Raw genomic sequence first — 72,089 nt, forward strand, 5'->3', positions numbered from 1 at the left:
ATTTATGACTTTTCTCTAAAGCCTTCTAACCCTTAGATAATCTTTTTGAATATCTAAGATAGTTGGAGTGATCCTCACGATGAGTTCTTCATTTTCATCTGATTAGTTTTGTTAATCTGAGTAAGTTGATTTTTCGCCTCTTTCCTTTGTACAAACTGTCTTGTCTTTTGCATGTGAGCTTACTCCGCTTGCATGTGTTCTTTTAATCATCTAAACGAGTCTCTTTTGACAATGATCATAATGATATGTCTTACTCGTTCTTGTGATGTTTTATATGTAGATAGAGCATCATGTGGAATTAAAAGAGTTTTGGTATTTTTAGAGTTGTTTGGACCGCCTTTTAAAGGTTAGGAAAACTAATTTCTAGCTTTTGCATATTGAATTGTTTCATTGTTACTAAAAATGTAAATTTTGGTGTTTTAGAATTGTAAAATTATGATATTCTAATGTGTGGTTAAGATGTTAAATTGATTATTGAACTATGTATTATTTTGAATTTATGCATAATCATGTTTATTATGCATTGTATTTATTGAAATCTTAAAATTTATTTATGTGTTGTTGAGAATGCCTCTAAGTTTTGAATTAAGTAACATGACATTGGTTGAGTTAAGAAACACGAATTTTATGATCATTGAAATGTTTAATAATGAGAATTGGCGCAAGGAGTGTCAAATTACACAAATCACGCTAAAAGGGGGAAGTGGAGATTTCCTTACAGGCGAACTTAGACAATGACTTCTTTAAGTTGGTTGTCGCTGGAAAATGATTCTTCTTGCTAGGTGACACCAAAGTTAGAAAGCTCACTGACTTTGTGTCGTTGGATGTCAATCGAGACTATTGGGCCCCCGAAAATCAAATTAACTCTTGGGAGCTCTTGGAATCCTCTTGTTGGGCGACCATTGGGCTCGTTGGGTGCTTAGGCTAGTGTTGGGCGCCACTTAGCCAGTGTTGGGCGCCACTTAGCCAGTGTTGGGCGCTATTCTTCCAAGGACTTCTTTGTTTGAGTTGTGCTAAGCGACTATGAGTGACTTTAAATATGTTTGATAAATTGTATAATGGGTTGTTTGAGGTATATAAATAGATGTTTATATGTTGATGATATTAGCTTCTATAAGCTGTTAAATTATGGATTGAGAGGATGAAGGGATTTCCAAGGAGAAAAAAAAATCCTTGTGAAGCATGTGTTTCTTTAAGTATGCATTGAAGTAGTGATTCATAATGGAAGTTATTTTAACACTTTACTAATCATTCAAACTCATGTAGAGGAGAATGGACTAGGAGTTGAGAGTAGTAGGAGGTTCTGATCAAAAGAACAATTTTGAGTTCTAGAGACCTATGTAGGATTAACCATATGGGTAAAGGCTATCCATCAAAAGTGCTAAAACTTCTAAGTAGTTTGACATCCAATAGTGCAAAAATAACGTTTAACGTCTAAGCACAAAAAATCTAACGTTCAAAATGACCAGTGAAACTTTTGTAAATAAAAGCACTCTTTAGATGTCGGCTCCATGGGGTCCCTGATGTCTAATAGCATAGAGACATCGTAGCCCCACATTGGACGTCAAATTGTTTGAGAAAGTAACAAAAAAACATTTTTTTATTACATTTAGACGTTTGCTCCCCTCCTCCCGACGTCTAAAGGCCATTTACATGTTGGCTACCCACATTGGACGCCAAATGGTCAGCGAAAGTAATCCAAAAGTCACTTTTTCTATGCATTTAGACGTTCGATCCCCACCCAGACATCTAAATTGACTATAGACGTCAGGTACTGCAAATGGTATGCAAAAGTAAACCCAAAAGGCACTGTTTCATTGCCTTTAGACGTCCACTCCCCTCCCCATCTCAGACGCCAAATAGCCCATAAATGCCTCATTTTAAGCATCAAAAATTTATTTTTTATTGACTGAAACGTTGGCTGGGTGGGCCCCCCAACATGTATAATGATTTAGATGTCGGTTAAGGGGAGGGGGACGATGTCTAATGTTCTGTTTTTACACCTACCCCAAGCACGAATAGTAGTTTTGCGGTTTTACTCATGTAATGTTCATCTTCTTCCTCTCGCTGCTCCTCTCGCCATTAACATGTCAAGGTAAGTTTTTTTTCACTTTACACCAATTAAGATCATTTTGCACCGATTAAAATTTGTTTTTGTTGGCTTTTTGGTGTAGTTCTTGTGCGCAATTTTGCGGGCCTCCATGGTGACGCTTTCACTCTCCATTGTTTGCTTGTGCCCATTCTATATTGCCTGTTCCCATTCTAAATCGGCGATTTCCATTTTCAACCGTTTTTCAGAGATTAGTATTTTGATTGATTATTTGTTTTAGTTATAGAATATGATATTGCATATTGGTTGAGTTATTTGTTATTTTATATGTTAATTTTAGTTTTGATATGTAATTGGAATTTGAATATATGAATTTTACTTAATGGATATTGGTTGTTGGTGATGTCATTTTTAGTTTTGGTGTTACACATTGTTTATTGAGTATGCATATTGATTGATTAAGTTTGATGTCTTAATTATGATTGTATTATGAAATCATGAGTGAAACTTAGTTCCCGATTAACAGAAACGATTAAACTTTTAATCATTTGTATTAAATTTTGAATTGTCCGATTGGACAGTTTGGGAAAATTATTTTTCATAATTTGTTTTAACATGTATGTTGGAGTTTATGGATAAGTTTGATAAAATTTCGGTTCAAATTATTTGTATTGTTCTCCAGATTCATATTTGATTGTGGTCATCCGTGATCACTTTCATTTCGTGTATTTCGAAGACTAATGGGAAATGCTGCCGAAATCTTATCAAATTTATCATGTTAGACTTCTTTGCAAGTGTGTTAGAAAATTATGAAAAATAATTTTTCTGAATAGGTAAGGTCTAACCTTGTGAGAGTTAAAAAATTGAGACTGATGAAGTTTGTTACAAACATAGTATGGATCGAAGCTGGATGAATGAACGCCGCATTAGTCAAGAATATTAAAAGGGAGTTTCGGAGTTCTTGCTATATGTTGAACAAAACAAAAACTCTATGAACGAGACATATTTTTATCCTAGTGTTCGTTGACTTAATAAAAAATCCAAGACTTAGGCAATACATGTGACCATCTATTCATGTTTAGTATAATGAGAACTTATACCGTTTGGACTTGGCATGGAGAAGTACTAGAGCAGCCTACAACGTCACAAGGAACAGATTATGAGCAAGAATGGTTGAGTGATCATTTAGAGGACATGATACGTCATGTTGGTGAAGAAAATTTTGGAAGAATTAATTTTTATGATTCTCTTAAGAATGATTCAGAGCAAGAGTTGTATCCAAGATGCTCCAACTTTACACGTCTGTTGCAACTTTGAAAATTGTTTAGCTTAAAAGCAAGGAATGGATGGACCGACAAAAGTTTCGCAAAGTTGTTGAAAGAGATTCTTCTAGAAAATAACACTTTACCTATTCGTAATTACGAGGCAAATTTTTTTTATGTCCAATGGGTCTAGAATATCAAAAGATACATGTTTGTCCTAATGATTGTGTTTTGTACATAAAGGAGTTTGCTTCACTAATGTTTTGTCCAACATGTGGTTTATTACGATTTAAAAAGAAAATTGACAGAAACATTGGTGATGAAGGCAATGATGGTGCACCTATTAAGGTGATGTGGTATTTTCCTTTAATACCTAGGTTGAAACGATTGTTTTCTGTTAAAGAAGATGCAAAAAATCTTAAATGGCACGTTGGCAGAAGAAAGTGCGATAATCTTCTTCGACACCCAGTTGATTTACCACAAAGGAAGAAGATCGATGAAACATTTCTAGAATTTGATATTGTGTTGCAAAATAGGGACATATACTTTAAGCCACACATTGATGGGTATGTGTTGCAAAATGTAAAATTTGATTGAAGTTTACTTAATTAGTCTACTAACTATTTGTGATTCATGATAGGTCTCATTGGCAACTGATGGTCATCATTCCCAAACAATGCAAAATTCTATGGTTTTGTTCCCTTCACCGGAGGATGAAAAATGACTTGAAAAACATGTTACAAGGATAAATGTTTCTCTTTTTATGTTTCAAATCCATGTTGACCTTAAATTTTTATGATGAATATAGTTATATTAATATTATCCTATGTTTTTAATGTAAATAGAGTTATGGGTAAACCAAGAGGTCAACTAGTTCAAATCCTGTATCCAAAGGTTGTAAGTCATTTATAATTCTTATTCATTTTCTATGTTATTGTATGATCTACCTGTATGATTATTTAGTTTGTCATTTTAGTGTAACAAGCCGCTAGATTCATGGGAATGTGGCTATTATGTCATGTCTTGGATTAAAACCATCATTCGAGCTGACATTACAGATGACTGGACTAAGATAATGATACTTGCTTTAAATACATTACAAATCAAATTTAGCTTTGAACATATGCAAACATAATGAATTTGACTTGATTTTTTAGCACTTCAAGAATACATCTCCTATATCAGAAGACACAATTAAGAAGATACGACAAGAGTGAGCAGCTTATCTTCTGTAGAGATGGACTTAGGACCCATGCTCATGCCTTTAGGAAGACTTTTTTTGTTGTTGAACATTAATTAGCTTAAGTTTAAGTTTAAGTTTTGGATTGGTTTTTAGATTGTTTAGTACCTTGTTCACTTGAAACACATAGAATATATTATATTTTGATGTGCTGAGATCATTTTCTGTTTTTCAAGTATGGTTTTATTGTTAAAATAAATTTATTTAAAAAAAACGCAACTTGGACGTCAGTTAGTGCACATCCGACGTCTAAATGACGTCTTCTAGTGCTCATTCAATGTCTATTTCACTCCAAGACAAACCTCTATATTTTCTCCCTAAGCTAGGCAAAAACGCGCTCAACGCGCTAAATGTCGAATACACTGATAGCCGACGTCTGACCATGTGTAATCTAACGTCAATTGACGTCATATCTGGCCTCTGACGTCCAATTGACGTCTCCAGTATGACGTCTCCAGTATGACGTCCAGTATGACGTCCAGTTGACGTCTCCAGTATGACGTCGGGTTGAGGTCAGACATTAAAAGCCCAAAATAACATACGTTAAAAGTCTTTTTTGCATTGGTGATCAATGCATTTTATCTAGATGATTTAGTCTATAAGAGTTTTTATTGATTTGACTTGTGTTTTTTCTTAAAACTACTTGGATTGCTTAATATGTCAATACTACTACACATTTATTGATGTCAAATTTTCAAGTAGTTTAATATCAATGCATTTTATCTAGATGATTGAGTCTATAAGAGTCTTTATTGATGTGACTTTGTGTTTTTTTGTTAAAACTACTTGGATTGCTTAGTACGTCAATACTACACCTTTATTTGATATATGATGTATCTTTTGTATATTAGCTTATCATTTTCTCTTTGTTAGTCTATTTTGTATTGTATTCTTCTTTTGCTTTGGTTACCTTTATCAGGGGAGCATAAGTCGAACTATCTCTAGAGGAAAAATGGTAACGAATTTATGTAATTCTAGGACTATAGTTCTTTTTCCCTAAGGTCTTTTTGAAAGACTTTTTCATCTTTCTTTATCTTAGATTATAATTTTTTTTTGCGTTGTACATTTCATATGTTGTTATAGTTATAATATTGAAATAACTAAAATAACATATCATAATATTGGATTATCTAAATTTAGATTACTAATTATGGGATGTTTTACTTAATTAATGAATGATTTATGCTAGGTCGTCACACGATGGGTAATTTTTTTCATAATTTAAATCATTCAACTTTTATTAACTATTCTTTAATTTATATACTTTTAAAGTTTCAAATTTTGATAATCTTCATAATTTCAATTATATTTTAATCAATGTTATTTTTAAATAAAATGAATGATATTTTGTTACAAATATTAGAAAGACAAATATCATGTTATTAGAAGTATAAGAATAATGAATGCTTTTAAAGATGTTTTATTAGAAAAACATGTTATTATTATTATTTTATCCAAAACTTAAAAAGATAAATATCTATATCTTTATATTAAAGGAATGTGAGTTTATTTAGATGTAACTTAAAAGTGTATGCAAGTGAAATTCTTTAAAAAATAATAATAATAATAATACAATGTATAATGTTAATACGTAAACAATTGATAATTGAGTAATAAAACAAAAAATCAAACCATTAAATTTTGAAGTTGTTATAATTCAACACTCTAAATAAAGTAAAGAAGATGAGATTGAAATAATGTAGAAAATATAAATGTAATGATTTAACTATAAAATATAAATGTAATGATTTAACTATAAAACGAAAATATTTTAGTAATGAAATATTTTTAACAACCTGTCTCTATTATTTTGAATGATAGACTGCAAAGTAATTGTAGAATGAAACGTCCTATACATCAATAATGTAAAGTTCTGACATTGAAAAAAAAAAACAATGTATATAATTTGACCACCATGATTGATTCCAAGGTACAAATCATTTTTGCTATTCATACCATACTTATAGAGAACAAAATTTAATTTTAAATTTTCACATTCTTCTAATATATATATATATATATATATATATATATATATATATATATATATATATATTATAAATTTTAGGAATCTCATAAAAAAGGCTTATAGGAACAACTCTATTATATGTATTTTTCAGTTTCATCACAGATAGTTTTTGGGTTAAAATATTGCATATATCAGAAAAATTTACTTATATAAAACTATTAATTATAATTGACATTTTAATGAAATTTTAATTAAGGATGCTGAAGAGTTTATGTAATTTTTTGGATAAAGTTGACCTAATATCATGTAGGTTCAATATATAACTTGTAAGTTTTTGAAAGACCATAGTGAACAATGTGTATTCTCATGTGTGTAAAAGTGCTCATAATGTTGAATGGAGTTTTATAAGGTTCAGATTATGTTAGGAACAAGAGGGATGCATAAAAATCAAGTTTTCTTTTCTTGTGTATTATTATTACTACGTGTAAGATAAAAATTAAATTTATGAGATCTACATTTTTTTTTGTTATTGTCTCAATTTAAAAGAAAAAGATTAAAATATATAAGTTAAATTTAGATAATTTAAAACTTTTATAAAGAATAAGGTCATATTTTTTATATTTTAAATTTATGATTTTTTCTCTCTATTTTTTATTTTTTTACTCAATTTTAGTCTGGATATTGATCAATCAATTTTAGTTTAAATATTGTTGTCCCTTAAAATTGAAGAATCATTCTCAACAGCATTTATTTGTTTGATTTTAAAGAAAATTTACTTCAGACTAAAGTCGATTATAATTATTTTAGTATTTTTTTATCAATATATGGTGGTGCTACATTTTAGACTATGTTAGTTAAAGGTCTTTTTTGTTAGTCTTAAGTGAACTACAATTATTTTTTACTCTACAATATTGTCCGAGTTTAACATCTCAATACATATACCACTCAATAATACTATATAAAGCATACACATATTCTCTTTATATATTCATTATTTACAACAGGACTATACACTAGTACAATAAAGAGTAAAGACACCGGTTGTAAATGTTTATAGGCTTCGGTTTTACAACCGAGGCATTCGGAGGCGATGTAAAATGGTTAAGGTTTATGCTTTGGTTATGAACCGAGATAAAACGAAACAGAAATATGCCTCGGTTCTTAGATAACCGAGGCAATAGCGTATGTGTTTTTTTTTTTCAGACTTTCCTCGTTCATTCATGCCAACCAAACTCAATTTCCCATTCAGCTCAAGAATCTAACACAACCAAGAAAACCATAACAGAAATCAAACAAATCCCAGTATTACAACAACCAATAATCAATGTCAAAAATCTGTCTACAGAAGCAACAAACATCATGAACTCACCAATGTCCAAATTACAACCCACAAATTACAAATTACAATGAGAAAAAACTCAGATTCAGAAACTCAGATACAGAGATATGAAGATGGACTTAAGCTGAAGAAACTCAGAAGCAGAGACAAAGATGGACTTAACAGGAGCATCTCCGACCACCAGAAGCAACGTCGTTTCCATTGTCACTAGGAACCCCCGATTCCTCTATCGCAGCCTCGAAAACTGCATCTTCCCCACCAGAGTCGACGCCGGAGTCGCGCACGTCGGCATTCGACACTTGCTCTCCTCTCGGTCTTTTGTTCTCTGCTCCAACCTGAGAACCCTTGTGGAGGAAGTGAAGCTGTTGGGGTTTGACCCTCTGAAGGTGACCTTCGTTGTGGCCTCCTTCCGCGAATCCTCCGTCCACCGCCACAGATCTGCCCTCCGCCCCTCCATGCGCGCAGATCTGCCCTCCGCCCTTCCATGCGCCCAGATTTGCCCTCCGTCACCTTCCTCCGTCACCGTTGCGTCGTCGTCGCCGTTGCGTTCTCGTCGCCGCGTCCTCGCCGCCGCTGCATCCTCGTCGCCGTTGCGTTCGCGGTGTCGCGTCCTCGCCGCCGCTGTGTCCTCGTCGTTGCGTCCTCGCTGCCGCCGTTGCGTCCACCGTCGTCGCCCATCGCACATCGCAGGAGGAATATCGCGAGGCGGAGAAGAGGCAGAGAAGAGAGAAGAGGAGAGGTGCTTTGGGGAAATGAGCAGGGATGGGTCGATTTAAAGCCCAATATGCCTCGGGTGCATGCCAACCGAGGCCGATTTAGAGCCCAATATGCCTCGGGTCCATGCCAACCGAGGTCGTATCTTTGCTACGTGAGGATTATGCCTCGGTTTACTCTGATAACCGAACCAGTATCACTTTTAGACATCGGTTGCTTAACAACCGAGGCATATAATGCTTTTAAAATTACAAGACTGCCACCGCGTTTTAATATGCTTCGGTTCAGTAAAAACCGAGTCATAATGTACGAGTTAAAAACGTCATTTTTTACTAGTGATATTATATGACTTATATTGAACAAAAGATATTATTTAAAATCTTAAGGAGCTTTAACGGTAGTAAGTATTATCACGTCAGGTTAGATGAGCTAATTGAGTTTAAACATCAATGCATCATATATAAATTAGTGTAAAAAGATCTTGATTAAAAAGAGTTTTTTATATTAGTTCTAGAATCAATATAAAAATAGAAATAGAAAGTATTGATTTTTATATTAGTTAAAAGTATAACTAGTATAGAAAATTCTGTCCAAATCATCCCAAAATTCAAAAGTTCTCCTTTCTGACTAAATCAACCTTATTACAATCTAAACTTTTCTTCCAATTTTAATTTCTTCGTCAAATAAACAAGAAATCCAAATTCACATAATTCATTATCTTTGTGAATACAAAATTATTAGCATAGGGTATAAATTGTTGCAATCACAAGCACCATTCCAAGCGAGCTTCACCAACGCAAAATCATTGCACTGCATATAAATATGCCTCGCAAGCCACGCTCAATGCAAGTTCCACTGTGCCTGAAGGAAATATGCTACCACAAACAACATATGAAACCATATCACTTTGCACGTCGCTGTAAAATGTGACCTCACTAGATCTCCAACAAGTCAACAACACTCATTGGAGAAGGCAACACCTCCATACAGGTGACAACTTCTTCTATTCAAATTTAGTCCACTTTTTATACCGATGATAATTAAAATCGATATATAAAATTTTCTTATTTATTACAAACATGTCACCGCATCCACTTTTTATACCTGTGTAACTAGTATTAGTATAGAAAATTTTCTTTTTTATTACAAAAGTTTCACCACATCCACTTTCGATACTTGTTATAACTATAATCAGTATAAAAAATCTTATCTTATTTATACTTATGTCATCACATCACTTTTTATACCTAATAAATTATAATCAGTATAAATAATCGTTATAAAAGCTATTTTTTACACACTAATACAAAAATCGCGTACAACGTAGAATATTTGGGCTTTTAACGACGAATTCGCGAACGACGTCATATCAGAAGACGTTAAATTGACGTCGTCGAATTTAAAAAATTCGACGTAAAATTAACGTCGAATGTTGTCAATATACGACGTTAATCTATTTTTATTGTTTTTTTTAATTCATTGTGATCTTTTTTACAACTCTACGAGACCTGAAAAACAGAAAAATAACAAATTTCAGTTTTTGGTATTTTATAAAGCAAGAACTATGAACGTGTAGTGTAGTATCAACAACAAACAATAATAACCAACAACAAACAAGTTCAATCAAACAACAATAAACAAGTTCAACCAAACAACCATAAACAAGTTCAACAAAAAAAACAACAAACAAGTTCAACAAATAAGTTCTTCAAAACGAAACGAAAACTAACCTTCAAAAGGTGGGTTCGTCGGAATAAAGTGTCGTCACCAGTGATAGAGAAAGCAGAATGCGCCTATGAAGGACAAGAGCACAAAAATAATCGATCAAAACAAACGAAAATCATACATAAAGTAATTAACTAACATGCATTTGTATCAAAAGAAAGAAAGATTACATGTGATGGTCGTCAAACTTCGTTCGAGAAAAGTTTGAGAAGAAAAGTTTGAGATAAAGTGAATGAATTTTCAATCTCCCGCTCAAATTTTTATTGAGTTCACTAACCTTTTAATGTCTAATGCTGGGGCATTTGATGTTTTATATTCTTTTACGTCGAATTACAATTCTAAACGACTTTTAATAATTGCATTTATTTACAAAAATGTCACTAGTCATTTTTAATGTTGACTATTCAGTGGTTGGACGTTGAACGCGTGACGTTATACACTGTTTTTGTACTAGTAGCACTAATGAACACACTCATATTACATTGTCATGGAAGACATTCTTCAACAACTTTCACAATGAACAACATTATGTTAGAAATTGAAATGTTGTATGTTAGAATACTTAGTCACCTTCTCAATGGCCCAATGTAACTGCCACACAATGTCTTCCAAAAGGCACAATCACATAATCAGGCTTAAAAAAAACTAACATGCACTCCATACTAGAGCAATTCATGCACCTACTTATTCAAGTTTGATGCATAAGCCTTCTTTATCTTCGAACCCTATGATGTCTTGATTTATGTGTCATTAGTAAAAATAGGATATCTTCTTTACTTAATGAGCTAACATGTTAACACCTTGTCAAATAGGCCAATGCTTATGCCACATTGAGCAATACCATCACAACTATCCAAACACATTCTAAGGACCACATATCATATAAACATTATCATCATGTGTATTTCACCTTTTATTCCAACAATACCTTGTTATGCCCATCTGACACATATCATCATCCATATCATACATTCATTATACATATATTATACATATATTGTAACACATAATTAATCAGATCAATTTATACATCATCATTAATAAATAATTAAGCACATGTATAAATTTAAGAACATATCGTTATAGTCATTGATTGAGTGAATTCCTTTTGCTTTTGCTTGAACGAACCGATTCTCATTGTTGGAAAGGACTTCCTCACATGAACACTATCCAACCACTTTTAAGTGAGATACTTCCATATATCAAAACTAGGTTTTATCCTTCCTCATTTAAATGTCAATTTCCACACTTGAGCGTGTTTATCATGCTTGAGCGATATACACATGTTGAACTTCTTCCAACAAGTTCTAGCACATCAACCTAGCCATATCCTTCCAGAGTTATCTTGACTTCTTTCTCTTTTGAGCATCTCTCCCCATTGCTTAATCATTTACATTGTCATTTGAGTAAGGATAAATGATAAATATAATCATTACATATCACATAAATGTTACTTGAGCAACGAACCACGTTGTTAGGGGCTTGAAAGTATACGAGAGAAGAAGGAATAAGGGAGAGAGAGAAGGAGTTGGCCGAGTTGGAGCAACGCATCACCACTCAGAATCAGCAAAATTGGATTGCAAAACTCTTGGGGTATGATTTTGAGATTGTGTACAAGTCGGAGGTCACCAACAGGGTAGCAGACGCCCTATCTCGGAAGAAGGAGGAGGAAACGAATGAAGAAAAGGAGTTGAGAATTGTGGCCAGACCTTATTGGCAAGATTTCGAGGAGATTTTGGAGGAGGTTGAAGCGGATGAAGAGTTAAAGAAGGTGATAGAAGACCTAAGAAAATGAAGAAAAGGAGTTGAGAATTGTGGCCAGACCTTATTGGCAAGATTTCGAGGAGATTTTGGAGGAGGTTGAAGGGGATGAAGCGTTAAAGAAGGTGATAGAAGACCTAAGAAAAGACCCCAACTCACATCCCTCGTTTACTCTAGAACATAATCGATTACACTATAAGGGGAGGCTTGTGATTTCAGCTCACTCGACCTGGGTGCCTAAGCTGATAGCAGAGTTTCATATGACTCAGACAGGAGGGTATTCAGGGTCTATCGGACTTATCGCAAGGTAGGACAATCACTTTTCTGGATAGGCATGAAGAAAGTAGTGACTGACTTTGTTGCAAGCTACCTGGTATGCCAACAGCAAAAATATTTGTCATCCTCTCCACAGGAGTTGCTGCAGCCTTTACCCATACTCAACGCCATTTGGGAGGAGATAAGTATGGATTTTATTGTGAAGTTGCCTAAATCCCACGCGTATGATGCGGTGCTGGTAGTAGTAGACTGCCTCAGCAAATATGGACATTTCATACCCCTGAAACACCCCTATTCCGCCCGTACCATAACTGAAGTGTTTGTAAAGGAGATTGTTCGGTTGCATGGGGTACCAATATCTATCGTGAGTGATAGGGATCCACTATTTCTTAGTATTTTTTGGAAGGAGCTGTTTAAACTACAGGGAACTCAACTGACGATGAGCACAACCTATCATCCTGAATCCGATGGACAAACTAAGGTAGTGAACAGGGTGTTGGAGGTTTATCTGAGATGCTTTTGCTCAGAACAACCAAAGGGATGGAGCATAGTACTACCTTGGGCGGAATATTGGTACAATACCAGCTATCAAGAGGCGGCGGGATGTACTCTGTTTGAAATAGTGTATGGGAGATCCCCCCTCTTTGCACAGGTTCATACCAAGGGAGACCTTAGTGGAAGTCGTCAATCAGGAGTTACAGACAAGAGACGAAGCACTAAAACAACTAAAGTTCCATTTAGCAAGGGCCTAGGAACTGATGGTGAAGCAGGCCGACAAAGCAAGGAGACCAGTAGATGTGGATGTGGGAGATTGGGTGTACTTGAAGATCAGACCACACCAGCAGACCTCGATGCCGACCAGACTGCATCCTAAGCTAGCCGCTCGGTATTTTGGACCTTTCCAAGTCACACAGAAGATCAGAGAAGTGACTTTTAAGCTTCGGCTACCAGATACCGCACATATACATCCAGTTTTCCATGTATCCCAGTTAAAGAAGGCAGTGAGGGATGAAAGTGTGGAGAAGGAATTTCCAACAGATATGTAGGTGGAGGGACCATCCTTCTGGCTGATCAGAATTTTGGATAGAAGACAAGTACAACACGGGGAGGACGAGGTGCAATAGCTGTTAATAGAATGGCAAGAGGGCGGATCAGACGAAGCAACTTGGGAATATGCCGTGACTATCAAAAACCAATATCCAGATTTCAACCTTGGGGACAAGGTTGATCATCAAGCGGTGGGTAATGTTAGGGGCTGGAAAGTATACGAGAGAAGGATGAATAAGGGAGAGAGAGAAGGAGTTGGTTGAGCGGTAGACGAGGGGGAGCGACCAGACCGGACGGTAGAAGGAGTTGGCCGAACGACAGACGAGGGGGAGCGACCAGGCCGACGGTAGAAGGAGAGGAGCGTCGAGGCCGGACGGTAGAAGAAGAGGAGCGTCCAGGCCGAACGACAGATGAAGGGGATTGACCAGACCAAGCGTTAGATGAAGGGGAACAAGCAGATTGAGCATCAGACGAGGAGGAGCGTCCAGGCCGAACGGTGGAAGCAGCGAGGAAGGGAGCTACCAGACCAAGCGTCAAATGAGGGGGAGCAACCAGACTAAGCATCAGACGAGGAGGAGCGTCCAAACCAAACGGTGGAAGCAGTGAGGAAGCATCTTAACTGCCGCAACAATTAGGATGGGCGGGAAATTAATTAGAGTAATAAGAGAGATATTTTGAGAAGATATTCAGCAGAAGATAATTAGAGTAACAAAGTCATATCTTAGGATATTATTCAGTATAAGTTAAATATAGTAAATAAGGCTAAATATATTCGTATCAGATAATTATAGTAAATAGGATTATTTTCTAATATTCAGTACTTTTTGGGAGGGAATTAATTATTATAAATAAAGGGGAAGACTAGGGTTAAGGGTATGTTTTGATTTGTGAGTTTTGTAAGAGAGGTTATGCTCTCAAGTAACTGACGGAGATCCTGCTCCCAGTTATTGTTTGCTTTCTTTGATTTAGTTGTTTCCATTCAATAAAAGAGGTTTATTCAGTTATCTGCCATTGTCCTTTGTCTGTGAGAGTGTGTGAGCGAGCGTTCTAGATACGTCCCATACTCGGGTACGTAACACACGTCTTGAGTGATATTTAGCCTAGGATCCGTATTTTTAAATTTTATAGAAAAGAGAAATGAGAACATCCAACAACATTCTAATACTCCTTAAATAATACATATTAACTCCTAATAACTTTACTTATCATCATCTTATTCCAAAAAAAGATATTCATATATATATATATATATATATATATATATATATATATATATTTTGTTAGGATAAAGTTAAATTTTAGGAATTCATTAAAATCTTATTTTATTAGTTTTGGGTTCAGTAATATTTAGTTTGATTTTGGTAGAGATAAAATAAGATAGGTAGTTTTGATTTTCCATTTATTTAGGAAAGTATTATTTTATTTTATTGATATAAGATAGATTAAGTATATTTTATTTTAAGTTAGTTGATATTTTATTATCAATTTTTATTATTTGTACTTGGTCCAAGGCCCAATTTGCACCTATTTAAAGGTTGCCAATGATCAATGAAAATGAACCCCAGTGAATTGAAGAGTAAAATTATTTGTGTAGGTCACGTTTTTTTAACAAAGTGGTATCATAACATTATGCTCTGAGTACTGAGAGACAAAGAGAGAGAGAAGAGTCAAACACCGTGAGGAAAAAAGTGAGTACTTGAGTTTTTTTAGAGAGATGGAAAAGGTAGTCAACGGAATGAGTGTGCCACAATTGTCGAAAAAGATCAATTACGACAATTGGTCTTTGTAGATGAAGGTTCTTCTTGAATCCCAAGATATATGGGACATAGTGGAGGATGGGTACAATGAACCCGCAGATGATGAACATCAGACAGTGAACCAGATTGTTGCATTGAAAAGGACACGAGTGAAAGAAAAATTAACTTTGTACTTTCTGTATGATGCAGTGATGAATCGAGATTCGAGAAAATAACTAATGCAAAGTCAACAAAAGAAGTATGGAAAATTCTAAAGGTGGCATACAAAGCAGGTACCCACGTGAAGTAGGTCCGAGTACGAGCTCTCAGAATAGAGTTTGAACATATGGAGATGGATGAAAAGGAAGGAGTTGTCGAGTTTATAGCTCGAGTGCAGTAGATGGCCAACCAATGCGAAATGAACGGAAAAAAGGTTCCTCCTAACGGGGTTGCGGAAAAGATCTTGAGAAATTTGACGGATGATTTTGAAAGTATCATGGTCGCTATTGAAGTGGCAAAAGATTTGTCAGCTCTCATTGTGGAGGAGTTAGTTGGGTCATTAAAGGCCCACGAACTGAGGAAGAAGAAGAAAAAGAAGGAATCTAACGATCAACCACTACAAACACAATTTGACTCGAATGAAACTTGGATTACTTAGAGTCGAGGTCCTAGAGGTAGAGGATGAGGAAGCCAAGGACGAGGTGGACGTGGCCGAGGTAATTTTGAGAATGATAGTGAAGAGCAAACCGGTCAGTAGAATTGGCTTGATCGAGGACAAGGGAAAGGCCAAGGAGATCGGTCATGAGTTGAATGTTTTAAGTGTGATAAGTATGATCACTATCCAAATGAGTGCAGATCGAGGAAGTGCTACAACTATGCTAAGCTTGGCCACATTGCAAAGTATTGCAAGGCTAAGACAATGTGGAGACAAATATCCTCAGTGAAGATACGAAAGAAGAGTATGGAATCCTGTTGATGGCAAAGAGCGGATGTAGTGGACATGGAGAGCTCGGTCCCAATAATGGATGCAGTAAATGGAGCGACAAATATGAAGGAGGAAAACCTAGAGAAAGAACTCAAACAGAAAGATGAAGAGATATAGCAGATTCAGAGACTTCTAAATGAAGCAAATGAAATTATGAATTCAAAGGGTCAAGCTTGAGAAGCTGAAGAAGACAACTCTTGACAAGGAGGAGGAAGCATCTAGTGTTCTTCAACTAGATGAAAAAGAGAAAGATGAAGATGTTGAGAAGAATCAGGGTATGAAAAGCTCAGATATTGAGATGGAAAAAAATATGATAAGTAAGATTTCAGACTAGATGAAGAAGTCAACTATAATGTTGCCGAAAGGATGACCAAGATTGTTGAGAAATTGCCTAAGGTCAGAAACGAGTTTGTCGAGATTATTAAGAAGTTAGGCATAATAGAGTCAGTCAAAGCCAAAGAGAAATCAACCAAAGTAAAAGACAGGAGGGCCCGAAGGAAAATGAAGAAGTCAAATATCATTGAAAGAAGCAAGCTTGATGTGAGATGATGCACATGGAAATCCAAAATAAAGGACAAAAAATTTAAGTTTATGGGGGAGTTTTGTTAGGATAAACTTCAATTTTAGGGATTCATTAAAATCTTATTTTATTAGTTTTGGGTTTAGTAATATTTAGTTTGATTTTTATAGAGATAAAATAAGATAGGTAGTTTTGATTTTCCATTTATTTAGGAGAGTATTATTTTATTTTATTGATATAAGATAAATTAAGTAGATTTTATTTTAAGTTAGTTGATATTTTATTGTCAGTTTTTATTATTTGTATTTTGTCCAAAGCCCAATTTGCACCTATTTAAAGGTTGCCAATGATAAATGAAAGTGAATCCCAGTAAATTAAAGAGTAAAATTATTTGTGTGCGTCCAATTTTTTTAATATATATATATATATATCCATTAACAAATAATAATCAACACATTGACTAAATTCAATTATTAACCCTTCTTTCTTAGATATGTCAACTATACAAAAGCTTTATTTGATACTTTCATAAAATTCAAAAAAACCAACCTCTCACAAAGAAGAATAAAAGAGTATATGATCTTAGTAAGGATTGAACCATTTATCAAAACTTAACTCCAAGATAACTAATTATACTCCTTATCCACTAGCTTGATTATTATCACAATATGATAAATATAATAATGGCAAAACTTTTTCTTTAAGCTTAAATAAATGTAAGAGAATAGAAGTTTTAAAGAGATATACTAGTACAAAATAAGGTTTCAACGTCTTACGTTCAATGTCAGAAAACTAAAAAATCAACGTTAAAAATTGAAACCAATGAGGAGCATTGGTGTCTTGAAGATATTATGGTTTTGATGATGCTACAAGATGAAGAACCTGAAGACTCTTGTTGTAGTTTCTTTAAAAGCATTTTGTAGAATTAATTGTGTAGGAATAACTCTGCTTAAGTAAAAACACTAAGAAGTTTTCCTATTTAGAGAGTCTTTGTGCAGATAATCGATTATTTGGTATAATAATCGATTATTCCTCAGGATAATCGATTATCACTTTTTGAAAACCCCATAACAGACACAAATAATCGATTATCACTTATGATAATCAATTATATTTGGCAGTTGAGAGTTGTCTTTTAAGTTTCTGACCTTGAGGTTATAAATAGAGGTCTTCACAGCTCTTAGAAAACAACTTTTTATTTTGAGAGTATTAGAGTTGTGTGCCTAAGGGAAGCTTTCTGAGAGTGAAAAGGGATATTACGCGTGAGACTAGCAAAAATGCTCAAAAGACAGACGAAGTTACAAGTAAATAACATAGTGTATGTACCACCTCCAACAGAATAAACGTGCTCAATCACGAATTCATACATATTCTCAATAATATGTATAAATAAACCAATATTGGATCAAGGAAATAACCAACAATTCTCAATAATTGCTTCAAAATACCACCTCGGATTCATACATTAAAGCCGAACGCTATTTCCAACTCTGATGCTGTCTGAACGAACGTTCTGAAATCAATCATCATCAAAGGCCGAACGCTGCCGATGAACACCAAACCTTATTAACCGAGCTCCAAGGACGAACGCTCGAGATAGAGTCCAGTCGTACGTTACCTCAGACGAGTACTTCCTGAGGATTAACATCATCGAGAACGAACGCTCACAAACACAATTAAACCAAGGTCGAACGTCCAAGATCGAAACCGAACACTTAAAGCCGAACGCTCAAGATTGCTACCCAAGAATTTCAAGTTAAGAACGAACGCGTATACTCACTAATATCTCAATACCGAACACTCAATTCAAACACCATTAATCCGGAAACGATAAGGACGAACATTCTGATACTGAGTCGAACCCCTAGGTCACTTGGCCGAACGACATAAATCAGCAGCTAACCGAACGGTGCTTAAATCAAAACTTAACCGAACGCTCAACAGTCACTAATATCCCAAGGCCGATCGCTCAAGAATAAACAACTTAAAACCCGAACGCTCACTTATACCCAAAAACCGAACGCTCACTTACACCCAAAACCGAACGCTCACTTACACCCAAAACCGAACGCTCATTTATACCCAAAACCGAACGCTCACTTACAACCAAAAACAACTTACACCCATAAACCGAACGCTCACTTACACCCATAAACTGAACGCTCACTTACACCCTTAAACCGAACGCTCACTTACACCCTTAAACCGAACGTTCAAGATTAAAACCTAAAATTCTATTTTTAAGAACGAACGACTGCAATCACTAATACTCAATACCGAACGCCCAAGATTACTACTTGTGGATGCCAATTTAGGGACGGACGCTCAAGTTGAAATCTGGATTACCAATTTCTAACGAACGCTCACAATTATTTGGACGAATGTCTCGAATCCTGGCCGAGCGATTAAATCGAACAGTGTTAAATTCACACTTAACCGGACACTATCAATTTAGGTTTCAACCGAACGGTATAAAGTAAACCTTGACCGAACAACACAAATTAACACCTAACCGAACGGTAGAATTTCATGGTTCATCCTATACTAACGGCCGAACGCTAATATCACTATGCAAACCAAGGACGAACGCTAATATCACTGTGCAAACCAAGGACGAACGCTAATACTCACTAGCTTTAAATGACCGAATGTTCCAAAACTGGCTGACCTTGGTCGAGTACCACACGGACGAACGTTCTACGTTGGCTGATTCGGGCGGACGCTCAGAACAATTACCGAACGTTCGGAAATTGGCCGACCACTATTTGGTCGAGCACCGTTGGAACGAACGTCCAATTTTGACTCACCAAAATTGGACGTACACGCATTCTGCAGAATTCTGCAGAATCGCGCAGATTCCAGAGAAAAACCCAGAAACCCCTATCTTCATCCCCTTCTTCCCAAATTCTACCCAGATTTGCAGCAAACACAAAATATCTCAAAAATCAAGGAAATAAATCAAACTCCCCTTACCTCTTGAAGACTTCCATGTAAATTTTGGGATCTAACTCCTCCAGACGTGCATATTAAGATCTCCTTGCAACCTCAACAATTCTTCACTTCCTCTCCCAGATCTTGCTGCAAGGACTCCACTCTCACCAGATGCCCAACCCAGATCCACCTCTCAGCCCTTCTGAAGTTGGTACAGCTTCCCATGGGTGCTCTTTGGGCGGCTGGAAAACGAGAGAAAGGGTTCCCTCCCTCTGGCTGCTCTCACTCTCTCTCTCTTTCTCACATGCCAAAATGAAAGCCCACACCTTGCTAAGCTTCCCCCGTAACCAAGCACCTCCAATAAATGCTTCCTAATAATGCAAGAGGTGGGTGACCACCATGTCCCCACCATGCCCCCACCACTCCTAAAATTACGGGTCTTACATGGATTCCTGTTATAAAGTAATTTTCCTCTAACCTCAAAGGATCCAAATGAGATTATGGGGACCAAAACTCTATTGTTTTTTTTTACAGGTTGAATTCTCAAAAGAAAAAGAAAGCTCTATGGTATCCTGGTAATTTTTAAGAGCTTTAAAAATAATTTATGAATGCTAGATGTGTCTTAGGTTGAAAATTTGGCCTAAATTTGCGTTTTTTGAAAATTAACGTAAATAATCGATTATCTCGGTCTCAAAATATTAATTTTGAAAAATTAGCTTTTAAATAATCGATTAGTTAAAATGATAATTGATTATCTTAAGTTAAAACGTGTTAAAAAAAACTTTTTTTAAAATTTTGTTGGAAAACTATTTTTTATTTTAAGGGGAATATTACATTTTGGGGGAGTAATATTTCTAAAGGACCTAAATTTTTTTTAAGTTAACTAATTTAGGGGGAGCATAAAGATTAGATTTTTTTTCTAATTATGATAAAAAAGGGGGAAAAACTTTTTTATTAACATCTTCTGTCATAATCTTGTGATAATTGGTACCTATTTGAGGGAAAGATATATGAGTTTATTTGATATCTTGTTATTTATCTCTGCTCTTGATCAATTACTCTTTTCTTTTTATAATATTTGAATACATATATTCTTTTGTTGAGGGGGTGTAATACTTGAGGGGGAGAATTTTATTATTTACTTTCTTCTTATGATCAAAAAGGGGGAGAAAACTTTTAATTAGTGTAGTTATTACTAACATGTTGTATGTTTGTAAGTCTAAAATCTGTGCAGGAATTCAAAGATGCTTTTAAACAAGAGATTTTTTATCATCATAAAAAAGGGGGAGATTGTTGCCAATGAGAAGCATTGGTGTCTTGAAGATATTATGGTTTTGATGATGCTACAAGATCAAGAACCTGAAGAATCTTGTTGTAGTTTGTAGAATTAATTGTATAGAAATAACTCTGTTTATGTAAAAACACTTAGAAGTTTTCCTATTTAGAGAGTCTTTGTACAGATAACCGATTATTTGGTATAATAATCAATTACCACGAGCTTATTTGAAAAAGAGATGCTCATGCAAATAATCGATTATTGCTTGGAATAATCGATTATCTTTGTCTGATTCAGTATTGCCCAGGTCGCGCAAATAATTGATTATTCCTCAGGATAATCGATTATCACTTTTTGAAAACCCCATAACGAACACAAATAATTGATTATCACTTATAATAATCAATTATATTTGGCAGTTGGGAGTTCTCTTTTCAGTTTCTGACCCTGGGCTTATAAATAAAGGTCTTCACAACTCTTAGAAAAGAACTTTTCATTTTGAGAGTATTAGAGTTGTGTGCCTAAGGGAAGCTCTCTGAGAGTGAAAACGGATTTATGTCATTTTGAGAATACAGTTTTTCTGAGGAAGTTCTCAAGTGATAGTGTGCTCTTGTCAAGTCTTGTGAATAGGAGAAGCTCGCGCTTAGTGGGTCTAAGGTGGAGCAGTTCTCTTCAAGTTGGCTGAGCAGTTTTCTTCCGGTTCGTTTGTCGAAGGAAGGTTCTTCCATTCGTTTGTCGAAGCAAGGTGTTTTTTATTCTTTGCTCATTTCATTATCTTGTAATTTGTACAACAATATTTTTATTGAAAAAGGTTAATCACTATTTATAGTGATTAACGACTGGACGTAGAATCTTTTGATTCGAACCAGGATAAAAATTTATATGTTGATTTTCTTGAATCCTACACTCTCTGCACTTTTAGCATACCAACTGTTTGATAAAAGTTCTCTAAGAAAATCAAGACTTTTAAATGAACTATTTTATCTTATTTATTGACTGCTGCACGCTTTCCGCTCTTTGATCGCTTTTATTACTCTACTGTGCGACTCGCTGATACCTATAAAATGAACTGGTTGGATTTTTGTAAATAGAAGTTCAATTCAGACGTTAGAATTTAGACTTTTCTTATGTGAATTGGTTATTAGATGTCGAAATTCTCAATTTTCGACGTTATATTCGATAAATTTCACGAAAATATTTGACACACAGGTGAAAATGTACTCAAGTATGATGTCAAATGCCCTAGTTTTATATGTCAAAATGTTATAAGACATCAGAGTATCACTTCTCAGATGTTATATGTTAGTGAATTCATTCACTTTCTCTTTGTGCGAGACCCTTATCTTTACGCAAGACCCTCTTCTCTGCTCAAACCCTTTTCGGTGACCAACACATATAATCTTTCTTTTATTTTATATGAATGCACGTTGATTAACTATTTTAGGTATGATTTTCTTTCGTTTTGACCGATTGGTTTCTTTGAGGCATAGGCGCGTTCTCTTTTCTGCCTCACTGGCAACAACACTTTATTTCGACTAACCCACATCTTCAAGAAGGTTTGTTTTCGTTTTCATTTTCAAGAAGATTGAACTTTTGGTGTTGTTGATATTGATATTGTTGAACTTGTTTGTTGTTCATACACATTATACATCCAAACTTAGGATAAAACATAGAGTATATTCAAAACAACTCTAAATGACTTGAAAGTTTGTGCAAAGCCCCAAAATATCATGAGAATCCTCCACCAAAAATTTTAGATCAAAATTCAAAGTCTAAGTATGTGAAATATTTTTGCAAAGTTTAGAAAAACTAAAATAAATTGACGAAAAATAGAAAATGATATTTGTTTTGAAAATATAGAAGGAACAACCAGCTATGCAAGATGCCACGTGATTGAAATATTTTTTCTACCCCAAATCGATATATAATATTGCTAAATCGGCCAACTGGAGCAAATGTTATGGTCGTTTAAATATTTGACGCAATTGACTTTCCAAATAATTTTTATACTTCACATAGACCCTACACAAAGACTCTTGGGGATTTTCCCTTGAAATAGGGGTTCTAAGGAGTGGTAAAAAAAATTCAACCAAAAACAATAACCATAGCTATCAAAACCAAAAAGCAAAAGGTAATACTACAATTTACTATAACATCATTCACTTGTGATAGCTTTTGTTTATATTTCATACTTCATACTTCAGTTCTGGATATATAAAATACCAAAATTGGGCTACATTTGCTGGTTTTCTACTTTTTCAGGTTTTATAAAGTTGTAAAAATGGATTACTTTGTATTAAGAAAAACAAGAGAATTGATTGACGTCGAAAAATGACAAAAAAAGATGTTGATTAACGTCATAAATGATCATTTTATGATGTTAATTAACGTCACAAATTGGACAATTCTGACATTAATTAATGTCAAAAGTGACAATTTCCAATGTTAATTAACGTCATTTTTTTTTCTGCTTTCAACGTCAATCTAACGTCTCCCAATATGATGTTGGTGGTTTTTAGACGATCGAAAAACAATAACGTAAAAACTCTTTTTTGCACTAGTGATAAAATTATAACTTGCTAACATCTATTTATAAAAATTTTATTTTTTATTAAGTTAAAATATATCTTTATAAAAAAACTAAATCTTAGAACCAATTAAGATATTTTATTAATATTAACGAGACTACATTTTACCAATAGTAATGAATGTTGTTTAGTTGACCTGAGTAATTTGTTTAGCTCAAAATAATCCAATTATTTATGCACTGGTATAAGTTACATTTGGTATTTATTGGAATTCTCTCAAATGTTTAGATGCCATTATTTCTGGTACCTATCAATTTTACTTTATTTTATTAAAATTTAAATTTGTAGTAGTTATTTTTTAGTCTATCTAAATAAATTCCTTTTTACGCATCACTAATTGTTTAGTGGTTGGATTTATATTTAATATATTTATATAGTTATTATTATTATATTTAGTGGTCATTTTTATATTTAATACTTTTTAAATAAATATTATAATATTTTATATAAATAAAAATATTAAACTTTAATAGTTTTGGTAAGAACCTAGAAAATAAAGTATTAGAGTTTATAGGTGTTTTAAAATAATGAGATCGAGTATTTTATTTTAAAATAATTCAATAATATAAATAGAATTTCTTAATCTCCTCTCATTACTTAAACATAAATGGTCTCTGTAAAAATCTCTCATAGTTTTCTCTCATTTCTCTCTAAGATATATAACGCATCGATCCTCTGTTTGACATTAGGAAGTGCCTAGGAGATCATAGTTGAGTAATCTTCATTTCTACCCGATCAGTTCTTAGTATTGGGTTAGTAAGTTTCGACTCCTTTTTCCTTTCGTTCTTGGGTTGAAATTATGCATGTTGATTCTTTGTCGCATGTGTCTTGTGTTATCTTTTCCTAGTTTCTTGTTAATCTGAAGTCTTAAGGACTCACTCCCATCACAATTTGGTAATGTGTATGTGTTTCTAGAGTTCCTTGCATTTGAAGTAACAGTTGGGTGTTCTTAGAGTTGTAGTAGTTCTTTGTGAGGTAAAGGAAACTAGTATTTTCTTAAGTTTTAAATTAAGAACTGTGAATGATAGTTGTTAGTCGGTAATACTAATTTGGTGATGATTTTAGATGATTGTTTTAGTGAAAATTACGTATGATGAGTATGTTTGATAAAATGATGCATGTTGTTATGAATTGTAGTGAATTGGACTTAATGATCTTGTGTATGCTGTTGTTTTGGAGTATGTTTGGTGTGAAGTTGGTGTAATATTGAGAAGTAAGAATTTTGATTGAGTTAGAAGTTAGTTTTAGTCTAAAAAATGGGGTTTTGAATGGTGAAAAGTTGAGATAATGATCAAATAGGGAAAATTGTGTTTTTGGGTATATGTTATACTCATTTGGAACTTGTTTAGGCTTAGAGTTGAGAGAAATCTGATCTAGGATGAGTTAGTAGTACTTTAATGGAGATTTGGTTTGTTTTAGGAGTATTTTTGGGGGGGTTTGAAATGGTGAGATTTTGAACTATAGGTTCTATGTCAAATTGGTCAATTTAAAGAGTATTGGTAAGTCATTTTTGACTTGTTAGAGTCCCTAAGCTACTTAAAAATGAGTTAAAACATGTAGAATACAATTTTGGTCTCTAAGTTGAGAATTTAGTTCTTTTTCAGTTGATGCCTTGTTGTAAACAGTGTATTAATAGTTTAAGATAGGTTATACACTTTTGGTTAGGGCTAAAATAGTTTATAATCCCATTTAGGAGTGTTAGAAGTTGGTAAAAGTGATTAAAATATGTAATAGGTGGTTTAGAGTGCAAATTTTGTAGTTTTAGTGTTGCAAAATTATGCAATCTGGTTGGGGGAGCAAAATGTGCTAGCTGGGCGAGTTTAGGGAAGTTCTGGCAATAAGTTCCAGAGGCTGGGTGAGCCTGCTCGCTCAGCTTGGGGAGCTTGTTGTTTTGGCTCTCTAGGCGAGTGGAGGAGCTCACTAAGCGAGTATTTGAGGATGAGCGAGCCAGCTTGCTTAGCTTGGGAGGGTTGTTGTTTTACCTCTCGCTGGGTGAGTGAATCTGTGTTCTTAGGTGATTTTGAATTCTTTTCAATTATGTGTATGGCTTTTAAAAGTTATAATGTTTTGTTGTATTATCTATGGTAAGGTTTGGAACATATATGTGAATGGAATGAGGTGTGTAAGAGTTCTAATGGGGATTCTTAATGGTTGTATCAAAGTGTTGTTAGTATGAATGCAGGGAGCTCAGTCTTTGGGGTTATCTTGACACTCTAATGATCATTCATTCTCAAGTAGAGATGATTGATACATGTGGTGAGAGTAGTAGAAGATCTTAATCTAGGTGCTTAGTATGACCTAAAATGCGATAAAAACTAACCTTTCGAGTATGGTTGGGTGAAACCTATTGACAATGGCTTTGCAAAGCAGTAGAGGCCACCACAAGTGCACAACCCGTCATAACTCGACATTCATACTAAATTTTGGAAAACTAAAAACTAAATATTACACTTTGAATCTATTACTTGAAATAAATAAATTCATCAAATTATTGTTAAAAATAACAGATTAACGCAAAATAATTATAGAATTAGATGACACTCTAGAATTGTACGGTCATTATTAGTATGTTTTCTTACCTAATTTAAATATATTAAAATATTTTGTTTTTCAAACTTATTGTTTAGTTAAGACAATTCAAAAATGTAACATCTCAAAAATATATAGTATTAAAACTACAAAGAAACTATCACATAATTAATAAAATAGATCAGTTAATAACTAGGAGAATACAAAATCATATTACAGTCATTTAAACATAATCATAATCAAACTTCATATACAGATTTACTAAACTCAAACCATATATACAAGATTTGGTGTTTTCAAAACAACCAAATGAATATATAACTACTAAAGAGTTATTACAATAACTACTAAGTTGTTGGGTCATCTACACCTAAGTTTTGCTTCACAATCACTTCATCATCCTCTACTCATGCCCACCAGATGATTATAACCAAAACAATCAGATACAAGAACACACCAACAAGACATATAAACAAAAGGATAAGCTAGTGACAGAAAACAGTTCATATTACATTGTAACATTTCACTCTTGAATCACATTTCGCAATTCAATCATCCTAAACATTCCAAAAACATAGATTGGATTATCAGATTTTATTCATTCCTAAATTAAGCAAAACGGTTCACCTTTTGCTTAGCTCAGCCATTTCACTTATATGTTTGATTGATTAAAAATATCTTTTCTTAGGACAAAATTAGTTAACAATGTTTAACTTAATGCTGTTTATTAATTTTTAAACATATATTCTATGTGAAAAAATCAACATATTTTAATATAAGAAGAGATAAAGATACCAAAAGCACACTAATAAATCAATTTTAATAAAAATTAATTTTACAAACAGCAGAAAACACTGAAGGTAGCTAGATATCTGTTGTTTAATTTTCATTTTGTGTGCATATTTATCAGCTAAAATTTTTAAACGAAAACCTGTTTCAAATTTTTAAAATTATGTTAATCAAGCCATATATAATAATAATAAGAATAGTATATAATAATTGTGGAAAATATATGTATATATATTTATATATGGTGGAGTAAAAAAGAGAGTGAGATTAATTTAAAATTAGTATCCATGAGTGAAAGTAGATGTATATAGAGGATTGGTAATTGAGTAGTGAGTAGTGAGTTTAAGAGAAAGTAGAAGAGAGGAGAGAGAGAAAGAGAAATAGAGAGAGAGAGAGAAAGGGTGGTGGTTTGGATCAAAGATCAATGAAGGGCAGTGGCTGCAGTGAAGCATCATCTGGTGGAGGAAACATGAATGTGAAACCTGCATGGCTAGAGAAGCTTATGGCTGAGACATTCTTTGGCAATTGTGGGGTCCACCAGAATCAAAAGAAGAACGAGAAGAACGTCTTTTGCTTGCACTGTTACCTTAGCATCTGCCCCCACTGTCTCCCTTCTCACCGTTCCCATTCCCTTCTCCAGGTATCAGTTTAACTATCATCGTCATCGTCACAATTTCACTTTCATACCCCACATCTATATATAAATCCGCCATTCTTCTTCTACTTGTTCTTCAATCTTTTTATATCTTTAATCACTTTCTTCCACCAAGTTCTTCCATTTTCAAGACACTCATGTTTGAGGTGATTTGCATGTGCTGCTTTTATGCTTCTTCTGACTTGGATCTTGGTTTGCATGTGCTCTTTTCTTTCATTATCATTATGTTTTTACTGACTTTCACTTTTGGAGAATTTCTCATAGTTTTTCTTTGATTTTTGTAACTTTTCTTTTTGTTATCCCTTGAATAATCAAGATGTCTGTCAGATATTGAAAGTTTTCATATATATTTCACAAGTGAATTTTTAACCAAATTTTCAACCTGTTTGGATGAACTTAAATGGAAAATTTTAACATGAATCTTGTGGGATGTTTGGGAATCGGGAATCCCTTTGCATTACTGCAATAAAGAGTTCATCACTTTCTGAAACATACAATTAGAAAGTAAGATTCTGTGTCAAGTTTGTTTTGTTTTCTATTCTATCTGTCAATGGAATTCACAGTGCGCCTTGCTAGAATCTGTCTGTGCTAGCTTATACTTTGATGTCTTTTGTTTTTCCACTAGAAAACAAGTACATGATTTTTATTTGTTCTTTTCAAAAAAGAAAAAGATAAAAAAAAGAGTTACCAAATTGAAATTGGTCTCAACTTCTTTCATTAATTCTCTCTGTACATTGAACTTTATTTTCTACTTAAAAACCATTGAGTTTTGTTTTTCTAAAAATTGAATGTGTCTCTCTTGTTAACCAACAGTGGTTGTCTCCATGTATTTATTGTTTTCACACATATAAACGTATATATGCATACATTTATACATGGTTTCCCAGAAGGGTTCACTATGTCTTCTTTGATTTTCACTTGTTGGTTTTTGGTTTTTGTCACATAAACGGAAAATCTCTTTTTTATCCATTTTCTCCTGTAAAGGTTCCTCAGCTGTTCCTTTCATTGAAAGCGAAAGCTTTGACCAAGTTGTTCTCAATTCCCCTTATGTCTCTATACTTTATTATTATTATTTATTAACTTTCGCCCAACTTCTTCTAAATTACTAGTATTCACCACACTCTCCCTCAATTCTAATATTCGAATGTTTAATAAGATTTGCTAGGAATGATTATTTGAAGTTTCAACTTTATTTTTAACCACAAATCTTTTACATTGACATTATTTTATATGTTTGAGTTGTTCTGTTTAAACTTTATCATATTAAATATATGTGAGTGATCAGATTCTAAACATGCTGATAGTAAAGTACATTAACATTTTGTTTAAAGAAGAAGAATATAAAAGATAAAAAAGAAGTATTTTTTTTTTCATAAATTAAAACTAATTTATAATATTTTTTAAAATGTTTTTTTTAATTTTATTTATCTTGTAGAAGAGTCTTTTTCACCGTTCAAATTCAAATTCAATTCACACGTACACAAACCCATTATCGTTAGTGAATTAATGTGAATTATTATTTAATAATATGTGTGCATTCATGCATGTTCAAGTTCGTGCGTGTGAGATGCAAAAACTAATGGAGGTTTTTGATGTCATTTTGTATAGGTGAGAAGGTATGTGTACCATGACGTGGTTCGATTGGGTGACCTAGAAAAGCTCGTCGATTGCGCCAATATTCAGGTCGGACAAACGTAACTCTTTTCGAGAAATCACATAACCTTATCTGCCATAAAAAAATAAAAAAAGTTTCACTAATGAGCAAAATTAACTCAGTATCTTGTGTGAAAAGTGAACGATGATGACAGATAATTACAACAATAATTAGAGTGAGTTTAACGCAATAGATGGTTTGAATTGGATGGCAGCCATACACCATTAACGGTGCCAAAGTGATATTCTTAAATCAGAGGCCACAGTCAAGGTCATTTAAAGGCACTGCCAACACTTGCTGCACTTGTGACAGGATTCTTCAGGAGCCCTTTCACTTCTGTTCTCTGTCATGCAAGGTTTTTGTCTCATGTCACTGTTTATCTCTCTTTCTCTCTCTCTTTTTCTCTTTTTCTTCTCTCTCAACTTCTTATTTCTTCTTTGCCTATTGACTCTTACAAACAAATTACTGGTCAACACTTTCTTTAACTAAATACACACTATGCTCATCTAACACGAGCTACCATTTTCTAATCAATTATATAAAGTACAACATCAAACATAGTTGTTGTAAAGAGCACTTTCTTCTTTTAGTCAAACTAATTACTTATGTCCATTGCGAAATTCAGAAAGTATTCTTTGCATACACTATTCTCTTTTTCAAGTTCATGACATTTTTCTGTACCCAACATCAATTTATCAAAACCAAGATAAAAGAAAAGGTATTTTTTCTTTGGAGATAGATTACATTTATAATTTTTAGTTGTAGTCTTAAAATTATACATACTAATTACTCTTTTGTTACTTTTTTAAATGATAAGACCTTTTAAGAAAAAAAAAAGTGAAGTAGAAAGAAGTAGAATGAATGAAAAAAAGTGAATCAAATTTTATAGGGTTTGAGTGGAAGGTTTATGGAAGAGGTGGAACAAACAGAAGTGTGAGTGTATATATTATGATGACACATAAGGTCCTACTAATATTTTTATATAATCCATAACAAGATGGTATATATGACATTTTCTTAATGGATCCCACAATTTTTACACTTTTCCACATATATAATGATGTCAGTTCAAGAGATTTTTTTCTATGTAGGTCTCACCAAACTTTCTTTTTCTTTTTTCACTTTTTTCTTCCTAAACTTTTTAGTTATTCCTAAAGGTATATCTTTCTCAGAAACTTTTTCTTACAAACAATGAAAAATGATTATAGTATGATGAGAATGAGAAAAAGAAAAAGATATTTTTTCAAAGAAAGTAAAATAATAAATAATTATTTTTAACTTTTAATGGTATCATCTTAATGATTTTATCATATAGAATAAAAAAAACAAGACCAACTAAGAATAGTATATTGTTGTCTTGAAAACTTGAAATGTGACTGGAAGGAAAGAAATAAACAATGTTACTAGATGCAGCAGCTTTAATTTTATGTTTCTGGTGTTGAGTCTAAAACCATAGTTGAACAAGATACATTTGTGAAGATGAAAAACAAGGTTGTAGCCGGCCCACAAAAAAATAATTGTATGTAATTGCAGCAGGTTGATCACATGGTATGTGATGTGAGGGTTTGGGTGTGAAGCATTATTGAATCTGATCTTACATTTTTGCAGTTTGAGGGTCTAAGTGTTGATTGCTATACCCAATTTGTCCCCACTTCCTCTGAGGCTACCACTAGCATGGCCAACAACAACAACAAGCAGAACACAAATGGCTTCTTCATCTCTCTTGGAAGCAGAAGAAAGGGGGCTCCCCATAGAGCTCCTCTTTCCTAGCCAAAAATAATGGCTACATTAATTGACATTCAATTCTGAACAAATAAATGGGTCTCAGTTTTTCTTAGCATCCTTTCTGTTGTTTGCTTATGTGTTTGAGTTATGAACCGCACCTGCATTTGATTTGTAGATTCTTTTCATTGCCATCTCAGGTGGTGGTTATTCAAGCCACTAATTTTGTGTTTAGGATGGAATGAAATGTACTCATTTTTATTGCCTGCTGTTTATCAAATACAATGTTCTATGAACTAAGTCTTGTTTCTCACACTTCATCAGGATCATCCTTTCTCTTTTCTTTCTACAAAAATTTCAATAAAAAATAAGAAAATAACTTTAACTAAAAATATAAGCAAAATTTAACTTTATATCGGAAGACTAACTTGTGTTCTAAGAATACTGTCTAAAGTATATGATAACTACACCTTTGGAAACATTTTGTAACTCTTTATAGATTCTTAGATGAAGATGAAGAAGGTTCTGATATAATCTATTAGGGAATATATGTTGGATGAAGGATGTATCAATCCATAGACCAATTTCGTTTTAAACGGGTTTTATAAAATTTAGAAAAGATTTGTTAAGTCACTACTTGATGGTTCTATAATTTCACTTATGTTCATTTGTAGTAGCCTTTTACTATTACTAGACTATATCATTTACCATTGATATATGTAGTTACAGTGGGACCAAATACATACAAGTGTATAAATTTAGTTAATACTTATAAAAGATGTTTTAACTTATTTTTCTGTTACACATGTTTCACAAATAAGATTGTCTTTTGAATGATATAACCGACCTATTATGAGGTTATGTTTTTTCAATTTTGAGAGTATTCTTCAATTGGTATGACCACACTTTTTATGTAGACCTAATGATCTTCCTTGACAGGCACGAGGCATGAGACATTTTGAGGTAAGAACTATCTCATGAAAATTATCTTGCTACTGGTAGTAAATAATTAAGTTTCATTTTAGTTTTTACTATGCGTTAATATTTGTTGAACATAACATCACAACCAATGTCAAGCAATTATTTATGCTAAGTAGATCGTATTTCAAACTTTATTATTGTTGTCACTCACAAAAAAAAAAACTATTTTAGATTTATGCACCAATACAATATTATGTCTTTAACATTAGTATGTATTTTTTGTTCCTTTTTAAGAACACCACGGTGCATGTTTTGCATTAGTAAGAAACTTTTTTTCTTTGTACCAAATTACAATTTTATTATGGGGTATTTCTTACTAGATGGTCAGGCATTTTCCATTATAAACAATTGACATAGTAATTTGCTTAGGGAAGGTTTTTTAGCCAGTGCACTACCTACTATCTAATTAACATCTTCTACTTAATGACACTTCAAGACTTTCGATTTTCAAAATCACTTCCACTTTTAGCTTTATGAAAGATGTGTTTTAATTTTAAAATTTTGTTTAAGAATCTTATTCTCTTCACATAGTGTTTCACATAGTGCTTAAGCTCAAGCTTCTTAGTCACAATTGTAAATTCCTTTTTAAGGCCTCAAAAGGTTGGGAAGTACTAGAGATATTTTCGTCATATGATTGTGTAACATATCATTACTGTCATCATAAGATTGTTATGATGATGTGTAGACGTGAGACCAACATGAGATTTTTCCTCTTTATTGTTCCTTGTCCTACTTTTGACACACTAACGTATAATGTCCAAATTTCTTGCAGTCATAACATATACACTTTTCATTATGTTCTTTCGATTCCTTTGGATTGAACCTTTTCCATTTTGTGAATCTCCATACTTTTTGAGCATCTTCTTGAACATGTACATCTGAAAGGAAAAGTTTTCGTAGGGGATATGATAAATTGTTGATGACACATACATATATTTATAGTTTTGTTGTATAATAATTGAATTTTTCATATGTTTATTTTTAATTTTTACATAATTTTTTTTCAATAGTAATAATAAATTAGGTTCATTGTATATATTTGTTTTAATTTTATATTTTTAACTTTACTCACTATTTTGGTCATATTTTTAACATTGAATTCTAAGTTTCAAAAGATTCAAAATGGATACATGGTTTGCTGGATTTGTAATTCTTTGCTATTTTCTATGATATTTTGAAATTGGGACAAATTGGTTGAAATTGTGAAAAAAAACATGCATATTACATTTCCATTTGTTTTTAAAGCCTATATAAGGCCTAAATGTGCTCAAAACAAAGAAATAAATGCCAAATATTAGAGCTTTAATTTTCCTTTTTTTTTTCCTCTTTTATTCTTTTTCCTCTCGTTTTTGTTGTTGTTTTTTGATATTCTCCTATTCTCTAAGTTTTATATTCTTCATGATGGATAAATAAATCTGAGATCAATTCATGGAATATAATATATATCAAATAAGTTGAATTGAGTTTTTACCAATTATTTTTTGCTTTGAGTTTGTTTTTCTCTTCTTTAATTTTTAATGTATCTCTTTGTGATATCAATTAGGTTTCTTTAAATATGAATTGCATTTAAGGATATTAAAATTTGATTGGTATAATCCATTAATTCATTAATTGAATTAGTTAATCGTTTAAACTTAAATTGGAATATTTAAAGAACTATGATAAAAATGATTGTTTAGTTCATGAATATGTGGATTAATCCGCTTTCAACTTCTTAATTTTCACATTTGATTTTTATTTTGTTTTCTTCAACTTTTATGTTTCCAATAGCCGAATCCTCAATTTAATATGTACAAGAAGAATATTGGAGATTAAATATATAATCAACATGCATCTTTTTAGAATTGACCTATGTTGCGCTTTATTATGTAAAAATTAAAAAAATCTTATTACCTTTGATTTCATTAATGACAAGTGAAAATCAGTTATTTGTAGAGCTTAAGAAGGCACCATCTTCTTTTGTTACACTACAAAAATTCATGTTAAATGTGACGGTTTTAATATAACAATTTTTAAAAATTGTCACTTTTTACAATATACATAATAATTATAAAATTGTCATATTTTTCATGTAAATTATGGTATTTATAATTGTTAATCTCTTAATTATCATACTATTATAAAAAATTAGGACATTGTAAAGTGTCAAAACGTTATTTTTTCTCCCTGGACTATACTTTTATTTCTCAATTTCCTCTAATTTTTATTTTCCCAAACTCAATCACTCCTTCCCCACAAAGTCAATCGTTCCCTATCATTTCTCTCCCTCAAACTTTCAAAACCTTCATACTTTCAGAATCCTTAAATTCTTTTAGTCTCACATTCCTTCCACCAAACCCTTCAATCCTCTTCCGTGTATCCAAACATGTTTCCCTACACTCTCCCCTTCTACTTTCGTCAGCTTCTTCCACCCTTCCATAAACGCGCTCAAAATCATTTTCCTGTTTCGCAATGCCATCATTTCCAGCGTTTTGGAAGGGTTTTCCGATGTTGTCACAGGGAAAATAAGTTACAAGCGTGATCAATTTTATCGTAGTGTTTGGAATCCCTTTGGAAGAGAATGATCTAGTTATCTAAATATTTATATTAATAATTAATTCATAGGTAAAATTTGTTTGTAAATTAGAATTTGTATTATTAATGAATATTTTGTGAAAAAAGGTATTTGATAGTCAATACCTTTAATAAATTTTGTCGGTAATTAATAATTTTTAGGTTTAATAGGTTCGGAGGTCCTTATATTTGTGGGTTCGTTTCAATTGGGTCCTCCAATTTTGAAAGTGATCAATTTGGTCCCTAATTTAACAAAATTGAGTCAATAATACCCTTTCCGTTAAATATAATGGACGGCGTTAACTTTTTAAACATGTGGCATGTTGAGGCATCCTTTTATTTGCAGGTGGCACAGTTTTATTTGAAGGATGCTTCAACATACCACATGTTTAAAAAGTTAATGACGTCCATTGCATTTAACGGAAAGGGTATTATTGACTCAATTTTGTTAAATTAGGGACCAAATTGATCACTTTCAAAATTGGAGGACCCAATTGAAACGAACCCACAAATATAGGGACCTCCGAACCTATTAAACCTAATTTTTATTACCAACATATTATTTCGTTGAAAAATTTGTCAATAAAAACTGCAGCAAATTTCATATCAAGTTTCTATATGTTAAAGGAAGATGAATGAGAAGAAGAGAAGGAGAAGAATGAAAAAAAGGAGAAAGAGGAGGATGAGACATAGTAGTGATAAAGTTGTGGTAGTGGCGGAGGTGCATTGGCGATGGTGGTGACCATGGTAATGGTCAGAGTTGGAGAAGAAGGAGGAGAAAGAAAGAGAAACAAAAAAGTAGAGCATGAGTAGGAGAAGCCAAAGGCAACGATAGCAGACATGGCAATGATGACACTAGAGGTGTAATGATGAAGAAAAGAAGAGAAAGAGAAGTAAGAAGAAAAAGAGGAAGAAGAAAAAAATGAAAAAGAACAAAAGAGAAGGAGAAAAAAGAAGGTATAATCACGACAAATACCAATGGATTTTACCAGTAATTTGTTAATAATTACCAACATATATTTACTAACAAATTTTGCTATCTATCAATAAAATTTATCGATGATCATTTTATTGAAATATTTTTTATCGTTGATAATTTGTTTGTAAATTCAAATTATCAACAGATATTTGCTATTGCCGATGGATTATATTCATTAGTAATATGTAATTTTCTTGTAGTGTTTTAGTACTCAGTGTTGAGTAAAGACTAAAGTTGTTGTTTTGAGAAATTAAAAAGCTTGGATTTTCCAATCACGAGATAAGGAAAGAGATCTCGCAAGTATGGGGATGGAAATTGGAGAGTGTTTTTCTCATTCAATTTATACTCACTTTCAATGCTACATTTTTCTCTTTTATTTTTTCTATGCGATTTTGCTCCAAAGTTCCTCAACACTTCAAACCAATACCTCAATGGTTTCTCTCATGGTAAGTCTTTCACTCTCGGATTTTCACTATTTTAATTTGCACCTTTCAATAATTTCCTCCGATTTTTAAATTTCACACAATCCTGTTACCATTCTTCCTAAGGTTTTTAGTTTCACTTGTGCCTTTAAACCCTAATTTTTGTTCTAGCATGCTATGGAAAATCCAGAGTTGGCTCACCTCGAGCCTTTGTGATCTATGTTGAACAATCTCATGCAAGCAATATATGTGTTTTTTTTTTTATATTTTTGGTGTTATTTTTTGTTGTTCTTGAAATGTTATATGTTTTTGGTGATTTTGCATGTGCTTAAACAGTTGAAGACTTTGTTTACATTTACATGGCCAGATTTGATGCTTTAGATAAAGAAATTGCAGCTCTGCAGATGTAATTAAAGAACCAAGATATTTGAGGGGGAGCATCTAATAAAGAGCAAGATGAAGAAGAGGAAGATTCTGAATGCTTCTATTATTATCTCATTTTTTTAACTACTGTGATTTGTTTTAAGTTGCTAGTTTGTTGAACAATTACTTTTAGTTTCACGCTGGATAACTGTATTGGACATGTGTGTCCTAAACCTCTAATGTTAGTCTATTCATATGTTTAGGATCTACATAACTATCATCCATAGTATAACATTCTCTTGCCCTATTTTTTGTAATGTCCAAGGGGGAGAAAAAAAGTGTTTAATGATGCAGGAATAGAAAGAACATATGATGGAATTGGTCGTCATAAAAAACAGGAGAGATTGTTGAGAGGGGAGTCTCTCAAGCTCGTACAGCTAGAAAAAGGTGTGATAAAGTTTATGTTTTTTTATGATGAATTTGTTAATGTTCTTTTCTAAATGAATAGATTGTTAGATTAAGTTAGATCCCATATAAATTTCATGTAAAATAGGCTTTTGACCTATTAGAAGGGTTAATCTAGGCTTAGGATCAAAATTGCACATGTTTGGGCCTGTGTCACTTTTTTAATCGATTAAGTGTATTCCTTAATCAATTAAAGTTGTGAACAAATTTTAATCAATTATGATAATAACATAATTGATTAAAATATGGCTGAAGCACATCAGACATTTGCTCTCTGTTTTAATCGATTAAGATAAGGACCTAATTGATTAATCGATTATGAAAATAACATAATTGATTAAATATACCAATTTTGTACCCAGGCTATATATATGTTTTCTAATTCTTTTTCAGGTACGAAAACATTCTGATATTGATCAAACTAAAACAAGAACACATTATGAGTTGTCTTAGAGCAATCTTGGAGGCATCAACCATTGTTTTAAAGAAATTAAAAGGTCTCTAAGGGTCCAACGGAAAAAGAGTGATCAACCAAAAGATCTGCATTGTCTTTCTTTGTGAAATCTGCACTTATGGTGCACCAAGTTCTATATTCCTTGTGTATTCTTTGTATTAGTCTTAGTTGGGTAGGCAAGACTCCTAAAGAGTGTATGTATAGCCTCTTTAGGTTGACATTTTTGTGTATTTGAGTGTGGTGAGAATATATTGAGTAAATATTGTATTCTTGACTTTCAAAGATTAGTGAATTCCCTCCAACTTAGGTTGCTAGAGGATGACTTGATGTAGACTTGCTTGGAGTCAAACTATTATAAATCTTGTTGTGTTCTTTTGCTTTTCTCTTGTCTATTTCTTTGATGGTTAAAAATCTTTTGAAAACAATACCAAACTCCAATAGTTTTTAAAGAACGTTAAAATTTGTTATCTATTTTCCTTTTAACGAATTTTTAATTTTATATTATTTTTAGATGTAAAGAAATTATTTATTTTACTATTATTAATACTTACAAAAATAAATTATGAAATTAGTACTTAAAATAAACAAGGTTTAATAGCCTATTTTGTCCCCAGTTTCGTTGAATAATGTCAATTCAGTTTCCTGTTTTAAAAGTGTTTGAAATGTGTCCTCACTTATTAAATTTTGCGTCAAATTCGTCCCTTCCGTTAAATATAACCAAACAGAGTTAATGAGGGTGATGATCTGGCAATAGTTAGTAGTAGCGTGTCATTATTTAGTTGTGTGTGTGCTAACGTGTTAGATCAACTTTGACTCAGATGAACGTGGCCAATGAGACCTTGTCAAGTATCAGAACTTTTCCCACCCAAAATTAGGGTTTTAGACTGGGAAAAAGGAAGCTCTTGCGCCTAGAACTCGATTTTGCGAATTAGTGATTGGTCCATGCGCCGTGACGAACAAAGATGGTTGCTGGTGGTGCGTGGAGGAAAACTCGCGATTTGGCCATGGAGGTTTCGAATAGCTTCACGCGATTAGGGTTCATCACAACTTTGGGGGTTGATTTCTGCATATGGTTTTTTGCAGGTTGAAGAAGAAACTCGCGCGAGGAGATTGCGAGTTCGCAAGCTCTCTGTTGATGATAGTGGAGGATTCTTGCGGTGGTGGTCATGGAAGCGCGGCATGGATATCGCGAGGCATGGATGAGAAGATGCTCGCGCAGCGGAGGCTCGCGGTTGCTTAAGGGTTTCTGCATTCTCTGAATTTCCAGATTCGTGATGAAGAAGATGAATGCTAGAGCGAATCTTGCGGAGTTGCTATTAGTGTTTTTTTGCGATTGGGCCTGGCTAGCAGAGGGATGGTTGAGAAGCTGCCATGGTTGTGCGATGACTTTTGGATTTTTTTGTTTTAAGGTATCGGGATTGGTTAGCAAGAAGGTGGAGGCTCGCGGCTTTGGTGATTGCAGAGCATTGTGATTTGGGGTTGAAGATGAAGGCTCGTGTTATTTCGTGGTTTAGTATTGCAGGGTTAGGTTGCTACAAGGGAGGCGCTGCTGGGTGGTGTTTGGGGTTTCCATGGAGGTTTCTGGCGTGGTGGAAGGTTGTGTGAGAAGATGAACCTATGGTGGCAACTAAGGTGAAGACGAACAGGGTTGGTGGTGGCGTTGATGGTGTCCTCACGACAACTTCACGGTTGCGACGCGGAGGCAAGGTTGGTTGGGAAGTGGTGGCGGCTAGGGTTTAAGGGGCATCACAAGGGTTTTTGTCTAGGGGGAAATTAGGGTTTCTGTGGAGAAGGCAAAATTGTCGTGGCATGAGGGATTAATTAACACGTCAGGACACACACAACTAAATAATGACACGTTACCACTAACTGTTGCCATATCATCACCCTATTAACTCCGTTTGGTTATATTTAACGGAAGGGATGAATTTGACGCAAAATTTAATAAGTCAGGACACATTTCAAACACTTTTAAAACAGGAGACTGAATTAACATTATTCAACGAAACTGAGGACAAAATAGGCTATTAAACCAATAAACAAATACAAAAAATAAAATATTTTGTGTATTCATCTTTATATTAATTAATTATAAAAATAAAATAGTTTATGCATATATTTAGCATTTCTACACAATAAATTCTATTGAATAACATCGTCAAAACATCAAAGTTAATAAATTTTTACATAAACTATTTCAAAAATTAAAAATATTCTTCAAAATATACCAAACAAATCACAATCATTTCCAAAATGACATCAACAACGAACTTGGTGGTAATACTAGAAAGATGGAAATAAATTGGTGTTAGCTATGAAAGTTGGTCATCTACAATAGCTAGAATGCCAAATGGTTCAAACTACTTTTAGAGGTGGTAAAAAGGGTCGAGCCAAAATATGTGAGCCAAGACAACTTATTCAACCTGTCAACCTAGTATAATTCGTTCTAACTAGCCCAACTAGTCCGACACGACCTGATCTACCTATCTCAACATGCAGCTCGTGATTTGCATGGTATTTTAAGTTTGTTCATCAACATCAACAGCTCATGGTTTGTATGTCAATCCGGCACAACTTGTCCTGTCCTCCACTTTTCCATCTTCATCAACATCATCATCTAAATCATTGAACAAATGCTTCCAGGTGAAGGTACAAATTATTGATTCAACATTTTTTGACAATACAAGATGTGTGTTAAGATACTGCAAGTTGTTTAGGAATATGGCCATAATTCTCCACAAGAGTAAGGCATTTCTCCTATCTAGAGCTAGCATTATTGAGTGAGTTATCTCAAAGTCATCATATGCCATCAGAATATACCATCCACTTTGATTTGTGTTGTCATAATTGAATTGTCTTGCTTTATTTATCATTGTTGTTGCTTAACCAGTTCAAATGCACTTAAACTGCTAAAATAATTTGATGATATGTCTAAGAATGAATAATTCTTTGATTTTGTGCAGGTCAAGAAACCTGGACTAGATATGGAAACAATTCAAAGTGAATTAGATTTGCTATATAGGCAACGTTACAAGGAGTAACCATTCCAAAGGTTTATGAATGTTATTGGCATCAATCTGACAGCTCTACATCCCGTCTAGTAGTCTACCAACCTGTATGGCAACCCCTAGCAACCTAGCAGTCTACTTGACAACCCGACAACCCGCCTAGTAGCCTGCATAGAAGCTCGACGGACTAGCCCAATAGCTCGACACTCCAGCCCAACAGCTTAGCGGGCTAGGTTGTAAAAGTCAACCTGTTATTAGGTGGCGAACTAGCCCAGCCTAACTCATTTTTTGAAGATCAAAGTCGGGTTAGACTCGAATAGGGTGGACTGAGCGTTTTGCCACCCCTAACTACTTCTATCAAAAGCTCCATTTTCACACTCCTTCTTCTCGGTCTCTTTGTGATAGACTTCTTTAATCAAGTAGTCGATCATCCCTTGATAATACTCAAGAACAATTAGAAACAATGAATAACTCTCGTGTTATTGAACAATCAAAGAATTCAATGTACAATGGGTTCTCTCAAGGAAGCCTGAACCTTCCTCCACTAGACAAAGTTCTAGTACAATTCAAAGAATACATAATTGATCCCTTTCTCCTCTCAACTAACATGTATTTATACTCTCCCCTTTTCCCTCCTAACTCACAACTAACTAATATCAACTAATTGATATCCTATTGTTTCCCACCTTCCTTACTCTATCTACTTCCCTCCTCTCTTATTCTTTTTTTTGTACACCTTTAATTCTCTAAAAATACCCTCCTCCTCAACTACAACCTTGTCCTCAAGGTTGAAATCTAGAAATTGTTGCTTGATATACATCTCATCTTCCCAAGTAGCACCTTCTATTCCTCCCTCCTACCACTATCTCAAAATTTGTGATATCTCCTTGCCTTGTTGCTATCTCTTTCTTCATTGCAGTACTTTTAAAGGCCTGTATAATGGTCCATCCACCTGTAATCCCACTAGTAAATTGCCTTCCACTTGATGATTCCTCACTGTTATCTTCAATTGCGAGACATGGAACACCGGATGAATCCAGGCAATTGTAGGTAATTGCAGTTTAAAAGCTAAAAATTCCACTTCCTTTTCTATTTAAAAGGGTCCATAATACCTAGCAGAAAACTTGGGATGCAACCTGGTAGGCATAGAAACCTGCCTATGTGGTCGAATCTTGAGGAAAACCCAATCCCCCTCCTTAATTCTGGACTCCTTCCTCCTTTTGTTCGCATACTGTTTCATCTGATCCTGCGCTCGATTTAAATGATGTCGTAGTTGATTCAATGCTTCGTCTCTAGTCCGGAGATCCTGTGCCACCGCCTCCACTATTGTTTCCTCGGGAATGAACCTGGTTAGGGTGGGAGGCAACCTCCCATAAACAGCCTCAAATGGAGTGCATTTCGAAGCTCCTTGATAACTGGTATTATACCAGTATTCTACCCATGGCAGCACTGCATTCTGGTTCTGAACAAAAGCACCTCAAGTAAGTCTCTAGAATTCAATTCAATACCTCTATTTGACCATCCGTTTTAGGGTGGTATGCGGTACTCATTCTAAGCTGAGTCCCCTTCATTCTAAATATCTCCTGCTAGAATATGCTAAGGAAGGTGGGATCCTTGTCACTCACTATTGAAAGAAGTATCCCGTGCAACCTAACCACTTCTTTCACGAATATCTCAAATATCATCTTGGTTGTATACGGATGTTTTATGGGTATGAAATACCCATACTTACTCAACCTATCCACCACCACCAAAATCGTTTCATATCCTTGAGATTTAGGTAATTTGACCACGAAATCCATACTTACACTTCTTCCCATGTAGCCTTGGGAATTAGTAAAGGTTGGAGGAGTCCTTGCGGAGATGAAGCCAGGTACTTATGTTGTTGGCATATTAGACAAGCAACCACGTACTCTGTCACCATCTTCTTCATACCCACCCAATGGAAAACTTGGGCAACCCTTCTATATGTTCGGTACACTCCAGAATGCCCCCCTGTTGATGTGTTGTGAAACTCTGCCAAGATTTTCGGTATCCATTTCGATTTAGCTGAAAGAAACAACTTCCCCTTAAAATGTAACCGCCCATTCTCTAACGTGTAAGAAGTATGGGAGTTGGGATCAGCTTCTACTTCCCATATAATCTTCTTTAAAGCCTCATCTCTCTCTACTTCATCCACCACTTAATGAAAATCTAGCCAATAGGGCCTGGTTATCAATTGTAGAGTTTTTTCTTCCTCTTCCCCTTCATCGGCTTTTCGGGACATCTCATCAACTACTCGATTAGAAGCTTCGGTCCTATAATAGATGTCAAATTCGTACCCCATTAATTTGGCAGCCAATTTGTTGGTTTTGTGTGGTTATACGCTGCTCCTACAAGTATTTTAAGCTCTTCTGGTTCGTATAAACACTAAATCGTTGACCCAACAAATATGGACGCCAGTATTAAATAGCCAACACCAATGTCATTAATTCTTTCTCATAAACTGATTTCCTAAGTGAAGATCCTGACAAAGCTTTGCTATAGTAAGCAATTGGTTTCTTACCCTGTGTCAACACAACCCCTAATTCCTTCCCCGAAGCGTCGCACTCTACTTGGAACGTTTTGGAAAAATCTGGTAATGCCAACACAGGGGCAGTGGTCACTGCCCTCTTGAGCGTCCGCATTGCCTTTGCTCCCTTTGGTGACCACTCAAACTTTCCTTTCTTCAGGAGATTAGTGAGGGGCCTTGCTATCTTTCCATAGTCCTAGATAAACCTCTTGTAGTATCCCGTCAACCCCAAAAAAACCCTTAGTTCTTTAATGATGCTGGGTTCATGCCACTCCATTACTAACGCCACCTTCTCTTCGTCCATTTCAACCCCCATTTCAAATATCCTATGCCTCAAGTATCGAATCTGTTTCCTATTGTTGAAATATAATGTATTTTCTAATGGGTTTTTTAGAGTGGGCTTTTTAGGAGCCTTATGTTTTTCCTTTTTTATGTTGATCTACTATCCCTTAAATAGGATAGTATAGGGTAAGAAGACAATAATAATAAAATATTTTTAGTTTCTCTCTCAATTATAAGTTGGTATCAAGATCCAGTTAGGTTTAGTTGTCCGCTGCCGCTGTCTACTGTCGTTATCTACTGTTGTCTAGTGTCGCCATTGTTGTCCATTGTCTGTCGCTGTTGTCCAATGTCGTTGTCTGCCGTCATCGCCGCCATCGCAGCTTTTCCGCTAGCGAAGTCAAGGGTTAGGTGCGCCTCGACGAGCGCGACCCATCCCTGTTGGTCGTCGCTTTATTCTTCTCTCGACGCACCGTCACACGCCGCTTCTTTCCGGCCAGTCTCGGGTGCGTGGGCTTCACGTGTCGCCTTTCCCGTGCCAGAACATCACCACACCACTGCCGGTCGTTTTGCCTCAGTCTCCTGAGTGTGTTGTGGTCATTGTTTTGTTGTTCCTTTGACAGTAGCTCTGATCTAGGGTTTCTTCCCTCAAATCAGTTTTTCCCTCTTCTTATTGGCTTTAGAATGACTTCTGGTTTTGGAACACCTTCTCTATCTACTACCCCTACCATTACTTCTGTAAAACTCAATTGGAAAAACTATCTATCTTGGTCTTCTTTCGTGGAGTTATGGTTTCTTGGTCAAGGATACCATGATCATCTTGAACAAGATATTTCCACCATACTCGATGAAGAGAAATCTCAATGGCAGAAACTTGACTTTTAATTATGTGTTGTCATTTGGCAATCGGTTGAACAAGAGGTCTTAAAAATTTTGAGACCTTACAAAACGTGCTCCTCTTTTTGGAAAAAAGCACAGGATATCTTGAGTCATCCCTCTCATCTCTGCACGAAACTCTTTCGTCGTTGTTTCAAGGGTATCGAATCTTCCCTCCAACAGGTTCACCTTGCCTTCCATCGCACTCGCTCTACTGACGTTTGGGATCCGGCAGGTTGGACCAAACTTGATAAACTTCTTTAATCAAGAAGTTATCCTCCCTCAATAATAGTCAAGAACAATTAAAAACAATGAATAACTCTCGTGTTATTGAATCAATCAAAGAATTCAATGTACAATGGGTTCTCTCAAGGAAGCCTGAACCTTCCTCCACTAGACAAAGTTTCAATACAATTCAAAGAATACAGAATCAATCCCCTTCTCCTCTCAACTAACTTCTATTTATACTCTCCCCTTTTCCCTCCTAACTCACAACTAACTGATATCAACTAACTCACAACTAACTGATATCAACTAACTGATATCAACTATTTCCCGCCTTCCTTACTCTATCTCCTTCCCTCCTTTCTTATTCTTTCTTTTGTACACCTTTAATTCTCTAACACTTTAGAAGCTAAATATTCGATTTCAAATTTAGCATATATGTTCAACTGCAAATTTTCAACAACATTTGCATTGGTTAACTATATATTCACAATTTATTATGCAGAAAAACTAAGTGATTAGCCTAATGGTACTAGAAAACCTGTGTGGCAGGGCCTATGTCCAGTGGCACAACTGAGCCAGGCTTAACCACAACTTCTTCAAATTCATAACTGCTAAGCCTTATGCTCTCTATTTCTTCCACTGGCCACTGAAGCAAATGGGCTCTAGTTTTATTGTCAAAAACCATTGTTCCTGGAATACTCTGATTTCCACAGGAAAATACCACATGCAGTGCTTGTGGTAAACTCAAGCACCCAACCCCACTATTTCAAGCACTGATATTTAGAAGGCTACCAAATATAAGAATAAAGTAACCTGATCGACCAATCCACATCTACCAAAATGTTTGCAACGCAAATACCACAAACAAAATAAATAAATCAAGAGTTTGTTAGTATTGTAACCCTGCCTTCCTAATCTCTGCAATCTGCATTAGTGCTATTCGGAGAACCCGAGTGATCAAACATCATGACAGAACAGTCTTATTCTGAGAACAACCTAATACAATTATTAATTCTTTTTCAACACATCAAAAACTCAAATTTATTACCCCACCTCTTTATTGCAATGGACACTGTTATTCTTTCTTCCACTTAGTTCTTAATTTCCATTTTAGTATAACCCACAGCATAAAATCAACAATAATATTACATTAATTAGAACAAAACCCATTTTACTTCTTTCTGATTGAGATTAAAACTTTATCGTTATAATATACAGTAAAAAAATACATCAGAGTTATGATATACAACTAATGACAGATAGATACCAAGTTTATATACCAAGATTACCAAAAAAACTGATGCGATATTTACCATATTCAGAAAGCTAACCTCCAAGAGCTTGGATTGACCTTTCTGATCCCAGTAATTTGAGATCAAGTTGATCAGTACCAAAAACTTCACCAGATGCAAAATAAAAAGAAGCCAAAAACAATTAAGTCAAAAAGACAAAAAGCTAGAAATCATGTGTATCTGGAATGAATAGGAAGCGAAAAAGACCACACAGAGAAAACCATTAAAAACATACCACCAAAATATTCTTCGAGCAATCCCAAAATCATTAGAAACATACCACTAAAATATTACCAATAGTATCAAAGTTGTACCTATAATAAAAAACTTAGTGTTCAGTTGTACCTTAGTGTTCAGTTCAAGATTAAATAAATGAAGAAAGAAACCACTAAAGCTGACTAACTAATAAAGAAAACCATTCAAAGGTTCCAAAGTTCATTGAAGAACTTTCATATCAAAAGGCAATTGTCTTGTCATTTTATAATACATGTGTAACTATAATGAATAAGCTACACTAAATAACTTATTCAGAAATCACAAACTTAGGGCTCTATTTTAGAAACTGTCATCACTATACCTTCAAGATAAAATCATCCGATTTCTATAACATGTGTTAGGTTCAAATCAGAGCGCGTTTGGTTAATGCATGATAAAATAATCCAAAAAAGTCCTTCAGAGTGAAGGAAAGTTCACCGGAAAAAATAATATATAACATAATAAAATCTAACCATCTGCGTAACACTATCATCGACGTGAACGAAATGTGCCTGAGAAGTGATTAAAATTGTGAGACAAAAGTAAGCCTACAAGAGTACAATAAAGGAAAATGTTTTTTTAACAATTTTTTTGACAATTTTTTTTTACGATAGAGTAACCTGTGATTCATCCGTTTTAAATATACCCGTTAATAAAATAGTACAAATAATCTATTATTAAAAATTTGTAAAAAAAAATTAGTAACATATACTAGTCCATATAAAAAAAAGCACGAAAAAAAAAGTATAAGGAGAGACAGATGTATATTCACATAGATATGAAACTCTTGACAACTGAGTAAATAGGATTGTTCTGCAAAGGATTAGAAATGTCGGCGAGAGAAAGTTACACAAAAATGAAATACAATTAAATCACAACTGAAAACGAAAATCAAAGCAAAAGCGAGAAAACCTACCTATGAAAATGGCAGAATCTCTGAAATGCCAGTACACGAGAACCTGTAAAAAACGAAAATAGCAATTAATAATCAAATGCCAGAACCATTTTGATAACCTGTGAAAATCGCAACAATGACAGAGAATATGAGAGGGTGACAGAGAGCAAAAAGAGAAAATGGGAGTGAAAACAAGAAACCTAAAGGAGAGTGAACCACTGAGATCGAAATTCAAACCTATGAAGATTGTTGCCAGGAGCGAGAGAAGAGAATGCGTGTGAACTAAATGGAGAAGAGAAAGGACACTGTTTGACTATTGAGAATGAGAGGAAGAAGTTCTATAATTTGAGAAAGTGGAACTAACCGCCAATTATTTTAATTTATTATAAAATTACTTTCATATTTTTAAAATAATAATTATGATAAAAACAAAAAACATTTTATATAATTCATAACAATTCTTAATTTAATCAAAAATCAAGAACTATTATAAATATAATTACTTTAGAATAATTTTATATAACAAGATCCACGTGAATTAGTTACGGAAGGTTTTCTAAAAAAATAATATACATGTATTTTTTTGCAATAAATCATTTTAAAGAAAAATTACATATATTTTCATAGAAAGAAATTGACAGAAAAAATTGTAAGTAATAACTAATTATTAATGTAGTAAAACTTACAAGTATCAGTAATAATTTTCTGCAAATAATTTTACACAAAAAATTTGTAGGTATTTCCTGCAAAATATAATTCTAAAAATATCATAGATATTCTTTACTAAAAATATTTCACACAAAAAATGTAAGTAATTTTTGTGAATAACCTTTTGCAGGAAAATTTGTAAGGAATATCTTTTTTTGCGAATAACTTTATATAAAAAAATTTGCAAGCATTGCATGCAAAAAAAATCATGATAAAATTCTTAAATACTTCGTGCCAAATATATTTTATATGAAAAAATAAATGAATTTCATGCCAAAAAGTTTCAAAGAAAAATATGCAAGAACTTTTTACTAAACTTTTTTCATAGAAAAATTGACATGTAATAAGCATTTTTACAGTAGTGTATGAAGTTTGCTGTCTTGTTTTGTGTTTTTCATATCATTTCTGAAATAGTAGCTTTTGTTTTCTTTTATTTTGTGAAACTATGACAAGATGTGATAGAATGATATTTATTTCGACTTTGATAGGTTAATAATGTTTTGATAATAACTTTTTAGTAACGGCTACCTATTATCACTATACAGGCATGTTTGAATTTAATTTTTTAATTTAAAATTATAAAAAATTAATATTATTGACAAAAATTTCTCGATAAAATAAAATTAATAATGAATTATCAATGGTCAAAAATTTGTTAGTAAAATTATTTTCAGTAAATTTTATCCATGGATTTTTATTCTATCGGTAAATTCGTGTTAAATATCGGTGAAAAATTTCATCAGTAATTATGAACGAAAAATTCGTCGGCAAATATCACGATCTAGTTCATTTTCTTTCCCGCTCTTCCTTTCTTTCTTATGTTTTCTTTCATTTTTACCAATCTAAAAGCGTTGCACGATGATGGAAAACATTGGCTTTTGGTCGTTATAGTGGAAAAAACATTTTTTTCAATACAGAATCGTTACAGTGGACAAAAACAATTTTACCAATCCTTCTTCTTTCTTTCATCTTCATGCAATTTTACCAATCTAGAATCGTTACAATGCTTATTAGAGCGTGAAAAGATAAGAAAAGACGCATTGTCTCTCCCCTGCACAAGTTACATAAGAAGAAGATGGAGTGGAAGACCTCAATGACGTCGGTGGAGATGCAGATGGCGGTCAGGTTGAGCCGAGACGGACGTGCGTCAAAGCTATAATGACCTAAGCTGAGATGGATACGTGGGTGAATGCAGAGGCTCAATAGCGCAATGAAAATTAACACTGCGAGAGAGGGCAAAATACATAATGTTTATCGTTGCCAGAGGGCAAAATGAGCGGGAAAATTACTGCTCTTTCTACCGATAGAAATTTCGTTCGATAAGTGAAATATTTATTATCGATGGATTTTAGTGACAGATTTTTCGTTGATAAGTGAAATATACATTATCGACGGATTTTCCATCGGTAAAATCTATCGATAAGTGAAAAAAAGCAAAAAAATTCCCGCTCTTTTTACTGATAGATTTTACCGACAGATTTTGATTTTTGTTTTCCCAACGGATGCATTACCGGTGGGTGTTCCCGTCGGTATATGAAATACGCATTACCAATGGACCATTTTCATTTTGCTTTTCTCTCTTCCATTTTCATTTTGCTTCTCTCTCTTCTATTTTCAATTTCGTTATCTCCATTCTTTCTCTTTTCTCTCATGGACAATCATCTTCTCTGGTGATAGAAGCTCTAGTGACCCCTTTCCATTTTCTTCCACCGTCATCGCTATCAAGAGGTTGCCTTCCTTCGTTGGGGTGCTATGTTTTTTGGATTGCGGGTTGTGGGTTGGGAAATGGAAGCCTCCGCTGACTTTGGTCATGGAAGCAAGGTATGTCCGCTATCCCTTCTCATATTTTTCCTTTCCCCTTTTGTGTTTCCCCTTTTCCCTTTCCCTTTCCCATTTTGTGTTTCGTTTTTTATTATTTGATTTTTTCATTGTTATGTCGTGATAAGTTTATTTTTTATGTAGTTGTGTGTGTGACATTCTTTCAAAACCAAGTTAGTTGATGCTTTGAATCGAAGATTGACTCTGGAGCAACGAAGCATTATTCAAAAGACATGATTCGATTAGTTTTTAGAATTGCATGACAATGTTAAGATTAGTAGGAATGTGTTAAATGAGTTATGTGTGAGATGGGTTGACTATAAGGGTGAGTTTTGTTTTGGAGAAAAATTGTAGAATTCAAGGAAATGGATGTGTGCTTAGGGTTGGGGTTGAGTTTACTTGGACATAAAATTGATTTAAATGAGTTTGTGGAATTTAGTGAATGTAACAAATAATTTGCTCTTAGAAAACATGATGCGAAGGTGATATATGAATTTTTGTTGAAAGAATTCTAATTATTATGTTTGTATTACCTAATGTATTATTTGTCTCTATTCTTTAGGTTGCTTCATTCAGTCTCAATGACAGAACCCACTACCTAAACATAACACTATGAAATGTAATGAAGGTATAAGATTGGAAACCTTTCAAGTAAATAAAATAAAACCCAATTAGAGGAGTAATCCACACAAATTCTTACAATCATTTAATTGTCATTTATGTGTAGGTCTTTGGAGCTAACATTTGTCCTCCAACTGATGAACTCGTAAAGGCAACCTCGAAACCTCTCATTCAACCCTCTCTTTGGGCAGACCCTAATGTTGACGAAATCCTCCGCAAACTTGTTCATCCATCCCCACAAGCATCTTTATCGAAAGAACTAGAGAATTCCACACATGGAAATTCTTCTACCAACAACTAATTACTTGATAAAATATAGAACCTGTACTTTCTCATCATGTTGACGTTAATATTTTTAAGGATTATTGTAAGATCATACAATTCTATCAAACATTTACAATTCATAACGTTTTCTTTTAATGTTAATATTAATGGATTTAATCAACCTATCTTCTCATCATGGAATGTTAATGGATTTGACCCTCATGACTATTAAACTCACTAATCCATTTCAAAAATTGGAAAAAAGGACCCAACAACACAGTTAAAATCATCATGCGGAGTCCAATTGTCCCAAGTGGGGAGTGACGTTGAACTTTATGTGCAACTGCCCCATGAGTCCTTGGTAATCGATTACAACACCCTTGTAATCGATTACCAGGGAATTACATGGGCACCAATTGTCATGGACTTCACCTGACTTTGTGCAAAGGTGTTCATTGATCACTCAACACCAGCCATGACGAATAAACTCACTAAACCCATCTCAAAAAGTAAAAAAAAAAGGACCTAAAAACACAATTAAAACCATCCTAGGGAGTCCAATTGTCCTAGTTGGGGAGTGATGTTGAACTTCTTACACAAGTGCCTCTTAGGCCCTTGGTAATTGATTACAACACCCTTGTAATCGATTACCAGAGCATCACTTGGACACCAATGATCATGGACTTCACCTGACTTTGTTTGAAGCACCTAAATGGCCTTTTCTCAATAATTGAATGGACAAATGTGTTTATTAGTGCACTAAACATGACTTATGAACAATAAACTCACTCATCTATCTAGAAAATTGGAATAAAGGACCCAAAAACACGAGCAATGATGACGAAACTCCCTCTTATAAGGAAAAAACATGGCAAAATCACACAATTGAATTTGATCTTTTTTTAGGCACCAAAGTTCATACTTATCCAGATCGCTTACAGAACCAATTTTTGTACCAACCATCCATAACCAAATAAATGTTTCACTATATGTGATCGAACAACACTAGGAGAAAACGTATGGTACTAGATCAAAATTGAAATTTTATTTATATAATATCTGATAAGTACATATTATCCAACATCTATAATCATAATCTTTTTGTATACAAAAAACTTGTACAAGGCTCATACAATATAAATATCTATACAAATAATCAACGTACAATTGAAAACCTATAATAATCCTAAGTCTTGCAACACTTGTTGTCTTTGCACGTTGTCATTGTCTAGAATCCAATCACATACATATTTTTCTAAATACTTGCAACTCCTCCTGAAATCAACACAACCAATAACAATACTATGAGATGCTTCCATTGATGTATCACAACAATAACAATACTCCAGTAAAGACTCAAATTATAAGTTTCATCAATGCGATCAAATTCGCCTAACGTATACAATAAATCCATCACCAACAGAAAATAGAGTACACAACACTCACACATTAAGTTCTCCCCTTTCCTACTAATCCTCTTATTTATGGAACAAAGACAAGGAAAAAAGGAAAAATAAAGTTAGAAAAAGAGAAAGAAATGATAATACAATAGTCACTTTAATGATTTGTTAAAAGGGTTTAAGATTTGAATCCATATATATTAAAGATTTATTTTCAATAGAAGGCAAAAAAATTTCTAACTCATTAACAATTGGAAAAAAAAATTGTTGCTACAACAAGAGAAGTTCAACTGTAACATACAACCCATACATATAAAAGTAATCTAACTAAGAAAAACCAAAGTCATTTTCTTTACACAACCTATACATCAACAACAACATTATCACTAACAAAATGCATAACCCTTAAGTTCATGGTTCTACCATCATCGTCACGGCGAAAAACCTATTTTCTCACCAAACAAAGCCCAAACCTTTGAGAAAGGAGACACCTTTACTCGTTAATGGAGAGCGTGAGAGGTGGAGAGGCGAAATACTACAACGCTAGTGGAGCAATGTTGGGAGAGGTCACCTTCGAGGTCGCAATGGATGACAAATCAAGGGCAAATCACGAGAGGAAGACAACGCAAAAGTACGAAAATGAAACGAGACGAGAGAGAGATGAAGAAGACAACCAATAGAGAAGAGAGACTTCGGTAGACGTCATGGTGGCCGACAAGAACGGTGGGTAACCAAGAGAGAAGAGCGAGAGAGAGACTTGAGATAGAGAAAGAGATTTCAAGTTGTTGAGAGAAAGAAGATGAACCCTTCTTTTCAAATTGGTATTTCAGAAATTGCGAACCAAATTTTGTTCCCAAAACACTCTCCCATATGCTTTTATTTCTTAAAATATTATTTCAAACGGACCAATGAAAAACACCACCTATCGTTGTCAAAAAATTGACAAAAAAGAGTTCTTAAAGACATATGTTCCTATTCATTTCTTGTAGGGGTTCCTACTTCACTAGTGCAGCGAAGGGAAACGACAGCGGTTGTTTTTTAATATACGCTTCGGTTTCAGACCTGCATATCAAACAATATCATAATAACACAGATTCAACACAATAGTCAATATTTACATCACATAATGTACAAAGTCTAATAACTATAAATCAACATGTTCTAATGTATTTTAAATCTAATAACTATGAACTATTATATAATCTAACTAAATGTTTTGCAATTACTTTTCTCAGGAATGTTAGTGGCTTCTTAGGAATTGGAGTAGGAGTCTTGAATCTCTACACAAGACAATTGATATTAATTAATATATATGAATTCCAAATGTTGGAGAAAATCAAAATTCATTAAATTTAAATATTACCGTTTCCCAGCCTTTTGTGATATGGGCACGAATAATGTGGGTCATCCAATACATTACATAGTATCCGCACTCATATGACCCATTATGTATGTTACACTACAATATATCATCACAGTTGTAAATAGTTAGTGAAAATCATTAAAACAAAACAACTATAAGAAAGTATGGCTTTAGCATATGTCAAACCTTGAGAGCAATCCATGCAAGCTTTCTACTGTTAGCAATTGATCTCCCAACCAACATCATACTTGCTGAAATAGAACTATATATAAAAAAAGGTTTTAGCATTCATTTATATAACAAAGAAAGTCCAAACATTGAGGTTCTTACCAATCAAGTACTTATCTGAGATGTTTGGGAGGAGACTTGTGCAATGAGCAGAACCATAAAGCATAGCTCTCCTGTACAGAAATAACAAGTAGCTGTCAATGGCACCTGAAATTCATAATAACTTAATTATTATATATTAAAATCACATATGAAACTTTATTATGTTAACAAAGTTCACTTACCCAGATATATAAGGAGTAAAATGTATGTTCTTCCCGCTTGCAAATCTGTTTGTGAGATATGTTGTGATCTCATCAAAATCATTTGTTTCGTGAATGACTTGCATATCAATGAACTCATAGACATCATTGCACCCCAAGTTGTTACTGACACCAAACATATACCTGAAATCAAAAATTACCTTTGATATAAGTATACTTGATATATAAATCAATTTTATATAAATAATTTCTCATAGACTTACATCATCCATAGCTGAACTAATGTATGATAACTCTCTATTTTTGCACTTTTATTTGTTTTTAGGAGTCTTTTTTAGCTTATTTTAGTTTTTAATGGTTTAGAATTAGGCTAGTTTTAGGTTTTTCTTTTAATGCTTTAGTTGTGTAGAATTTTAGCTAAAAATAGGTTTTTAGGTGTATTTTGTAGAAATTTTAAATAATTAGAAAATTAATATTTTTAGAAAGTCTTTTGATAAAAATTCTTTTCTTTTATTTGATTTTCTTTTCTTTCTTTAATTTTGGATTAATTTTCTTTGTTGCAGAAAGGGCCTTATCAATTGGGTTGGGCCATTGAAATTGGGTACTGCAAGTGAAAATTTGAACGTTGCTGCTGCATTGGAGTTGGCCGCTTGCACTACAAAAAAGAAGGACATTACCGAAGGCCAGAAGCCCTCGGAAACAGCCCAAAACTGTCAGTAAAAGGTTATTATCGACGGCCAAAGAGCCCTCGGTAAATCCCTTGTCGCTAACGTTTACCGAGGGCTTCCGCCCTTCGGTAATTACCGAGTGCCAAAAGCCTTCGGTAATTACCGAAGGGCAGAAGCCTTCGGTAATTATCGAAGGGCAGAAGCCTTTGGTAATTATCGAAGGGCAGAAGCCTTCGGTAATTACCTAACGTGGGTAGTTACCGAAGGGCAAAAGCCTTCGGTAAGTTGGAGGCAGATCTAAGGCACAATTGTATTTCTTATGAAACCAAACTGTTCACAACACAAACAGACCTGCATAACATTTTCCAAGCACATACAAACCTGCATAATGTGCATCTCAATGATGCAATCATTGATCAGAAAAACAATATAACATTTGAATCATCCATTAATCCATAGAACATGTATTTATATTTAAAACATAAAACAATGTAACATAATGATGTTCTAACATCCAAATCATCCAATTGATCTAACATCCAAATGATCTAAACTCCAAATGTTCTAATATCCAAATGTTTCTATAACAACTAATAACAAAATGAAACTAATAATGTACATAGTCATCATTAGAATGATCTTCATCATCCTGCTCCTCTATAGATGGCTGGACTAGTGTGGGTTGGACTGATGTCGGCTGGACTGATGAGGGTTGGACTGATGTGGGCTACTGAGGGACAGTGGGTGACGAGGAGGGTCATGGCTGGGTCGGAGGGAGATTGAATTCATCTTGTGAAGTAACAGGCAACACTCTCATGACCAGGGCCTTAAAGTTTGTAAACTCTGCTCTCAAATTAGTGATTTCCTGGTCATGTTGCTCCAGTGCCTGCGTGAGGCGGAGAACGGTCTCGTCAGCAATAGTGGTGGAAGAAGAAGGTTGGTGCTTCAGAGTACCTCCTCTCGATGTTGTATAGTTTGCAGCGAGTTGTCCTGCACCGTACACTCGTCCCTTTTTCTTCCCACCAACGATGTCGACCCAGCACTGTGTCCTACGGATGTCATCTTCTGCATTACTCGCATCATCCGGTGTAGGAGCTGACTCATGTTCAGATCTAACCTGTGAAAGTCTCGTAGAAAATTCTTCCTGTTGAAACATTAAAAGCAATGTTAGAGAATGATAGAATAACATAAATGAAAAATTAGTAATGGTAATAGTGTTATTTGCTTACATGAGTCTTCCGAGATCTTTCATCAACGAATTGATTAGTGCCCTTCCTTACATGAGTCTGTGCAAAGACCTCATCAACATGGATCGCCCGTCCCAGAGCTTGTGCCTGTAACATAATTTACAATTACAAGTGTACATATGAAATAGAAAATACATAACTTATATATGAAAGCAAAAGTTATGTAATGAAATTTTACCATACGAATGGCATGCTCATGAATGGTTATCGACCCACCAGTATGTAGGGTGCCACCCCTTTCAGATGCTCTGTTCCTCTGGGCTTTGGCACACTTATTGCGAAACTCTACTGTATTCCAATGAGCTAGTAAAGAGTTCCAAATTTGTTCGCCCAGCCAATAAGGGCGCTCTCCTGCATTGCGGGCATCCCTAAACATCTCTGACAGCCGATAAGATGCTTTCATTTGGAAATTTCTTTGTATCTGTGTTTCATGTTCAGGTTTCCACTGCACCTTCATCTGTAACATTAAACAGAACAAACATTGATTAATGAACATACTAAAATAAGAGGGACAATTAGTTTAATGGATTGTTCACCTGAAAGCTCTCCCATAATGGTTTTTTTTCGTCATCAGGTATTGCTCCCCAAGTAGGCCATGAACTTAAAAACTGTTGCTTAATTGAACGTGTGATGGCCTGGGAAGCAACCCTAGATGGAATAAACCTGAATAATAAAAGTCATTTGAATTACAATAGGGTTTAAACATCAAAATGGTTAAAGAAGGGATTAAAATCTTACCCTTTACCATCCGGCTCAATCCATGGTTGATCATGGAGGAGCGGGTCAAGACCTTCACCATCACCACTTGAATCTGGATCAGCAGATGGTATGATAGTCTCAGAAGGCGGTATACAAGATGAGGAAGGTATAGAAGTAGGTTCAGGGAGAGGAGTCGGGGTAATAACCACAGGGGGAGGAGTGGGGGTTATAATCACAGGAGGAGGAATAGGGTCTGCTGCAGGGGTAGTAGAAGGGTGTGCTGCAAGGGTAGGAGAAGGGTGTACTGTAGGGGTAGGATAACGGTGTATTACAGAGGTAGGAGTAGGGTCTACTATAGGGGTAGGAAGGTGTATTGTAGGGGTAGGAGGAGGCCTCAGAGATGATGTATTGGGGGCAGCAATGGTAGGTAGATTAGTAGGCACCCTAAGTATATACTTTGGTGCCTGTCGTTGCCTCTTTTTAGGTCTTGCTACCCCCTTTCCTTTATCAGGACGTTCTGAACCTTGTCTTGTCATTACTGCATTGAAATGGTTACAAATAAAGCGAAAAAAAAAGAAATGAATAAGGAAGGATCAATGGTTTTTAAAGTTAATGTATAAATAATTGCATACAAATTTTAAGATGGTATTTTAGATAACTCTAATCAAATGATAGTTCAATTTGCTACAATAGATGTGCAACATTTAGTCCTCGTCATCATGATCTTCATGTTCATCTTCTTCTTCTTCATCATCGTCATTATCATCATCATCATCATCTTCTTCTTCTTCGTCGTCGTCGTCATCATCATCATCTTCTTCTTCTTCTTCTTCTTCTTCTTCTTCTTCTTCTTCCTCTTCTTCTTCTTCTTCTTCTTCTTCTTCTTCTTCTTCTTCTTCCTCTTCTTCTTGTTCTTCATGACCTTGTATTGCTACTTCTAATTCATCTCCATCACCATCAACGTCGACCAATGCGGTTATACGTTCAACTTCAATAATTTCTTGTGGTTGTGACATTTGGTCAAGTTGGTAGGCAACATCTTCCTCAAGCTCATTTGAGTCAATGCGACCTCTAGGCTTGGTTTGTATTGCTACGGCCCAACCACACTTATCAATATTGCGGAATGGTGGATATGGCACATAATAAACCTGTCTGACATTAGTTGGTAGAATGAATGGATCAAACGGTCCATATCTTAATTTCTGGTTGAGTTCGACAATATTAAAGCGTGGATCCACTCTAGTACCAGCTCTAGAAGGATCAAACCATTCACAATAAAAAAGTACTACTCTGTTTCGAGAAGTAGTGCTGTTGTACTCTAGCTCATATATTTTATGAATGATGTCGTAGAAATCATCATAACAATCCTCTGTTAGGCCCTTCACATACACACCACAATTTGATGTTTTCTTTCCTTTAGACCATTCATGTGTATGGAATTTGTAACCATTGGTGAAGTAAGTGTGCCATTCTTTGACACATCTCATTGGCCAATTCGAGAGATGTCTTAACTCTTGAACTGTGGGAGTTAATGGCTGATTACAAACCTACAAAGACACTAAAAGAATTATAAAATCAAGAGTCAAATTATACGGTTTCTAAACATAGGAAAAAGTACGGACCTGATTTCTAAACCAATGGGGAAACTCATAGTGTATTCTAGCAGAAGTATTTCCTTCTGCGACTTGCTCAACCACAAGAAATGAGTTGGTACAAATGAAATTCATTAGTGTATAACAATTGTGTCGTTGGAAAGATAAGAGATGGATGATGACATACTCAAGGTACGGCTTAACTTCACTGCAATTGATTAAGACATGGACATGAGCAGAATTGAATTCAGCATCAGTTAACCAATGTGTGAATTTTTTCCCTGCGTGACGGCCTGATTGTCGGAAAACTGATAATGCACCTTCACGTGGTTCAACTTTTCATTGCATTTCATTTCTGACATGAGTGGGGACAACATGAAGTTTTTGAAATAATGTGAACAAAAATATGTTGTCTCTCTGTGCAAGTAAGCTGCACAAATCGAGCCTTCTACTCTAGCTTTATTTTTAACTAAACGTTTGGATTCTCCCATAAACCTTTCAAATGGATACATCCACCTGTATTGCACAGGTCCCCCAAGCCAAGCTTCATATGCAAGATGAATTGGAATATGCTCCATTGAATCAAAGAATGCAGGAGGGAATATTCTTTCTAATTTTTAGAGAATAATTGGGATATTTTCATCCATCTTTTTAAGGGAATTCTCCTTTAGTGTCGTGCAACACAAATCTTTAAAGAAGTTACTAATTTCTATCAGTGGATTTAACACGTGCATTGGCAAACAACTGAACGCAAGAGGGATGAAAGTCTCCATGAATACATGACAATCATGACTCTTCAACCCTTGAATAGTACCGTTCTGAACATTGGCACATCTGGACAAGTTAGAAGCATATCCATCTGGCATTCTAAGCTCCTTGATCCATCCACACACTATTCTTGCCTCGTCTTTTGACATGGTGTAATTTGCTTTTGGTTTAAATAATCGGCTGTTACCTTGCACCTTCAACTCTAAGTCTTTTTGTCCACAATACAAAGGTAAATCTTTTCTTGCTTTCTCATTATCTTTTGTCTTACCTATAACATTCATAACTGTGTTGAAGACATTGACATAGAAATTTTTTTTTGTGTGCATGACGTCGAGGTTGTGTCTGAGCAAGTTGACTTTCCAATAGGGAAGTTCCCAGAATATGCCTCTTTTAGTCCAATTATGCCATTCTCCAAACCCTTCTATCCTATTCTGACCAGATTCAGTGACTTTTGGATAGTCTTTAACTCTTCTCCAAACGTGTGATCCAGTCAACTTCGGCGGGGGCAAATCCGTTTCAACTTGCCCTTTGCGAAATGCCTTTTTGTTTCTTCTAAAGGGGTGATCAATGGGCAAGAACCGTCGATGGCAGTCAAACCAACTACTTTTCCGACCATAACTCAATTGGAATGACTTTGTATGTTCAATGCAATGTGGACAAGCTAATCGACCATGCGTGCTCCAACTAGATAACATGTCATACGCTGTGAAGTCATTAATAGTCCACATCAAGGCTGCCCTCATAAGGAAATTTTGCTTCCTTGAAACGTCATACGTCTAAACACCATTCCATAACTTCTTCAAATCATCAACCAAAGGCTCTAAATAAACATCAATCAATGATTTGGGATTAGATGGATCTGGTATTATACACGATAAAAACATGTAAGGCTTTGTCATACACATCTCAGGTGGTAGATTGTATGGGGTAACTATCACGGGCAAGCATGAATATTGTGATGCAGAGGCCTGAATGTACGGGGTAAACCCATCAGAGCATAAACCAAGTCTGACGTTACGCGGTTCACTAGCAAAGGATGGATGTTTACGATTGAAGTGCTTCCAAGCTTCACCATCATAAGGATGACGCAAAAATCCTTCAGTTTTGTTACCATCATGCCATGTCATGTGTTCTGATGTTTGCATTAAAGTAAACATTCTTTGTAATCTTGGAATTATAGGTAAGTAGAACATGGACTTTAAGGGAATTGGTTTTTTTTGCCTCCGTCCAGCATGCATCGTATGATATCGAGGTGAGCCAAAAAACTTGCATTCAACCAACAATGCATCATTTTTGCCACTGTCATTGTCATAGAATAACATACATCCATTAACACAACAATTAATCTTCTTGACTTTCAATCCCAACTTTGAAACACATTTTTTGGCTTGGTAATAATTCTTCGGCATAAAATTGTTTGGTGGTGTCAAATCTAACATCAATTTTGTATAGAAGTCCACTGCTTGAATGGGAACGTTCCAATTAGATTTTCCAGCCATGAGTCTAATGCACACTGACAATTTTGACTCAGATGAACCTTCAAATACAGGTAGATTTGCCTCTGTCAGTAAATTGTAAAACCTCTGAGTGGTTTCATTTGGAGACTCTTCATCATGACTATTGTTTGCTTCTTGTTCGACATGACGACGAAGAGCATTGTCGACCATCTCTTGCATATAGGCAAATTGATCTATCTCAAATGTATGTACAATAGTATTCGAACCTGATGCAAGCCGTTTTTCAGCTACAGTAGAGGTCGAAGGAATTTCTTCACCATCATATGTCCAAATCGTGTAATTAGGCATGAACCCTTTTTGGTAAAGGTGAAGTTTGACCACTTCATCTTTCAAAATCCTTGTACATTCGCACTTGATGCATGGACATCGAATCCCTCCATCAAGGGCATAATATTGATATCGTCGGGCCGTCTCCACAAACTCTTCAACTCCAATGACAAAAGATTCCTTCAAACCTCTCCGTCCACTATAACAACGGTCGTACATCCATCCATGATGATTGGGAAAATGGGCCACGTTTTGTGACAAGCCAAACAGATAAAAACTTAGCCAAAACAGCAACACTCCATGTGACATAAGTAATAAACCTATTACTACTCAAGTCGAACATGGAAGGCAATTTGAACACTATTGTCATAGGCATTCAATATGGGCATGCAAAGACAAGTCCTCAGTATTGAAATGTCTTTGACATCCCAAGTGGTTGTGTATTAAATTTGGGGGAGTCAATTTTTTGACATTACTGAAGTTCTCTTTTATAGAGTACTTCCACATATTTTGTACATTGTAAGTGTTTAAGGTACTTTCACCCTTCTCATTCCATTGAGAATGTGTGTAGTAACATAGGACTTTAAAAGACTACTTAACTCAATCAAGTTGTAGCCTAATAAATGAACATACAGTATAGAGGAACATACAATATATACATCAACATACAACATATACATGAACATTCACTCATGGTCTAAATGTAGGTTTGATAACAAATTTCTGCAAGGAAATAAAATTTTCACCTACTTTAGTCTATTTATATGTGTTCAATAGTCAAATTCTGTTTTTCTTTTTATTTTTCAATTGAGACGTCATTTTTATCTTTCTTTTATCTTTTAAAAGTGGTGTAGATAGTTAGTTTACTATTTTGGTGAGTACTTTAATAGACTTTGCATTCTTTGCACTTTTAGTGTATTTTAGGTACTACTTTTAGGTTTCTAAGTTGTCAAATTTAGAGTTTTAGGTTTTTTTTGTAGTGTGAGTTCTTAATTAGCTAGGTTCTACCATTATTAACTTGTTAGGATAGTTTAGTTGTAGTATATTTTCCTAGTTTAGTGTAGTTTGCAATTGTAGTACAATTTTTTTGAGGTTTGAGTAGTGATTTTTAGCTATTTCATCTACTTTTTTAGGTGCCAAGTACACAAACTTTGAGATATAGCTAGCTCATCTATTGTGTCATGTTTCTTAGCTTCCTTTAACAACTTTAAACTTGTTAGGATGTGTAGAATACACAGTCTTAGGTTACTTTAGGTCAATTCCCATTTTTTAACCTACTTAGTACACTTTTTAGGTCTAAGTAGCCAAATTTTGAGATTTTGGTACTTGATCCATTTTGACATCTTTCTTAACTTTATTTAAGTACTTTAAACTTGTTAGGATAAGAACATTACACATTCTTAGGTTAGTTTAGGTGAATTTCGAAATTGTCACCTATTTAGTACATTATTTAGGTTCTAGGGTGTCATATTTTGAGTTATAGGTTGTTTTTGTAGTGTGAGTTTGTAGTTAGACTTCTTTATGAATGTTCTATACTGTTTTTGATCATATCATTCCATCTGGAAACATCATACCAGCTTTTGCCAATCCAGAAATAAAGATTAAAGTTTGGCAAATTTCAAACAGCACATGAAATGCACACTGCACCAGAAAATGACTTTGAAAATGGTGGTTTCAAACCCAAAAATGCTTGGAAGTGTTTCAACAGCTCAAGTGATGCTTCAAGAAAGTTTATATAATCAATTTGAAGGTGTGTAATGACTTAAACAATAAAGAAAAAGACTACACCAGAAAATCACTGCTCTACTTCCAAACATGAGCAAAATTTGGTGGTTTAAAGGCTGATTTTGCACAAACACGTTTGGACACATAATTTGATGTTTTGAGCAACTTTGTATCATCAATTTGGATGTGTTTAAACACTGAAACAACCAAGAAACACACTGCAGCAGAAAATCACTAGTTCACTTCCAATTTTAGGCAAAAGTGATGGTTTAGGAAGTGATTTTGCATAATGGCTCAAATTTGACCAAATGAAGAGTTCATACAAGTTCCAAATGACAAAATAAACTTGCAGTAATGGTAAAAATGCACTGAAACAATCAGATTCATCAAATCACCCCTGCTGCAGCCAATTATGCAGCATTTTTTACACCAAATTTGCACCAGAATTGAAAACAAATACTAGAATCAAACTGGACAGCACAAACAAAGCTTATGGAAGTCCTAATTCACTAGATCTAGCTGGAGAATATTAGCTACGAGATGTTTAAAGACATAAAACACATGCAAGGATATCAATCACGGTGAAAAGATTGATTAAAATCTGTGACAACACTTTGCTAATGGATTTTAAGCAACTTAGATATGCTTTTTGCATTTTATGGATTAATACAAGTTGCCACTACTTGAGACATGTGTAATAACATCAAATGAACGTGTTCAAATCTTGAGAACAACAAAATGTGCACTGGAATAGGTTTTGGATATTGCACTAGATTTGAAAATTATTTGCAGACTTTGAAAACCAGAACAACTTTTTTTATGCTTTAGCTTATATCATCCAGGCTAGACATTGCCTCATTGCCTTTTATGGATTGATATATTGCTACACATGGATCTAAACACAAATTTGCAAAGAAAACACTGAAAATAAAGGCTGGAACATAATCAACACTTCATGACAGAAATAACACTGCACATAAGGCACATGACTTTAGACAAAACTGGAAAATGAATATGCAAGCTAGAATTCAACTCAAGAAAATGAATTTCACTGATTAAAATGATGAAGAAACATTAAGGAACACTGGAAGTACAAGCACAACAAGTACAAACACGATTTAAACCAATTTCTCACCTTTTTAGTACACTTTTTTAGGTTCTAACTTCTCAAAAGTTGAGTTTTAGGTACTTGTTTGCTTTTGAGTAGTTTCCTAGTGTCATTTCACTACTTTATACTTGTTAGGATATTAACATTAGTTATTGTTAGTCTACTTTAGGTGAATTGCCTCTTTCTCGCCCTTTTAGTAAACTTTTTTAGGTAGAAGCATACTCAAACTTTGAAGTTGAGGTAATTCTTTGCTTTTGACAAATTTCCTAGCTTCATTCTACTAGTTTAAACTTGTTAGGATGTTAAATATAGTAGTACTCTTTTTAGGTTTTAGGTAGTCAAATTTTGAGATTTTTCTACTTGATCCAATTTGACATCTCTATTACCTTCATTTAAGTACTTTAAACTTGTTAGGATAACAACAATATACTTTCTTTGGTTATATTAGGTGAATTTCGAAATTGACACCTATTTAGAACACTTTTCATGTTTTAAGTACTTTAATTTTGAGACTTCACAATTGAAGTCCAAAATCATATGTTAAACTTTGACTTTAGAGTTCACTTTCACAATTAAAGTCGAAATTCATGTACAGGTTGTTGGAGACTTTAAGAGACATATCTTTTAACATGTTGAAGGCCAAATTAATCACTGGAGTGCCCTTAACCACTACCAGTTGGAGCAAAGTTAATAAAGTTTAACCTAAGAGATGGTCTAGTTTAGCCTTAGTAAGGAATTTTAAGTTTTTTAGTTAATATATAAACTATAAAACAACTATAACTTTGGTTCCTCCTTCTAGTTTGGTAACTTGGGGGATTCAAGATAGTATATAACCAACATATATGCATGTTGGTTTGTCCTTGTACTCTACTTCATCCTTATAGTTACTCATTTTAAGTCTTACCCTGTATTGAAAGAAATTTTTAAGGGTGTTGTCATGGTCTTTTTCCAAGAGGGAATTTCGGTAAAAGGGTGGGGAACAAGGTGTGGAGATTATATATAAGAAGAATATGCAACACAGACAGCACAAGAGAGAAGACAAAAGACGAAAGAGAAAGAGAGATAAAAGGCAAACAAAATTTTATTTACCAAAAGGAGGGCCAGCATGTTTATTTATCAAATTGTTGCATGGCTATAGGCTTTTAGACAGATCAATCATGAGCAAAATAAAGCAAGGCAAACAGAATAAGACATCATTTACCTACCTGGAAATGATGAAGTCTTCGACACTTGAGTGTAGCCCTTAAACAATGACACTTTTGCAACTAACTTTAACCCACTCCGTTTGAAGCTTCCAAACGTTATGTGCTCCTAATTGAAACCCCAAAACCTTGTACAATAATGGACAATTTTAATTAGCAAAACGCAACAACAACAAAAGATTAATCATCAAACACCCTATATCCATCCCAAACTTAAACAACTTTAAATTTAAGGTTTCTGACAACATTTACCAGAATCTACTTATGCAAACAGTTGACTTGTCAAAGTAACATGTGTTTCCACTAACTCTGTCCGTGAATTAATTTGGTCCATGAGCCATGTTCATTTGGTTTTGTCATATAAGATAATTCTATTGTCCACTCACGGCCAGATTATAAACAAAGCTACTTACTTCTTCATCATACACAATTACCACTTCATATTATATATATATATATATATATATATATATATATTCAGATTCCATGGTGGCTAATATTACTTGACTGTCATATGCAGAGATTTCTACACCAACAAAATGAGACTTGTAGTCCATCATTTCAAATGATAATAATCTGGCAGTGAAAGTGGATTTAAAAAGCAAGAAACAATTATAAGTTGCAATGTGAATTCACTCGTTCACTTCCATTTTAAAGCCAATTTTGATGGTTTAAGAGATGATTATGCATATAGGCATAAAAATGATCATTTGAACAGTGCACACAACTTTAAAATGGAAAAATAAACTTGCTCAAACTTTGTATATGCACAAACACAACAAGATTCAACAAATCATACCAGACATTGCCAAATATGCATGAAAATGTTACCAAAACTACACCATAATTCAGAATTCAATGAAATGAAATGAAGACAACAGTTGCAATGACTCTAAGACATCCTAAAACACTTGATATAACTGTAGAGAATCAGCTAGAAGAATTTAAACACATAAGACACAAGCAAAGATATCAATCACGGTGAAAAGATTGATCAAAAAAGCAATAACAACACCTTGTTTCAGGATTTACTAGCAACTCAACTATTCTTTTTGCACTTTAGTGATTAATACAGGTTGCTATTACTTGAACATGTTTAATATCATTATATAAACTTGCACATTGCTTAAGAAACAAAAAAGTTCCACTGAAACAGATTTATGAGATTGCACCAGATTTATTCCCTTTTGTGTAGAATTTTTGAAACAGAATCATGTTTTAACTGATGTAGCACATATAATCAAGGCTAGGCATTGTCTCATTGCCTTATATGATTCATAAATGCCTACAAATGCACTGCAACTAGAGAAAAGAATCAAACCTTAGCTGGAAAAAAAATTCTGCACTAGAAAAAGTCCCTAGTTAGGTGGTTTGATACTAAAAAACATATACAAGTGATTTAAACACACAACTGAATGTTCAAGTAACTTTATTTGATGATTTTAATTGTCTTTAAACTCTAAAATGAGTTATAAACAGCCTGCAACTCAAAATCACTACTCCACTTCTATTTTAACTCAAAAAGTGATGGTTTTCACCGTGTTAAATGTCCTTGCAATGTCCAGTTCGAGTTTGATGATGCTTAGTTGTTGTTTTCAAGATTAGTTTAGTGTATTTACACTTTCTACAATCATTTGCATTGATAGCTAGCTGTTTGAATCATTATAACTTAGAATGAGGTGTGTAGTTGTTTAATTTGCTACATTATTAGCTGTTATAAGGTCAAATTTTGGAATCTACTATTTCTATGCCAAATAATAGCTCAAAATACTTTGTTTTGATGATTTAAAGTTGTTCTAAAATTCTAATTTGACTTATAACCACTGTTGTGCAATTTCACAACTCAAAACCTCAATTTACAATTCATTTTTTCTAGTGCAAAGTTGAATCCAACTCTGATTTTTGAATTTGTGCATTTGTAATTGGTTTGGGTTGTATAACTATGAGACCTGACCATACAAAAACAATGGTAGGTGTCTTCCCTCTCCTTCCCATCAATCCTTTTGCAAAAGGGTAAAGATGTGTCAATTCCCAAAAACAGAAAAAAAACACCACCAAGTAGACGGCTCCATTGAGAAATCACACTGTATATTTTTCTGCTAACTCCAACTGCTATTCCTATCAGGTTAACCATCATGATTGTGATTGGTGGTATCATAAGGGATGTCCACTTCACAACATAGAGATCAGCAAACTCATCATCTACATCATCCCCACCAGATTTTTATGTCAAGGTGAAAGAGATTTCATTCTCTGCTATCACTTTGAGCAAACCCTGCAGCACTGCAGCTAGATGTGCACTTGTTCCTCCAATCAACCAAAACTGCTCGTTTCTCCACCACTCTTCCAGCTCAATGTTGGACCACTTGATTTCAAGCACAGCCAGCATGCACAAAGTCACAGTGATGGTCAAGAGATAAACAAGGAAAGTGACGTTGAGAGTTTGAACAATGAATTGGCCTGAGAAGAGGGAGAGTGCAGGGAGGAAGCACTAGACTATAAGGAAAAAGGAAGTGAATGGATAGATTCCAACATTAAGGTATGCAATCCATTGGAGAAACTTCATTCTTGGGCTAGCTAGAAATGCATTGTTTCTTGAGAAGAATATTTCAACCGACCCAGTTGCCCATCTTAGGACTTGATGTAGTCTGTCAGTGAGATTTATGGGAGCTGTGCCACGGAATGCATCACGCTTGGTAACAAAGTAAACTAATTTCCATCCTCTATTGTGCATCCTGTAGCCAATAACGACATCCTCAGTAATTGATCCATAGATCCATCCGACACGCTGTCCCCATTCAGTTTTATCCTCGTACCAACAACAGATCACACTGATGGCCTCTGCCACGGTTGATGCATCAAGAAGCTCATGTGGTATGGTGAAGGCGCCAGGAGGGCGCTCATTCTTCACTGTAGGGTGATCAGCAAATGGATTTAAGATCAAACCGATTAAACGGATTGCTCGATATAAGTGGTTAGTATAACTATTTTTTTTATGGTGGTTGGACTTAGTAACCTACAAGTCCTACTTAGTACACTTTAAACCATTCAATCAATATCAAAGGTTCACTTCGTAGTTAAAGTTTTGCGTAGTTAGAGCACACAATTGCACGCATTAGAAGCAAAGGCAACAGACCAATAAACTTTCTCAATCAAACAACATCATACACTGCTGCCACAAGAACATCAAACACATTCAAGAACATTGTAACTCATAATGAATTTTTAAACGCACAACTTACCTCAACCAAGAAAGCCCTTGACGATGGCAACCTTTGTACAACACGACAGCCACACAAGCCCACAATGACCCCTCCAACAAGTCCCTCAACCAACTTCCTTCAAGTTCTGAGCACACCATCCAGAGGTCGCCACAACATCGTCGTCACGCCACGACCACCACCTTCGAACAACCCCCTCGGAATAATGTAATCCCTCAACCACCACCCTCCTCACCGGCACTATCCTAACGTCGACACAGCAATTGCAGCAAAAAAGGGGTTAATTTTGATTTCAGAACGACAAAGGAAGATGCTTGGGGTTTCTGAGGTGAGAGACGAAAAATTGGGGGAAAGCTTCTGTGGAAACTAAAATTTGGAGAATGGGAGAGGGAAATCCCAAATTTTCATTTCACTAGGTCGATGCTTGTACCGACGGCCTATGGAGCCTTCGGTAAACTCAAAAAGCCTTCGGTAATCAACCACTTACATGACCGTCGGTACATCCTTCGGTAAATCAACTTTACCGAAGGCCCCAAAGGCCGTCAGTATTATTCCTTCGGAAATTAACGCTTTTCCTGCAGTGTTGGTCTGATATGTACCCACACTTGGGCTGCTACTGGAATTGGGTCATTGCATTAGAATTGGGTCAGCGCTGATATGGAAAAGCACCACACCTTAGCCGTTGGGTTGGGTTGGGCTCCAACTAAATGGAACGTTGCGTTTTGATGAGTGAACTGGATGATTTGAAGTGAATTGGGTCGTTGCTGGGTGGAGGTAAAATAGGCCTAGAAACGCTGCTGACGCTGGTGCAAGAGTGGCTGGACTTGGGCTGCACTTTAGTTGGACGACGTTGTTTAGGTGCGTTTTGGCAGCTGCTTCTCAAGGGTCCTCGTCTCACACATCTAATTTGCAAAGGGGCTCAAGCAATTCACTTTAGAGAGGAAACACCCAAGTTAGGGTTCGTGAGAGAAAGAAGTGAAGTGAGAAGAAGAGTTGGAGCTCGCAGACCTGACCAAAGCTGCCCGACGAAGATGACCGGTGCACGTGTGCAGGAGTCCAAATCGGCTTAGAGGTTGAAGATGATCGGATGGTTGGAGATTGAGCTCACAAAGAAAGAACGGAGACCGTCCTATGGGAAGCACGAAGCGTCCAAGCTACCAAGGTTCCCCTTTTCCCCTTTCCCTCTGTCTCTGACCCTATAAAACGGCATATGCATAGATACTTTGACAAACTTTATACACTTTACACTTCGCGCGCACTTTTATTTTTGCTACAGCTCTCCATTCTTTAGTTTAGGGTTTTATTCGCTTTTCTTATAGTAGAGATATTGTTCTTGATTCTGGATTTCGCTGATGAGATTCATGGAACCGTGACAATCTATGAGCTCCTCATTCGGTGATCTCGGGTATAGTGTTTGTAATTTTCCTTTTTCATATTAATAAAATTCGATTTCGTTTTCCTTTTATTCTTGTTTGTTGTGTTAAGATTGTTTTTTGATTTTGATGTCTGTAATGGTTTTGTTTAGAAAATGATTTGGATTTTGTATCTCTACAATTTTATGATTCCTTTTGGAATTAAATGTCTCCGTAGTGAGCATTCTTTATCGAGATATCTTCTCGAGTCAAAGATGAGTCCAATGCATAAAAAATGATTCAAATTTGTGTTTCTTGAATTTGTTTGTGAATTTTAGATTGATGAATAGGCTAATGAACCTTGATTGGAAAAATGAGTGGAAAGAGTCAATTTAAAGTTCTGAAATATGAACTAGAATACCTTGGATTGAGATTCACATTATCAGGATGTCTTCTTGATAACTCTAAGCACTCTTTTATTCATATCAATGTACATTCACCTATGAAATCAATTCTGTCTTTGCTTTTGATAGTGATAGTTGTAGTTCAGTTTGAGTTTTGATGTTCTGGTTGTTTACTTTGAGTATTTTAGAATTTATGATCTGCTTTACTTATGTTTTAGCCTTTACATTCTTGTTGATATGATGTTTTTCAATCTTGAGTTTTAAGTTCTTTTCAGTTTGGTTTTATTTCTGATTTTGTTCCAGTTTTAGTATATAGGTTCTGTTTTGGATATAAATAGGTTTAATCTCTTCATTACTTTAGCTTAGGTTTTATTTCTTTATTTTCTTCCTTCTTTTCTTTTAAAACAGATTACAGTTTAGCTTTTCTTATTTTTTTAATTTCTTTGTTTTCATTTTAAATGTCCCCACCTATTTAGTAGTTAGTAAGTAAATAATTAGTAAATAACTGCAAGACCTTAACCATACACTTTAATCTTAATTAGCTGAGTCCTAAGATTGATATTCTGGTTGCCCTATGCTACATTAGTGGGGACCAAACTTTGTTTTGCCTTAGGCGACTAAATGGCAGCTTAACAATGTAATATTCAACTCTTATGTTCCCGATGCAAGTTCTCTAACATCTTGGCTATGCAGGTATATTAGGACCTCAGAGCCTCTCCCAAATACATTAGCATTATATTCCACATTCAAAGGCTTATTTGCAATGATGTCAGCAAGTTGCTGCAATGCACATGGAGGATCGTCCTCAGATAAACGAATCTTCTCCTGTGCATGCGTCTGTTGTTACATGGAAAAATAAGATAAGTTTTGACGTCAATAACATGTAAACTTTAAAATTGAGAAGTGTAAAGTAGAATTCCATACCAGGGGGTCAGAAACCGAACCAACCAATTGTTTAGGCCAAGTGATAAAAGACTGGAATGTTTGTGCCACAGTGAAAATCTCATATGTGGGCAGAGAAACTGAGACATCTGGTATGATAATGTCGTCTACTGAGACCTCACCTCATCCTTTGATAGTTCCATACCATGAACAACAGTCGTTGCTTGAAATATTACAAAATTACAATTATACAATTTTACATATTAAATCAATTCAATCATACAATCAATTCAAGCATACAATCATACAATTAATAAGCATTCAAATGATCAATTCAAACATTCAATCACACATAATTACATATATTCAACATACAAAAAATTAAAAATTAAAAATTTACAAAAAAAGTTTAATAAACACAATAATAGGAACCTGAGAGCGTGAAAAAGAAGCCAAAAACAGAGAAGATACGACTACCCAAGTTTTGGAACGCAACAAAATCACAAGACCTACACACAAATACAACAAAACGTAAGTCTCAGCATCCAAAATAATAAAAAACGTAAGAAAATAATCAAAAAACTTATCTAAACAATCCAAAAACGCGAAGAAAAAATGAACAAACCACGACAATGACACAATAATGCTTCAAAACTGATTTTGATCGGTGTAAATGCTTCCAAAATAATCACGAAGGCAACGACGGAAATCAAAATCAAGGTTGATCGGTGAGAATGCAATGAAAACGGCGAGAATGGACGCGACGGAAGAGAGCTTTTCAGAGAGTTTGAACAGTTTCAAAGAGTTTGAGGAAGACGAAATTGTTCACTCTTTGTAATATTTTTTTATCCTAATCAAATGTTACTACCTCAGTTCATTAGAAAACCGAGGTAATAGAGGGGATACGACCTCGGTTCCCTACTTAACCGAGGCCTATTCTCCTTAAAAAAAATTAAAATTGATCTGAAACGGCAATTTTGAAATTTTTTTCAACATTTATGTCGCGGTTCCCGCCTAACCGAGGCCTATTCTCTTAAATATTTAAAATTTGTTCAGATCAAGGAATAGATCGCGGTTCCCCTAAGAACTGAGGCCTATTCCCTGACGGTCTGACTCCAAATTTATTTCAAGATTGTCTTGGGGGAATGTCAGAATTTTGCAGGGACAATAGGTCGCAATTCCCCCAAAAATCCTTGACGGTCTGACTCCAAATTTATTTCAGGACTGACTTGACGGGAATGTCAGAATTTTGCAGGGACAATAGGTCACGGTTCCCCTCAGAACCGAGGTCGAAAGACATATACTGTCGCATGTCTGTTCCAATCGAGGCCTATACTGTCTATATAATTTCAAAAATGTTACCGTGCAATATTATGCTTCGGGTTCTAGTAAACCGATACATAATGTGCGCGGTAATAAATCAATGTTTTAGGGAATATTTTGAATAGTACTAGTAATGCAAAGATAATATAAATATTTTGAACTTCTAACACTATTTTAGGTCTAAATATTTTGTATTCAAGAGAGTCTATGGGAGATAAATGTCAAAGCCACCATACTTCTTTTTTGAAGGTAATTAACTCCGTGAAATCGCCAAAACAAAGAATAACGAATTTGATACATATGTTTTTAGTATTTTCCTTTTATGACATCTTCATAATGTGTTAATGATGTGATTGGTTTATGGAGTGCATAAAGGCTCTTTTATTGTTATCATTTCCTCAATTGTTGGTTATATAACCCGCCTCCTTCTACACTAATATATTTAGCAAACATTATTAAATGCATTTCTCACTGGCTAAAAATGTTGGAAGTATTGGTGTGTTCAATTTTTATTTACTAAAAATAGATGCTATCGTGTCTGGATTAAAAGAGTATAAAACAATCAACACACAAAAGCATAATTGTGTCCAAGATTTAGATTTGCAAAAGATAAAATAAAATTAAGGCATGTTTATTGGCAAAGTTACACAAGAATGTTCTTTGTCTTGTCATTGAAAATTGAATAATTTATAATTATTCTTTATTTATTTCATGCACAAGATGTTGAAAGTGGTGCTCCATCATAAAATGACATAAGAGATCAAGCAAAAGAAATAAGTCTGATTAGGAAAATCAGTAAAAAAAAAAAAAGGAAAGTGTGTGTATGTATTTTTAACGTTAAACCAAACAATGAATGAAAATGTTGATAAATATTACTTTGTGTATTGTTATTTTTTTATTTGTCACAAGAAAAACAAATTGTATTAAATTACGAGATTATAAATGCACGTGGACATTGAATATTTGAATTATATTCAAATCACTTCTTTCATTTAAGAATTTATTATAATAATGACAATTACAAACATAGTAATATAACAAGAATAATAATGTTTCAACAAGTTACTGTTTGTATTAGAA

The 72,089-nt window shown here is 34.5% G+C and overlaps 1 protein-coding gene, 1 long non-coding RNA gene and 1 pseudogene across 3 annotated transcripts; 1 reads left to right on the forward strand and 2 right to left on the reverse strand.

The window, feature by feature from the left end:
- Positions 1-27,061: 27,061 nt before the first annotated feature.
- LOC108347855 (protein RGF1 INDUCIBLE TRANSCRIPTION FACTOR 1) lies at positions 27,062-31,083 on the forward strand. Its single transcript, XM_017587299.2, has 4 exons — positions 27,062-27,377; positions 29,001-29,075; positions 29,261-29,401; positions 30,655-31,083. The coding sequence occupies exons 1-4, from the start codon at positions 27,162-27,164 to the stop codon at positions 30,814-30,816; spliced, it is 594 nt and encodes a 197-aa protein (XP_017442788.1). The 5' UTR covers positions 27,062-27,161; the 3' UTR covers positions 30,817-31,083.
- Positions 30,997-46,683, reverse strand: LOC108347856 (uncharacterized). 2 transcript variants are annotated; one of them, XR_008247156.1, is made up of 4 exons: positions 46,607-46,683; positions 46,391-46,433; positions 45,241-45,324; positions 30,997-31,114 (listed from the first exon to the last, which is right to left on the reverse strand). It is a non-coding gene; the product is annotated as an uncharacterized LOC108347856 (long non-coding RNA). The 2 variants fall into 2 exon arrangements; XR_001833925.1 differs by lacking the exon at positions 30,997-31,114 and adding an exon at positions 39,267-39,602.
- Positions 46,684-65,699: 19,016 nt separating this feature from the next.
- On the reverse strand, positions 65,700-66,620 carry LOC108347844 (cellulose synthase-like protein D3; annotated as a pseudogene).
- Between the last annotated feature and the right edge of the window lie 5,469 nt (positions 66,621-72,089).

This window comes from Vigna angularis, chromosome 1 (genome assembly GCF_016808095.1).
Source record: "Vigna angularis cultivar LongXiaoDou No.4 chromosome 1, ASM1680809v1, whole genome shotgun sequence".
NCBI lineage: Eukaryota > Viridiplantae > Streptophyta > Magnoliopsida > Fabales > Fabaceae > Vigna > Vigna angularis.

Coding starts and splice junctions, on each gene's coding strand:
- LOC108347855 (XM_017587299.2), top strand. CDS start 27,162: ATGAAGGGCAGTGGCTGCAGTGAAGCATCATCTGGTGGAGGAAACATG. Junction 27,378..29,000: donor GTTCCCATTCCCTTCTCCAG/GTATCAGTTTAA, acceptor CATTTTGTATAG/GTGAGAAGGTATGTGTACCA. Junction 29,076..29,260: donor TCGATTGCGCCAATATTCAG/GTCGGACAAACG, acceptor ATTGGATGGCAG/CCATACACCATTAACGGTGC.